This window comes from Hordeum vulgare, chromosome 6H, assembly GCF_904849725.1.
Source record: "Hordeum vulgare subsp. vulgare chromosome 6H, MorexV3_pseudomolecules_assembly, whole genome shotgun sequence".
Lineage (NCBI taxonomy): Eukaryota > Viridiplantae > Streptophyta > Magnoliopsida > Poales > Poaceae > Hordeum > Hordeum vulgare.
This window is the reverse complement of record NC_058523.1, coordinates 12,857,152-12,929,240: the sequence shown is the minus strand read 5'-3', so window position 1 is coordinate 12,929,240 and position 72,089 is coordinate 12,857,152. Positions and strand designations below refer to the sequence as shown.

Genomic DNA, 72,089 nt, shown 5'->3' with positions numbered 1-72,089 from the left:
TTGAGTCAAATAACTCGGATTTCCGGCCTTCTCCGGACGTCCGGTCGCTGTTCAATTCACAGTGTTTTCAGTCATATCTACAGCCCTCGGAAGACCGACCCCTGTCGGACGTCCGACCCCTTGCGGACGCTCGGACTTCCGGAAACTGTCGGACGTCCGGACCCTGTGTGACTTAAAGTGTCCCCAATGGCTGTTTTACACTCCCCACTATATATACCCCTCTCCCACTTCGTGAGAGGGTGCCTAACACAGCCATATCCTCATAAGAACACATTTCCACCTCACACACATTTGCTCACACCAAATCTTAGATCCCAAGAGCATTTGTGAGCCCCTTTGAGAGTTGTTCCAATCAAAAGATAGATCGTCTCCCTCTCCTTCTCTCAACCCAAGCTATTTGAGATTTGAGCAAGTTTTGAGCATTTCCCGTGATCTTGTTACTCTTGGAGGTTGGAGACTCCTAGGCGGTAGGAGTTCTTCGGAGAGGAATCAATCCGTGTGATTACCCCCCGGAAAAGTTTGTGAGGGTTTGGAAGCCACCTCAAAGGCTTACCACTAGTGGTTGAGAAACGCCTGCGTGGTGTTATCTCAAAGGGAGAATAGGGTGAGCCTTCGTGGCGTTGGCGTGCCTTCGTGGTAACATCCACCTCTCTAACGGTGACTAGCTTCCCTCCAAGGAAGTGAACACGGGATACATCTTCGTCTCAGTGACCTTGGTTATCCTTAACCCTAACTCCTTACTTGCGGTTTACTTGTGTTACTTGAGCATACATACATTGCATATTGTTTGTGCTCATTATATTGTGTTGGCTATTTCTTGTACAAGATCAATCATTCAAGTATACCTTCTATATCCACACGTTCATACTTGCAGCTTTTGATATATCATGTGATATAGTGTGATCTAGTATCTTGTGTTGTTCACCTACTTGTCGTGTGATATAGCTCAAGTAAGTTTGTGTAACTTACTTGTGCTTGTTAGTAACTGTATTGTGTCCATCTTGGTAGATCGTGTTGTTGATACACGCTGCAGTGTCTAGTGCATTTAGGATTTGTGCTTGACAAGTACCCTCTTAGTTTATTTCCGCATTAGTTTCAAGCCAAATCCGAAGAATTTTTTAAATAGCCTATTCACCCCCCCTCTAGGCGTCATCGAGGTCTTTTCACCCGGGACCATTACCGGTGGTCCCGGTGGTCCCGGTACATTACCGGTGACGCCCGAAACATTTCTGGTGTCCAAAACCATCCATCCTATATATCAATCTTTACCTCCGGACCATTCCGAAGCTCCTCGTGACGTTGGGGATCTCATCCTGGACTCCGAAGAACTTTCGGTAACCTCGTATAACAATGCCCTTTAACCCTAGCGTCATCGAACCTTAAGTGTGTAGACCCTACGGGTTCGGGAGACACGCAGACATGACCGAGACACCTCTCCGGCCAATAACCATCAGCGGGGTCTGGATACCCATGGTGGCTCCCACTTGCTCCACGATGGTCTCATCGGATGAACCACGATGTCAAGGATTCAATCAATCCCGTATACAATTCCCTTTGTCTGTCGGTATAGAACTTGCCCGAGATACGATCGTCGGTATACCTATACCTTGTTCAATCTCGTTACCGGTAAGTCTCTTTACTCGTTCCGTAGCACGTCATCGTGTGACTAACTTCTTAGTCACATTGAGCTCATGATGATGTTCTACCGAGTGGGCCCAGAGATACCTCTCCGTCATGCGGAGTGACAAATCCCGATCTCGATTTGTACCAACCCAACAGACACTTTCAGAGGTATCCGTAGTGCACCTTTATATTCACCCAGTTACGTTGTGACGTTTGATACACCCAAAGCACTCCTATGGTATCCGGGAGTTGCACAATCCCACGGCCGAAGGAAAAGACACTTGACATTAGAAAAAGCTTTAGTATACGAACAATACGATCTAGTGCTATGCTTAGGATTAGGTTTTGTCCATCACATCATTCTCCCAATGATGTGATCCCGTTATCAATGACATCTAATGCCCATGATCAGGAAACCATGATCATCTATTGATCAACGAGCTAGCCACCTAGAGGCTTGCTAGGGACACATTGTGATCTATTTATTCACACATGTATTATTGTTTCCTGTTAATACAATTATAGCATGAACAATAGACGATTATCATGAACAAGGAAATATGATAATAATCATTTTATTATTGCCTCTAGGGCATATTTCCAACAAGTGGCGGGGGACAAAAAAAATTAAGGTGGGGGCATGGGGCGGACTCTTAAGCACAATAACAAGCAATTCTCTCCTTCCGTGGAATTCACTTGATCTTGATGAGCAGCGTGTGTCATATCCTACAAACCACCAATATGGAGACACGGACACGGCCATATGGACATGTGGACATGGTATAGGAAAAGTCCTAGAAAATGCCATACGATAATATGAAAAATACATATAAATAATTAGTAAAATGCAATGTAATATAGACAAAGAATGATTGATTATGTGAGATGAGATTGAAATACTGCCCCGTTTGTTGCCTCCATGCCTCTTTTCAAGTCCTCCATGATCGAGCAATCATCAATTTCCTCAATCCTCATGGTATGTCACTCCCTAGCCTGAACAACAGCAAAACCAGCATGTCAGCGGCAGCAAGCAACATCAGTACACAACATTATAGCAACGCAAAGCAGCCAAGCACTAAGCAGGAGCAAGCAACATCATTACACAACATTATAGCAACACAAAGCAGCCAAGCACTAAGCAGGAGCAAGCCAGTGATCAGAGTGCTCACGTCATCTAGCAAGCGCGCAGTGTCTCTCAGCGTAACTATAGGTCCAATTAATTAACACGTCTGCGTGGACCTTTTCTTTTTATAACGACTTTTAGAGTCAGCGAGCCAGCAAATGGTGGTATGCATACAACATATCATATAAAATCAAGATAGGGCGGACACCCTTCCTCTTCATCCTCCACCTGTGGTCAGCATAGCCATGGTGTTAGAATCGGATGGCTAGATGATGTATTCAGCGACAAAAAATGTTGCAAGTAGTGATGCAAGCAACGACAACAGACACTACAACCATTGTGACTACATGTTGCAACAATCAATAGTGGATGTTGCATCCGGTGAGATGACGTGCTACAATCGACGAGGGCAGATGTTGTGTCCGGTGAGATGACATACTACAATCAGCAAGAAGGATGCTGCAACCGATAGGAAGATACATTGCAAACGGTGGGACAAAATGTTACGAGGTCCGCTGGGGGTTAGGATCCTCTGAAGTACTGCACCAAGCAGTACCATCACTGCCGTGTGGACCCGACCCCACATGTCATCCGCACTGCAACATCGTATAGTACAGCAGAGGATCTCAATCCATCCACCGGACGATGCTCAATCCGGCACAAATCTCCATGCAAAGACATAACATCCATGTAGTTGACTGAGTTTTAGCAAGCCTGATGAGGAAGTATGTATGGCATACAACCTACAAAACATAATGTGTGAAATGCCATCCACTCCCCCTCATTGGTTGTATGATGATCAACCGAACATGACAGGCAGAATTGGTTTTATTGCATAGCGATTGCAGCTTCCTGCCCAACACTATGGCACTTAAGTAAGCACCAAGTACTACCACTCATCCTTTTTTTCTTCTCGTTCATCTTCAGTTGTGAATTTGATGGCATCCATCCACCTTAATTAACTAGGCTTCAGTTCAGAATGCCACTGAATGAGACCCTTGAGCAGCGCCATGGCAGCCGCCTTGTCCAGATTCTTGTAGAGTCATGGCAGCGCGAACGACTGCACGCAGTTCGGGCACCCGTCGGAGTTACCGCATCCGCACACCGACACGAGCTCCATCTCTGCCGCAAGGAGGTCCCAGAAGAGCATCCTCACTTGCGCCACTAACCCAATGCCGCCAAGGTGTTTGTCATACATCAAGATCCTGTCGGGGACGACAACGACGACGCCCTTGCGCGTCTCGTGGGGATCCACACACTCCGTGCCGAGATCGCCGGAGCCGCACATCATGTGCAGCGGAAGAATGCTGAGGATCGCGTGCGCGGTGCCATGTGTAGCCCACCCCCGCCTCGGAACCACAACTTGCTCTGCTCCATCGATGCCCGGACCGTCTGGGGGATCGTCGCCCAGCGGCCTGGTGTCCAAGGAGTAGGAGGGGAGGTGCAAAGGGATCACGTCTTGAATATCCGGCGGTAGCCTACCCACCTCGTGGTCACCGTGCACTCGTCGGCACGGATGCCGCTCGAATCAGCAGGGTCGGCTACGTCAACATGGTGTAGTCTTCGGTCTTGGTGTGGTAATAGAGCTCCGACATGCTGATGTTGCAGTAGGTCTTGTATAGAGCTCTTAGTCTCCTAGAAATATCATGTACACAATACTCGGAAAGAAAATTCAAACGATTTACAAAACAAAAATAAGAAATTCAATCTACTGGTAATCGATCAAATTTACAGCCAAAGGCCCCGCTTGGAAGCCCCGAAAAATTCTTACACCCGTAACAAATTACGACTGCATAATACTGATGTCTAGTAATATACAACCGACTATTATTTACGGAGTGGTGGGAAAAACGATGGGATGAGGTATGTATCAAATACCGGTTAATTACGGATGTAATCAAGCAACCAAGCACACATGAGAAGCTGGTCTGGTTTTTCCTTACGAAGGTATATTTCACCGGTGTATTTGCTTTGAAAACGACAATCCAAGCAGGCCCTAATGTATCCCTTCTTCATCTTCCATGCATGGCTTTTGTACTGTGACCATCACCTATGCTGCGACCTTACTGTGGCAGCAACTAAAACAGTACTTTATTTTTCGACGGTTATGAGCCTAGCTGTACACCCCATTTAACCTGTATGAAAAACAAAATTCAAAAAAATGAGGGGTCAAGTTAAGCAAGACCAAGGGAATAATTTCACCAAATCACAAACAGTGGCAGTCTATCAACCAAAGCAAAAGATCGCAGTACAAACAAAGAATCTGTAAACAAGATGGTGAACAGAAAACAGAACCACATAAAACAGAGGCGACATATAACCATGACAATATCAATTCTCCACATGACATGGTATTCAGTAGTTTGCAAACTATTAGATGAAAAACTCTGCAATTCGGCAGCTATAAATAGCTAACTACAAGGCATAAAATTAACTAATAAAATGAAGCAATGAGTGAAATAGAAAGCAAGTGCAGAACTTCACTAACAATATCAACTAATGGCTGGAAGAAGCATATTTGAGTAACATTATAACACAAGGATTTCTTACTAACAAAAGAACAAATCAAGCAGATAAAATGAGGAGTAAGCCAAGTTTGAAGCTACATCGGCTTCTTTGTGGAAGGACCGCATGGTATACCGGGGCATCATCTTGGCAGCTGTTTTTGCCAATGTCCATGTATCTGAAGATGGAAAGAATGCTGGCACATCCAAATTACCTTGCCACACATCATCCGTTAAAATTTGGCATAAAAAAAGTAGTACTATAGTTGCACGATATTGGAAGCTAGAGCAGTGGATCATACATCTTATGAAATGATTGAGGGCTAACCCCATCCAGTGCCTTCGCTTAGGCAGAGGAAAGGGTGAGGTACAGCTTAGGCAGAGGAAAGGGTGAGGTACAGGGCCATCAACATAAGACAAAGGAGCAAGATCAAGGATCACCGCCTTGTATTCCCATGCAGACGGCGTCTGATTCGCCACGACGCCATCGGAAATCCAGCTTAATCGTTTCATGTTTAATAATTTAATATTTGGAGACATCATGTCATCACAAATCCAGCTTGCATGCCCCAACCTAGCATTGTAAGGGGAAACAAGCATGCTCCTTGTACACAAGTACTGCATCTGGTGTTTATCTGTGTCATGTACTACTCCCTCCGTCCCAAAATAAGTGACTCAAAAATGACTGAGTCACTTATTTTGGGACGGAGGGAGTATTACTTAAGAACAAATTATCTGTCGTTACCTCACTGCTTGTTTGGCACTAAATCTATCTGCTCCAGTGAATCATTGCTTTCATTGTATCGTATCCTGAGATTAGTGTCAAGCAACCTTCAGGGATTATAGCCACTAATAACATTAATCTAATTGTTTAGTTTTCAATGAACGTATGCTACATTGTTCATCTTGCCTATCAACCGCTGCAGTTACCATTTGCAATTTTTACACAAAAGAAGTGACTGCTGCAGTTAACATTTGCAGTTTTTACACAAAAGAAATGATTGCTGCAGTTTTCACACAAAAGAAGTGATTGCTGCAGTTTTCTCTTCATTTTTGGATTGAAATGGCAGTGATCATACTGATACATTTAGGTGGAAAACAACACAACAATATTCTTTTGTTTTCTGGTTTTCATGATCTTCCAATGAATTCAGAAACACAAATTATCCATGGACTTCTCATTTTCAGCGATATTCTCTAAGGAATGACAACATCAAGGAACACAAAAATATTCTTCTGTTTTCTGGTTTTCATGATCTTCCATTGTATTCAGAAACACGAATTATGCATGGACTTCTCATTTTCAGCGATCTTCTCTAAGAGCATCTCCAACAGTCGCGCTACGCGCCGCGTCCAAAAAATGCATTTGCCGCGCGCGCTTCGGCTGGTTTAGCGCGGGGACAGGCACCGGCTCCAACAGCCGCGCTATAATGCAGCGCGCGCGCCGCTCCAGCAGTGCCCAAAAATGCAGCGCGCACAATATTTTTTTAATACATAGATTGCATTCAAATTAAAAGGATACAAAGTTTATATTGCAACTAGATAGGTAGTTGGAAAACATAGATAGATATTCGGCGCTATATAGTTCGAAAACATATAAAAAAAAACTAATCCCAGTCGCTCCAGTCATCTGCACCATCGTCGTCGTCGTTGGTGTCATCAGAGGTCGACAGCCAGCAGTCCAACCAACGCTCATCTTCTTCAGTGAAGAAAGACCTCCCGCCTGCATTGACGAGGTCGGCCTGCGCACACGCCAACGCCTTCCGACGACGCCTATCCAAACGCTCCTCGCGGCGCCGGCGCGTGTCCTCCTCGCGGCGACTTGCCCAATATTGCTGCTCGTAGGCGACGTCCTCCGGGTGGCGCCGGCGCCACTCCGCCATGACCCGTTCGTCCTCCTGGGCGACGAGGAGGTGGCGCTGCAGCGCATTGTGCTCCGCACGATCTTGTGCGGAGTTCAGACGAGGCGGCGGGGCAAGGTCTAACGCCTGCTGGAGCGTCTGGACGTCCTGGAAATTCATTTGGCGGCTCGGCCTACCTAGGCGCCACGCCGCCGCGTCGAACGCGCGGGCGGCCTCGTGCGCCGTGTCGTATGTTCCGAGGCTAAGCCGTAGATCGCCGGAGCGTATCTCGGCGTAGAAGCCGCCGTGGGGGCGCTGGCGGACGCCGCGGTAGCCCGACGCAGAACGGCGGCGCGGCGGCATGGTGGCGCGTCGGGCGGCGGCGCGCTGGAGCGGCGGCGGAGCGCTGGGGCGGCGGCGGCGGGAGAGAGAGAGAGAGAGAGCGCGGGGAGCGGTGGCGCGAGGGAGCGCGCTGCCTTTTATAGGCGCGTGGGAGGCGGCGCCGCAAAAATGGCGCGCGAGAGGCCGCCATTTCGCGCGTGTGGTTTTCCCGCCGCCGCTGGAGCGCGCCTTTCTGCACAGCGCGCGGTAAAACTGATATTTAGCGCGCGCGCCTTTTTGCGCGGCTGTTGGAGATGCTCTAAGGAATGACAACATCAACATATCAGGGTTGAGGAATAAAATTATCAGTTACATAGGAGTTAGCATTTAGCAATGACCAAACCAGCATGTAACAGGCATACTACAGAAAATAACCAACATTCTAGTTTGGCAAAGAATACCGAAACAGGGACTACCAGCTTACTACACAGAGTGAAAACTCTGTTGCGCCATACACAGTAACCATTTTCCTTAGCCCACTTTTGGTTCAAGTAAATCTGAAATTAGTTGGCACCTCCCCTTTGCAAGCGGTTGCATAGTCTTGAGCGAGGTGTGGCGCAGCTTCCTTGTGAGGGCATATGTACATTTCCATGAAATCCTTCTCGGTCCTCGTGAGTGCACCAGAGAAGCTCGGGTCGTGATTTACCAATCCATTTTGCTTGATGAACTTTAGAACATAGCACCGGGGCTTGAGCCGCTCCTCCAGGCTATAATAGAGCATTACAGGCCGATGAGCAATGTACGCCGGTTCCAAACCCACCTCGGAGACAAGGAACTCAAACCTGCACTGGAGGATGTCCTTTGACCTCCTCAGCAGCATTGGAGCTTTAGACAAAGCTAAGGCAACCTCAGCATCCGACCAGCTGAAGGTATTCTTCAGGTAGTCAACTTTGGCAGTGATCTTCTCCTCGCTGAGGAATGCGACGGCTTGTAGCGCAATCATGAACATCCCAGAACCGCGGGGCACGCCTAATCTTTCAGCATGTGCCGCCATTGCTCGGACGCGGTCCGGGTTGGCGGTCAGCATCCTCGGCACACGGATACACAGCTTGGCAATATCACAATCACCTAGCCCGCACTCCCGCAGGAACACAACATTGGGATTGATGACCTTGTCCAAGTCTGACGAGAGAAGGTAGGATGAGCGCTGGAGCGCGCGGAGGAAGTTGTCGACGAGGTACTCCCCGACGGCGAATCCTTGGCTCGGGAAAATGGGGACGACGGCTGCGGAGATGAGCCGGTGGAGAGGGGAGATGGCGGAGGTGGAGGTGGAGGAGGAGGAGAGGATATGGGAGAAGATGCGCTGCCGGAGATGAAGCATGGCGCAGGTGGCGGCGGCGGCGGCGGCGGCGAGGAAGATATTTCCGACGGCAACTGCAAGCGCGTGTCTATGGGTCGCTACTGAGACTGTGTGGGCTGGGCCGATGTTTCGTGTGTACAATGAATTGTCTTCTTTGTTGGACAGCTTTTTTTTTCCTTCTCAAACCACATATTCATCATTATAATCGGTAACGGGTGACATACAAGTTTTTTCCCCCCTCTAGCTAGGGTTTTGTCCTCTCGAGGGGATCGCGATCGCCGCCGTTGAGACCTGGTTTTTCCTGTCTCCGCCGCGATCCCGGCCTTCTCTCCTCGATCGGGGGCATCGTGGCGCTCGTTGGTCTTGGCGGGGCTATGAGAGGAGGAGGACGTAGGGTTCTGCTGCAAAGACCGTTCTATTTTCGATCATGTGAGGTTTCGAAGAATATGGCGTCGGACCGAGCTTCGGGGTCGGGCACTGGGCCTACGGAGATGGGCGATGTGGTAGCACTAATGAAGGAGCTCGGACTTCGGGAGGAGGACCTTGACGACCTGGTGTTCGACAAGGACGCGGCACCGCCGGAAGAGGCGCAATGGATTGCGCTTGCGAGGATTCAGTTGATCAAGACCTATAGCCAATACTGATTTTTCAAGAACATGAGATCAACGTGGGACTAGCCCAGAAAGTCCAGTTCAAACCACTTGAATAAAATCTATATACCATGCATTTCTCTTGGTTGGGAGATTGTGAGAGAGTCACACGTGATGGTCCATGGCATTTTCGAGGGGATGATGTAATCCTTAAGCCTTATGATGGATTGTTGAAGCCTTTAACAGTTCGGCTGGATACTATCGAGATCTGGGTGCAGATACATGATGTCCCACCATTGTACGCCCATCTTGTGTCATCCTTAGCTGCAAAGGTTAGCGAAGTTATATATGTTGAACCCCAGTCGCAAGATTTTGTAGGGAATTTCCATCTTGTCTGGGTTCGGATCAATGTCAACAAGCTACAGAGGAATGTTGTTTCTATGATAAGGGGTGGGCAGCGTCAGATATATACATGATAAAATATGAGAAGCTTCCCGACTAGTGCGCGGTCTGGGGCATGCTTGGTCATCTGTTCAAAGAACATGGCAATGGTATACACCCACCTTCTTCTTTGGTGTTCAAAGATCTCAGGGCTTTCTGGAACATGCAATCTGGTTAGGGCCCTGGAGGGGGACGTCGGGGAGGCCATTCTGGTCGTGGGACTGGCCCTAGATCTGACCATGAGGAGCATAGTATTGGGAAGAAGGACTTTTGGTCCAAAAGTCGATGCAGATATGGTTGAGGTGGACATCAAGAGGAAGAGATCACTGCCCGAGGTGCAGTTTGCTAGACAGCCCACTAACGATGCAGCAATGATCGAGGGTCCTGGGGAGGTGCTAGCGCTACCCCCTACCCCTTCCGTTCCCCATATCCCAAGCAGGAAACAAGAACAAAAGAGAGCAGGAATTATTGTAGCTACAGAGGAGGACGTTTTGGAGCAGAATGACGGTCTTGGCAAGACTGTGGCATCTTTGGCAGGCTCCTTCGAGGAGCGCCCCCGGGCCCAATGAATATTTTTTGTTCGAACTGTTGTGGCGCGGGCAAAGCTATGACAATTCGTGAGCTTCACGACTTCGTGAGGCAGGTTGCCCCTGCCCTCTTATGCATTGTTTAAACACGGATTGATAGTGCTAGGGTAGAAGCTTTAGTTGGAAGTTTTGGGTTTGATAATTCATATGATGTTAGTAGTCAAGGTAAAAGTGGTGGCATTGGTTTGTTTTGGAACAATTCAATTAAAGTAGAAATTCTTGGTTATTCTGTCTATCATTTGGATGTTTCCATTGAGGAACAAGGTACATAGAAGTGGAGGATGACATGCGTGTATGGAGAGGCACAAACTCACTTGAGACATCAAACATGGACGACCTTGAAGAATTGCAGTACTCTGAGTGATCTTCCTTGGCTCTGTGTGGGTGATTTCAACGAGGTGCTACGGCCATATGAGCATCAAGGTGTTGGGAAGCATGGCAATGCTGAGATCCAAGCTTTTCGGGAGGTCCTAGATGTGTGCGAGCTGCTTGACTTGGGATACAAAGGCAATTTCTGGGCCTTTGAGAAGAAAGTAGTGGGTGGGACCTATACTATATGTAGACTCGATAGAGCTTTAATAAATGCGGACTGGGTGGCTAAGTACCCTTTGGCTTCGGTCACACACTTGACGAGGGTTACTTCAGATCACTCCCCGCTGCTGCTAGAGCTGGGGGCGGGACAGCTGAGCGGGTCCAGTGACCCTTCAGGTATGTGGTGATGTGGGAGACACATGACAACTTCTGTGATGTTATCTTTACGGGATGGGGGGTCGGCCCTCCTTGTACAATGGTGGAAGAGTTGCGTCACAAGATGCAAGACCTCGTAAAGGATGTGGGAAGATGCAGTCACGACCCTTCGGAAGTGTGCGAAAAGAGATAAAGAAACTAAAGCAAAATTTAGATGAACTCAAGAATGATCCCTTGAGAAGAGGCCCTTCCTATGCAGAGCTAAAGATCAATGAACTTTTAATAAAGATGTACCACAGGGAGGAGATCATGTGGTGACAGAGGGCTAGGGTCGAGTGGCTTTCCAGTGGGGACAAAAACACAATGATTCAAAACTTTTTGCAGGTTATTTTGGGCTATATGGAATACGAAGAACGACATGATTTTTAATGGCAAGAACTTCAACAACTTTTTGCAGGTTATCTTCCGAGCAACGTCTTGGATCGGTACGTGGTCGTTACTCAGTCGTGCCTCCAGGGAGCTTATGGATATTGGGTGCAGCCGATGGGAGATGGCCGCACGGGTTATCTTCAACCGATTTGGATGACATGCATGCTACTAATAGGCTAGGTGTATAGGCATAGTAGTCTGCTCTTAGCTATGCCGGATGTGGTTTTTTTTGCATATCATATTTGTTTTCATTTTTACTTCAAGCTGCAGAGCTTGGTGGACATGAGACACTATTTTAAACTATTTTAAATAAGATGACTGCATGCATCGATTGATGCAGAGGCCGGGGGCTCATTTCCTCCTTCTAAAAAAAATGTTTGTGAAGTGATTATTCCCTTAATCTCAACTCCTGTCTGCTTTGATCTCGGATTGCATGAATTCACTTCATTCACCCTCAGGTGATCTACGAACACTACCATTACCCAATCATTGCACGACAAAATATATGATGATTTTCTTTGAACATGGTACACCAACATTTGGAAGCCATATCATGTTTGTTCAGACAATTCGACCCAACACTGAAGTCGTGTACCAAAAGAATCCCGAGAAATTTAAAGGTGAGTTCTATCAAAGGTACCTTGAGCCTTTCTAATTTGATCTCATCTTTAAAGTGGCGCGGTCCTAGTATGCTTGCATTACTACAAATCTGTTTACAGTAATAATTAAGTTATGTAAAGATGATTCCTTCTTCCAAAAATACAGTATCTGTCCTAGCTCTTTGAGCCGTCAAACACCAAATGCACAATAATTCAAAAGAAGAAGAAGAAGCAAATTAAACCAGCCTTTACGATTTTGCAAGGCTTGGGCCGGGCCTACAACGAATCCACTCCACTTGGTAGGTACGTTCATTTGCTCGTCGGAGAGATCACCGCCGGCCGCGTCGTCGTCGTCTCCACCGTCTAGAGCTCCAGCACGACGACTGCAAGTTCATCATAAAAATATATTTAAAAATCAACACCGCTCGCATAGAGTTATGAAGATCAAACGAGCGTGCAACTGAGCTGAGCGAGCTTACAGTCGGAATCCGTGGTGATCCAGTGGGCATCCTGCTCCATCGCCATGATGTCTTCGAAGCATATCTTGTGGGCGGCGGCGAATGGCGGCGGAGGGGAGCGCGGGAATGCGGCGTCCCGGCTGCTCAGGCTGTTCCTGCTGGCGCTGGACACCGACGACGCCGAGCTCATGCCGTCGCGGTTGCCGTGAACGGCCGCCTGCCGCCGGTGGTCTCTGCTCTTGAAGGTCACCACCCTCTGGAATCGAACAATCATATGACTTTAGTTCACAGATATTTTCATCAACACGGATCCATGCGAGCTTCAAATGCGAAGCTTGGACTACTAACAATTACCTTCCACTTCTTGGCGGTGGCCACGGTGGATGAGCGGAGCTTGGACTGAGTCGCCGGCCCCGAGGACGACTGCACGACGGCGCGCCGGAGCAGCTCCCTCATCCTCGCCACGATCGCCCTCCTGCGCTCGGCGATGGCCCTGGCCGCGGCGGCCTTCCCCGTCGTCGTCTCCGGCGCCACACCCTCCGTCGACCCGGTCTCCGACTCCGACCCCTCGTCGATGATCGGGAGCACCCTGGACGCACACTGATCCATGTCGACCGACTGAGGCCGACCACGAGGATCTAGGCTCGCCTCCCGCGCTAATCAAGCAGAGGGTGATGGCCTCCGGCCGGGAATCAAACAAAACAGTCGGCCGCCGGCCGGGAATAGTTTACGCCTGCTCGCCACATGCATCGATGCATGCATATATAAGCCTGCTGGAGAATCGGCACATGCATCGATGTTCTTCTGGCTGGCCTAGCTAAGCTAAGCTAAGCTGGAGTGCCCAGTGATCAGTAGGAATCTAAAGTTGGTGCACGTATCTAGTAGTAGTAGTATACTTTATCTTCACTTGCATGAACGCTGGAGAGCTGGTGATCGATGGCCAGAGGGATCGACTGATCAGCAACCGAACACGTCAGTTCAGTTGAGCACGGTGCGCTGTCTAATTCATATACCTTTTGTAGATCTCCACTTGTCTGCTTGCTTGCTCTGGTTAGTGAATGGAACCAAACAATCGCCACGCGTGGATTCGGTCGACCGGTTGTTTCCTTGGAGTTTATTGATTGATGGATCGGTCACAGGGGGTGGGCACGTCATTGGATGAGAAGGTTAAGGGCTAGCTATAAGCTTCTCATTGGTGTGCAAGTTAGAACCTAAGCTAATTGTTAGGCTGCTAGCTGCTAGCTTAGTTGGCCATGTGATGCATGGATGGATGCTGACTGGTGCCGGTGTTTGCAAGTAAGGTGTGTATCTTATTTCGGATTCAAGCCCAAAGTTTGCTGGGAGAATCTAGATGATAATTAATTAAGTTTGCTTGGATATAGCATCTTTTCTTCTTCTTCTTTGGAATGGGCTCGCCGATGACCGTGCGTCCAATAGACTTAGGAGGCGATCGAGCACATTGTCCTTGTGTACATGAGCATACATGAGTAAATATTTTAAAGGAAAAGAAAAGAATCACGGTAGCGTAGCGTAGCGGGTGTGCTCTTATTCGAGTGGCTGAAAACGGGAGGAGGAGGATGCTTATAGTTATAGAACACACCTCGACGATGACCGGATCGACGCCCCACTACCCCCGTGCGTGGCGATTGCCAGCGCCCCACCTACTCTCATTAATGGCGATTCCTCGGCCATCAAGGGGCTCGCGCCCATCTCGCAGCCACCTACCGCACCCTCTCGCATACTCGACATACCGTGCGCTCTCTCTTCTCCCCCAGTTCGTCTAGTTCGAGATGGTTGGAGGGCGCAAGGCGAGATTGAGGTGAGCACGCCCCCCGCATATGGTGGCGCCGCCGCCAGCTCTCCCTCCGACGGCGGAGGAACCGCTACCAGAGCCGTTGACGGCGCCGCAGTGGCCATTTCCATCGATAGAGCTGCCATGGGTGGAATCATCGACTCTGGAGGCCAGGGCGGAGATGGTGCGTGTGGTGCGGGAGAGGTTCCCCGACCGCTCAAGGTGGCCCGAGATCTGCGTCGAGATCATCCGGTGCTCGGAGTTTGCCGAGAGGATGAGGTTCGTCGGGGACGACGGGGCAATGGATTACGAAAATGGCGCAGGAGATCAACGCCGAGAAGGTTCAGGTTGAGCTGGACTCTCAAGGTGTTGTGCATATGCTGAATAATCCTGGGAATGACATGTCGGTTGTTGGTCCATGGATTCTGGAAATCAAAGTGTTGCTTGAATCGTTCTCTGAATTCAGAGTTTCATGGGTTCGTGGTTCCGCTAATGTTGTTGCGAATATATAGGCTAGCTAGAGTAGGTGTTGGAAATGAAATAAGTAAGGTTTGGTTGGGGGTCACCCCGGATTGCGTGCTTGATGTAATTTGAGATGAGATTCCGAACGTTTATTGATTAAATAAAGCCGCGACATTGATCCTCAGAATAAACATGGGCGCCACTCCATTTTTGTTTTTTTCATAATGTATTTTTCATTTCAAAAAATGATTTCTCGAATAAAAGTTAAACACGACGAGATCCCCGTGCGGTCCCTGGACGGCCGCAGCACCACCGTGCGCCTGGCCGCCGCCTGCTCCTCTCCGGGCGTCGATGGAGCAGAGCAAGTTGTGGTTCCGGGGCGAGTTAAACGGCGTCGCGCACGCGATCCTCAGCATTCTGCCGCTGCACATGATGTGCGACTCCGGCGATCTCGACATGGAGTGCGTGGATCCGCAGGAGACGCGCAAGTGCGACGAGGCGGGCATCGTCGTCGTAGTCCCCAATAGGATCTTGATGTATGACAAGCACCCTGGGGGCATTGGGTTGGCGGCGCAAGCGAGGATGCTCTTCAGAGACCTCCTGGCGGTGGCGTTGGAGCTCGTGTCGGCGTGCGGATGCGGTAACTCGGACGGGTGCCCGAATTGCGTGCAGTCGTTCGCGTGCCGTGACACCAACAAGAATCTAGACAAGCTGGCTGCCATGGCGCTGCTCAAGGGTCTCATTCAGTGGCATTCTGAACTGAAACCTAATTAGGGTGGAAGGATGCCATCAAATTCAGACCTGAAGAAGAATAGAAAAGAAAAAAAAACATAAGTAGTAGTACTTGGTGATCTGAAGCTGCAATCCTAATTCAATAAAACCAATTATGCGTGTCATATACATATTTCTTGATCGGGCTTGCAAAAACTCATCAGTGGATTACATAGCTGTTGCTCCCTTCATACCATAATATATGACACTTTAGTAGTTCAAATTAGAACTCTGCAGGGAGATTTGCGCCGAATTGAGCATTGTCCAAAGAACCTTGCTACATTTTGTCCCACCATTTGCAATGTATCTTCCCTACCGGTTGCAACATCTGTCTTGCTTCTTGTAGAATGTCATCTCACCGGACACGACATCTGCTCTCATTGATTGTATCACGTCGTCCCACTGGTTGCAGCATCCACTATTGATGGTCGCTGCATGTAGTCAAAACCATTGTAGCGTCTATTGTCGTTGCTTGCAGAACTGCTTGCAACATTTTTTTTGTCGCTGATTGCAGCATCTAGCCATGGCGCTCGTAACACCACAGCTATGCTGACCACAGGCGAGGGATTCGGTAGGGCGAGGTCTCGGACGCCCTACCTTGATTTCATACGATATCTTTTATTGATGAAGATGCAGCGATTTCTCGGAAGCCCCGGTCAGTAATTACTGATGGAGGTGCAGCGATGATAAGGGCTATCAGGAAGGTGCTTTCTGACGTGTGGCATCGTCTATGTTCATGGCATATTGAAAAGAACATGCAGAAACACCTCCACCACAAGTCATTGAAGGAATTCAGGTCACTCCTGTACTACGCCACCATACATACAGTTTTCGAGGAGAGATGGGCTGCGTTTGTTCAGAAATGACAGACGGAGAAAACAAAAACATGGCTATGTACAGGAGTAATTAGAGGAGCGAGAGCATGAACTCATGCCTACACCTATATCTTGACTACGGTATGACAATTGTTGACATGATTGTACACTATGAGAATTGCATCATGCGCCTCCGCGGGAATGAATCGCACGACGATTGTGTTGCCTCACAGACTCTACCAGTAGCATTGACTGAGTGTAAGACCATTGAGGTGTTCGCTGCCAAAGCATTCACGAAGGCAAACTTTTACATCTTCCAGAAAGATTTAAAGAAGGTACGTCAGCTTGAGGTAATTGATAGATTAAGAGGAGCCGACAGTCACAGATTTGTGGTTGCGTGGAAAAATAACAGGGATCATAGGTTTACTGTGGACTACGCACCAGGTAACTCCGCAGAAACTATAAAGTGCAGTTGTCGAAGTATGACTCGCAAAGGCCTTCCTTGCAAACATATCCTTCATGTTTTGAATGCACTCAACTTACCTGCAATACCTAAGAGTTGTATCCTGCGATGGTTCACAAAGAAAGCAAGATCTGGATTGCCCGTGAAGCGCACCGGCGATCTGTTTCATGGGGTTGGACGAGTACTGAGGCCAGAGCTAGATATAGTAAGTTGAGCATTGTATCTGCAGAAGCTTCTCATATCCATTCTTATTCGACAAGATGCTGGCAGCAATGGAAGAAATTATAACGAGTAAGGACATCTTGGATAATGAAGAACCTAGTCAGCAAAGATTTGTGAGTAATTATGAATTTCAGCCTAAGCAGAATCATATTCTTATTCGTGATCCAGTGAATGTGTCCACCAAAGGGGCACCTAAGCAGAATAGTAGAGGTCATGGTAAGAATGGTCCCGAGGTGACTAAAAATGGAAGACCAAAATCATTTGATGAGAAAAGCGGACGTCTACGTAGACTATGCAAACTTTCAGGTCATAACAAAGCCACTTGTAACCAGAATCTAGAGTATGTATTAGTATGTGGTTTCGTTTGTTTATTTTACTTATATTGTTTTGTTTCGGTAATTATTCTTACAATCTATAACTTATTTCATACAGTAACCGGGCTTGAAGACAAAAACGGTGTTATTGCAAGTGTTTTACTTCATTCATTTATACAAAGCACAAGAGTTACTTTATTCAATAATATGGAAGACAATGCTTTTCTTTGTATTCGCGTTATGAAAACGTATGAGACTTTTTTATATGTATAATACTATTTTGTTACATAAGACAATATGTATAAGACAATACTAATGTGCACTTCAGCCGCCATCGCTTGTGCTGTTTTTTTCATGCAAAAAGTATGCACGTTGGTTACTGCGTCGCGGCGACGGGGCTTGTGTTTTGTACCGACGTCGGTTAGTGCGTCGCGACCGACCGATGGCCATGTACACAACGTTCAGCAACGTCGAGGCCGCGGGGTATATAAACAGGCCGTCGCGCCCTTCGGCCGGCGGGGTGGGACTAAAAACGTCGCGTCGCCGGTTTCGCACGCCCGTCGTCTCACTTGAGCCGGCCCACGACGCTATATCCATCGTGCAAAAAACTGTGCGCCCGCTCGACCGACAACATGCACCGACGGAGCAGTTGATCCCCGACTGCGGGGCCGACTGCATTCACCTACGCCACGCGGGCGCAGTTGACCCCCGCCCGCGCGGCCGACTGCATGCACCGACGTCATGACGTGTTTATCGACCGTCGGCTTAAACACATTATAATGAGATAACCAGATAGCAAAATTTATAGTATTTTCAACAACAACAAGACAATTACCATTACGTATAAAATATTTAAACACAAATATCATAAAGTATATGTGGAAAATATATATGTCTCTTACAAAATTTTCAAAAAGAATACGAAAATCACTAAAATAATCTAATCCCGTAGTAAACTCAAACACGCGTGAATCTTCTCCGGTGTCATCTATTTCTTCCTCCTTGCAATCCTAATAATTTTGTCTTCCATTTCTCCAAGGGTGTTCTTTTCAGAAAAAATAAGTTGCGCTATCATTAGTTTCCTCGCATCATCAACTGATCTCTGCAAAATAAATCATTTTAGTCCACTATAAAACATGCTTCCTACGGTATGTACTACTGTTCTTCAAAATAAAGGAGTTAGCATTTAGGTTCATGATATTAAAAAAATCATGAATTTGAGAATAATCATCATTTATTAAAAAAACACCCACGGACTTGAAACAAAAGTCATAAATTTCGAAAACCAATTCATGGATTTTGAAAAAGTTCCATGATTTGGCAAAAATGTAAAATTGAAAAGGTTTCATGGATTTTAAAAAAGTTGATAAATTTGTGAAAAAGTACCCGAGTTTTGTATAAAGGTTCATGAAATGGAAAAATAAGTTTTGAATTTAAAAAACTTTCACGAATTTGAGACAAAGCGAAAAAAAAAGAAAAAAGCCGTATAAGTACCATCGAAAAAAAACAGTGAAGGAGCCTCCACGAACAAAAGAAAAAGGAAGTAAGTAGTCACAAGAAGCGAGGTGTGCTGGTTGGTTTGAGCAGTATATACTCAAAGAGGAGGTCAGGAGTTTGAACACCTTGTGCACACCTTTTTGGTAGGTTAAACCAAAATAAAGGAAAAATAGGGGCAGCCCCAAGATCGAGGTATGTTGTGCGCCGGTTTGCGGATTACACAATAACAGACGCATAAGACTGCAAATCGGAGTTGGGGAAAAAACGACGATAAGCTCCTCGCAAAAGCAGATCCTATTTAGCGCATTGGTCGACGGATGCCACTGCGAGCGTACCCATGCTACATGGGCCATCCCATTATATACTTTTTTCATGTGTATTTTACAAACAGAATTTATAAGATTCTATACGTTTCCTTGAACCAGGTTTCCACTTTTCCTATTTCTATGTTTCTAGCAATTCTTTCATTTTTCTATTGCACATTTCTATTTATTTTTCATTGTTCACGAATTCGTCCAATTACTTAATTAACTTGTAAATTAATCACTACTCGTTGGGTAGTCGAATCGAATCACACATATTCATTGTGTTAACTTGTCAGGCCTATTAATTGGGAGAACTTTGTTTTTGCCACTCCAGTTTTTGCCCCCTTTGCTTATGCCACTCCAGAATTTGACATTTCATTTTTGCAAACCTTAGCTTTTAAAAATACATCACCATTGCCATTCCATGGCAAAAACAATAATTGCAGAGTGACAGTTGTAATACATTGTCAAAAGCTAAGACTGGTAAAAATGAAATGAAAAGTATTGCTTTTGTCACAGAATAGCATTTGTGATGTATTGTCAAAAGCTAAGAGTGACAAAAATGAAATGTCAAATTCTAGTGTGACATAAGCAAAGTGGGCAAAAGCTAGAGTGCGAAAAACAAAAAGTTCCCCTATTAATTGGTTTATCAGTCAAGACGATTAATTGATTGTCAGGTCGATTAATCGCTACTAGCCCACTAACTGGTGGGCAAACAAAGCCTAATTTTTTGGTCCATACACCGTCTCATCCCCCTCCACGCTCCTCAATAGCTAGGTTTAATACCTCCTCCCACCTCTTCATGCTCCTTTCATCCCCTCCCATCCTAGGTGGTGTCTTTCCAGATCCTCGCCGATGCTAACCACTATACTAAATCTCCAACATCTCCATCGCTCTAGTTGCATGCATGGACCCCCGTCCCCTCATGTCGGCTACTCCCCATCCTCTCTCGAGGGCTGCTTCCCATTGCCTGACCCGTTGACTGCTCCCCAACCCCTTGCTCCATGGCGTCGCCAACAAGCAAGGTACTATCATCTTGTTCCCCTATCTAATCGGGGAATCCAGCATTCAAGGATTAGTAGATTAAGAATTACAAATTTGTAGATTAGTGCATGGAATGATTGCTTTGGGTTATTATTTGTTGCATAGTTTGTGGTTCTATTTTGGCAAGTATGTTGACAAGTTTAAAAGTATACTCGCATTTTTGAATTTTGAGATATTGTACGTTTAGATGCATAAGGATTATCAATTTTACCTTATGCTTTTATATGCATACCATAGGATATTTTTGTATATTACATAGCTAGAACCATGGAAGTATGGTATAATACATCAAAGAATCTAGGTATACGTTAAAAGTTCCCTCAGTGATCTCCTGATTATTCCAGTTAATCGGCCAATTAACCGAGTAATCGCTGCTGCCAAGCCAACTAGACAGTTACGCGTTACTAATTTACTTATTTGTTATTTTATCTTCCTTATTGGAACAAAATTTGAATTCTGAAACAATTTTTAAATTCTGCAATGTTTTCTGAATTCATGTCTTTTTATAGTTTGGGAACTTAATTTGAATTCCTAGCATATTTTTAGAATTTTTAAAACTTTGAATTAGCAAGCATACTTAAATCGAATACTTTTTTCAAATCATGTAATTCTTTTATATATTTAACCAAGATTGTTAAAACTCCAGATTATTTTATAAAATGACTTTTTTTAAAAAATCTTTAAATTTGGTATTAATCATTTAATAAAATCTAAAATATTATAAAATCATGTTTTTCAAATTCATAAACAGTTTTTGAAATTCTTATGTTTTCAAAATTGGAACATTTTTTCAATTGTGAATACAAATTTTCAGTTTGAAACTTGTTCAAGTATGTGAACGTTTTATAAAGTCCATATTTTTTAAGTCCTCAATATTTTTAAAAATAAGTAGAAAAAAAGGAAGAAGAAAAGAAAAAACGAAAAAGGAGCGCCACTCACATGGGACAGCCCAGGTTCGCATGTTCGCTCGCTTTAAACCACATAGGTCGGGAAAGAAAAGCTCCCGATTTATGGTCCCTTATTTTGTTGCTTGTTCTGTTGCTCTGACGCATCACATAGCCTCCAGAAGTTTGCTCACAATTTAGATGTCAGCAGAAATATCTACCTTAGCGAGACATCCAATATTCAATGCATTGTAACGAACTCTCGTATTGATCAATAAAGTGAGCTTTGTCGGCCTAGAAAAACTTATATTTCTGAAAATTGCAAGTACGATATTAAAATAAGATAAAAACATTACTACATTCTTAAAATGTTGATGCAGTGTTTTTAAATATGTTTACACAACTTCACAAAAATGTTTATACAATTCAAAAAATGATAGTAACATTTTAACATTTTTTTCAAGCTTCAAATATATTTTATTAATCATTATTCAATGCAAAAATATTTTCATAACTCATGAAAAGTATCATACGTTATGAATAATGTATGTAAAATTTGAAAAAAAAACTTTGCGCATTTCAAAAATAGGCCAGTGGCATTTGAAAAAAATGCTAAATGTCTATTTAAATTTGTAACATGCATTAATGTCTTTTTCTTCAAACGATGAATATTTTTTGCATTCTAGGAATGTTTAACAAAATCGTAAACTTATTTTGAAATACTGAAGTTTTTCAAAATTGAAACTTTTTTAGTTCATAATAAATTTTCTAAAAATTGGTACTTGTTACAAATATGTGTACATATCTGAAAGTTGAAACTTTTCTTTAAAAACAAAAAAGGAGCTCCATTCCATGAAACAGCCCAAGTTCGCTCTTAATCTAGATGTCAGTGGAAATATCTGGCTTAGCCAGCCACCCGATATTCACTGCATTGTAATGTACTATCTTATTGATCAATAAGCATCAGCTTTGTTGGCGTAAAAAAACTTATATGTCTGAAATTTTTAAGTACGATACTTAAAAAGTTTGTTAGCGCTTTCTTAAGATGTTCATGCGATATTTAAAAATGCACAACTTAAAAAAATGGTGGTAGTATTCAAGAAATGAATGTTACATTTTAAAAATGTTGCAAAGTTTCAAAACCATATTCATAAGCTATTTCTAAGACATTATGCATTGTAAAAAATGTGTTCATTATTACAAAAAAGTATCATACGATTTAAAGAATGCACATGACATTGGAGAAATGTCCACGTTTTTCAAAAATATATTTGTAGTATTTTAAAAATTATTTATACAATACAAAACAAGGCCATGTAGCTTGGAAGAAATGTTTACTATAAATCAGGAATATAGTCAATGTCTATTTTAATTTGTAACATACATTAAAATATTTCTTCAAAGAAATTATTTAAAAAAATAGTCATCATATATTTCAAAAAAAATTAACGTGTGTAAAAAATGATCTCATATGTATAGACAAATGTACAACATGTATGTAAATAAAGTAGACATGCATTAAAAATAAAGGAATAAAAATAAAAATACGAAGAAAACTGATTGAAAACAGAAAAAGAACTAAATATTGAAAAAACCAGATGAAAGCTGACACAAAAAAGAAACAGAAAAACAGCACTGAAGCTTCTAAACCGGTAGAACCAAAGGTTCCTAAAACCGCTCCTCCAAAAGAACCGTCTCGCAATAGGCAAGGTATCAATACGTTGTTTGTAGCTAGAGAGGAGCATGTGTCTCGCCTCTGCCTAGGAAGCATGCATTACCTTACGGGTTTTCTCTGGTCCCATAGGTAAATAGCTACTATGGTTGTACATTTTTTTCTCACCTCGCTGGAGGTACTATGTAAAGTTTGCTTATCCTAACTATTTATTATGTATAAAAAAAGAATTTGTAATTTCAAAAGGGAAAATCTATGGCTCTATGGTTCCCTTTTTTCCCTTTTTAGTTTCCCCATTCCCATTTATACTTTGAAATGATAAAAAAAGTTGACAACGTATAAACAATGTGCAAACATTGTTTGAAAATTGTTTGTGGAGTATTGCAAAATATTGATCATGCGTTCTAAAAGGTGTCCATAGTTTATTAAGAAACTATTCTTTCACACTTAAACAATTATCGTGTAATTTAATATGCTTAGAGTGTAATACTAAAATCTTTATCAAATATTAAAATTGGTTTAATGTGTATTTCATAAATATGTATTATTTAAAAAGGGTTCCTGCAATAAAAATATATTCAGCTGGCCATTGATTATTTTCCTATTTTAGAAATACTTCTTATATTTAAAATGAATAATCATCTAATTTTCGAAAATGTTTACATTTTTATTTAAATATTAATGTTTTATTAAATAAAATTTAAATATTATACAGAAGAAGATGGATTTTACAGAAGAAGATGATTTTTTATTAAATAAAATATAAATTAATTTTGGAAAGTGTTTACATTTTTGAAATATATGATCACCATGAATATTTTTATATTGATGGTATATATTTTCCAGTAATACATGATGGTAATTTGTTAAATACAAAATCGACATTTTCAAAATTAACCATCATTTTGAAAATTTGAAATTATGAGCAATTATAATTTGTAATATTAATTTTTTTGAAGGCATGATAAATATTGTTGAAAAAAATGATGTCATTTCTTTAATACAATCTGAACTTTTTTAAAATGCAAGAAAAAAATATCCTAAGCATAAGAAAACAAAAGAGAAAAATAGTTTTTAAAAATAAAGTAGTATATTGAAATAAAGAAGAAATCTAAGAAAAATAATAAAATAAGAACTAAAAATAGATAAGAAAAGATACAATGAACACTGTTGCAATGCATGAAAACTTAGTATAATATGCTTCATTTTTTTTGTGGGAACACACGCATATTTATTTCACACAACATGGTGTGGCCATGAACCCGCGTGAGTGTTGTATCTAGCGCTCCTCAAATAATGCGATATCTCGCCTGAATGGGCCAGTCCATTAGAGCTGAGTTAAAAGAAAATAGTTAAGAAAAAAGGTGCACTTAAGGATCGAAGCCGAAAAAAGGTGCACTTAAGGATCGAAGCCTCGAGTCTTCTGGATGTTTTTTTTGCGATGCAGGCCACTAAGTCAGTGTCGAGTTCGTGCTGACACAACATGGGACGACCTACTTGGCTGAAATCATTGTTTTGACCTTTTCAGTAATTTTTGTTACAAACTGAACTCGATAAGAAAATCTGACCTTTTAGGCGACGTCATAGCCCGTGGCGTTACTGCCCAACATAGAAATGCCAAGCTAGATAGTGTTTCTTCCCTTGTCCACTCCCAGACCGAGCACGTGTACGTGACATGCCAGAAACACCGAGCTAGATCCCGTTTCTAGAGACACCACTAACCCTAGTGTTTCTATCTAGCACAACAACGCAAAAGGTCATGGTGTTTCCAAACAACATAGAAATGCCAAGTCTTTTGGCGTTGCTGCCCTACATAAAACACCAGGGTCAATGGCGTTTTAAAAACGGCATCTAGCAAAGCGTGTCTGGCCAGTCGTCTACGCGTGCTCGGTCTCACAGTGGACAAGGACAAAAACACTATCTAACTCGGCGTTTCTATGTTGAGCAATAACGCCACGGGCTATAGCGTTGCCAAAAGGGTCACGTCGTGAAATACTTTTATGTCGAGTTCAGTTTGTAATAAAGATCGTTGTGAAGGTCAGAATAATGATTTCGTCCGACCTACTTGATGTAGAAGAGCCGATTTTTCAACTAGTTTTTTCTTTTCTGTTTTTTTCACCATTTTCTTCGTTTTTTCTTTGTTTTCACTCATTTTTGTTCTTTTCTTTGCTTTTATTTGATTTTTATTTCTTTCTTTCTTGTTTTTCATTGGTTTCTTTTTGTTTCCTCCTGGTTTTCAATGTTATATATATTTTTTTCAAATACAAGGTCAACACTTTTGGAATACCTGGTCAACTTTTTTCTATACATATTTAACATTTTTTAACTGCTTGATTAACAATTTTCAAATACAAGATTAACAATTTTTGAATCCACGGTCACATTTTTTATATATACATTTAACATATTCAAATGCTTGATTAATATTTTTCAAATATAAATTTATTTGTTTGTGAATACAATGGAAGATGTTTTTTTTCAAATACTTCGTTAACATTTTTCAAATACTTGGTTAATGTTTTTTCCTTTTTGAATACATGGTCAGCATTTTTTATATACACATTTACCATTTTTTTAAATACTTGATTAACATTTTTTAAATACTTGTTTCACATGTTTTCAAATGTTTGATTAATTATTCTAAATACATGATCAATGTTTTTCACACACATTACACATTATATACTTTTCATACATTTATGTATACATTGTCAACATCTTTTCTATAGACATTTAACATTTTCAAATGCACGAGTGACATTTTTCATACACTATGTAAAGTAAAGCTTTGTAATATATATGTTTAGAACATTTGGAAGTGTTAAGAAAAGTAAAAAACAATCAAAAAATGAAAATAAATGAGGCAGTGCCCTCCCGTGCACTGTACCAGGCTGTACGTTTGCACGACTGCTAGGCAGCGTTTCAGCGAGCAAGAAACATTTTTCAATCAAGAGGATACCGGGTGTTCCTACATGAGCACCATAATATTTACGATTTTCTTGTTTATAACTCCCAAAATGCATCGATTTCACTATTTTTTTTACATAATCCATTTAATAATAAATCCATTATGATGATACAAATAAATATTCAATGTATCATAATAATTGTCTATGCGTTTAAGAAAGAACTGCTGTATACTAAAAGATAAACATGTATAAAAAATGTCCAGGTACTTTGATAGAAATGTTTACAAATTGTTAGATAATGTTTGTATATGAAGAGAAATCTTCTTCATATACCTTGAAAGGTTATTTCGTTTGAATTTTTTTTTTGAGAATTCCAGAAGAGATGTTCGTGCATTTCATAAAATATCATGTATTCGCCGAGCCAACACATAGAAAAGAATCAAAAATTATAAAAACGAAAGAAACCAACAAAAGATTTGTTTAAAACCGATTTTTGTGTGTGGAGAAAAACTCACTATTATCGGGTGAGCCCATGTGAGCAACTCCTCATATCCTCCATATGACTCACAGTAATTGAGATATATACTTGTAGGAAATATCGAAGATCAATCAACCACACTAAAATGAAAATAAATATATCGATCAAACCAACATGGCACTTCCCCCTCACCGACCTTTACCCGACGCATCTTCCTCAACTTCGACACTTAGACTCAGATTTCTCCACTCAGGAAATTAAGGACGCCTTCTTTCAGATGAATGTCAATGCAAGCCCGGGGCCTGATGGGCTAGGACTGGGTTTCTACAGACAATTCTGGCACAACATCAAGCTTACGATCCTACCCTTCTTTGATGACTTCGCCAACCTTCGGGTGGATGTTGAGCGCTTTAATAGGGCCCACATGATCCTCCTCCCCAAGAATGACTCGGCCAGAACTCCGGAAAACTTCAGACCCATATCCTTGCAAAACTGCCCTCCCAAGGCGATCGCAAAAGTTACTACCAACAGGATAAAACCCCTCATTCCTCTCCTTGTCCATGGAGACCATAGTGGTTTCATATCGGCAGGTGCATTGCCGAAAACATTATCTATGTTGCTGACCTTCTAAGTGATTGCCACATTAGGAAGGCACCCACTATGGTGATCAAACTCGACTTTCACAAAGCTTTCGACTCAATAAGTTGGGACTCGCTCCTTGTCATCTTGCTTGCTAGAGGTTTCCCGCCAAAATCTATAGACTGGATCAGAACGCTGCTTATCTCCATTAGGACGGCGGTTGTCCTTAATGGAAAGCCGGGCCCATGGATTAATTGTCAAAACGGTCTTCGACAAGGTGACCCCATGTCCCCCTACCTTTTCTTAATCATCGCCGATCTTCTTCAACGCTTGATCTTACAGGCTTTCTCTCTGGGCCAGCTCTGTCACCCCATATACACGGATCGTCCTCCTACTGTGCTTCAGTACACCGACGACACTCTAATCATAGCCCACACCTCTTCCCAAGCTACGACCATCCTCAAGGATATTCTAGACAAGTTCGCCCTAGCTATCGGTCTTACCATGAACTTTCACAAAACCACCCTCGTCCCCCTCCACATGGATACCATCACTAGCCAAAACATTGCCTTCACCTTCGGCTGCGACATTTCAGCCTTCCCCCAAATTTACCTTGGCCTACCTCTCTCACACATGCGCCTACCATCCTCTGCCTTTGAACCCATCATCTAGCGCTTCCTAAAGTACTTATCGGGTTGGGGGCAAAATTGCTCTCTCGTGGCACGAGACTAATACTTATCTCATCTACTCTTGACGCCCTTGCTACCCACTTCATGTCCATTTTTAGGCTACCCAAAAAATCATCAAGAGGCTTGACCCTATCCGTCGGTCCTTCTTTTGGGCTGCTGACGAAAATTGCTCCGTAGCCAGGTGCCTGATAGCTTGGAAAAATGTCTGCACTCCGAAAACCGCCGGCGGTCTAGGCATAAAAAATCTCCTCCAGAACAATTGCCTTCTCATGAAATTTGCCTTCAAGCTACTCCAAAAACAAGACTTACCTTCTCTCGACTTCAAAAGCAAACCTCACACCCCCTCCAACCTTTGGAAAATCGTAAACAAAACTTCCAGCCCTACGCAAAATCTCCTTTGTCCTTACCAACAACGGCACCTCCACCTTTTTCTGGCTTGACACTTGGCTTACTCAAACTCCGCTCGCAGACACCTACCCGCACCTCTTCTCCCACTCCACATCACCCTATGTCCTGGTATCACAAGTCATGCATAACGGTTTACTCGCTACTCTGCGGAACCGCCTAACAATGTTGCTTCTGTCGAGCCTGTTTTGTCTTTGTTACAGGATGTTGCCACGAACGATGCGCCCGACGACAGGTTCCTCACCCACGGCTCCTCCTTCTCCTCCAGGTGCACCTACTTGTTGCTCTCCTCCGACCATGAGATCGATCTCAACGCTGGGTACATCTGGAGCTCTAAGGCACCTATAAAGGTCAGATTCTTCAGCTGGCTTCTCTGCTGTGACAGGTTGAGCACGATGGCGAACCTACATCATAAGACCATTACCTCTCATCCAGATTGTCCACGGTGCGCTATCACTCATGAGGACGCATTACACATCTCCATCCTTTGCCCATACGCGGTTCGGGTATGGGCAATCCTAGGGTTGCAACCCCCTCACTCCATCTATCGCCTTTGGGAGACTACGACACCGGTCGGCCTCGACATCAACATTTGCCCTACCGTTGCCCTCGCCATTCATTGAAAGTTGTGGGACTCCAGGAACGCTCAGGTCTTTCAAAACGAGCTACACACACCACAAATTACTCTTCGGAACATCATTTCGGACTTTACGTTTTGGGTCTTAAGATTTAAGGACTCTGTTAGTACGGAGGCTGCCATGTCTTGGCAGCTATACCTCTTCTCTCGTTGTAATCTATGATGTAACCTGCCCTCGGGCCTTTGAGTAATATATTCAGGTGGGACCCCCCCCCCCCCCCGGGTGATTGTTCAAAAAAAAAAGATTCAGCTAGTGACATGGTAATAAAATTTATCCTAAGGAATCATGTAAGGCGACGTGTCTCGCTTACTCATGGACAATGACACGATACTAAATCTATTGGTGGCTGCTGATTTTTCCCGGATTTTCACTATGTTGACCCAGTGCACTTACATTGGATATTATTTTGTGCTCCCAATTAACATGTACAGTTTCTATTTTTTATAAATCTAGAAAATGTATTTATTTTACTAAGTTTATACATCCATGCACAAAAGAAATTTTTCATACTGCAAATAAATATTTAATATATAACAATAATTATCTATGTGTTTCCAAAAAGAATGTTCATCTTTTAAAATAAAATATATAGTGAAAAAGTGTTAATGTGTTGCAAAATAAAATGTAAAAAAACTATTTTTTTTTATATACTGAAAATAATTTTTAGTAAATTATTAGAAAATGTTTCTATACAAAAGTCTTCATATATGTCGAAAGATAGTTATGTTTTAAAATAATTGTTCAAGTATTCCAAGAAAAATGTTCATGTCTTTCATAACATTCCATGTAGTCACCCAGATAAAATAGAGATAAAAGATAAATAAAATTAAAAATAAAAATAAGAAATTAAATAAACTAACAAAATATTGTTTTTAAATCGACTCCGTTTTTTTAGAAAGACTCACCTTATTGGGTCAGCCCATGTGAGTGGGCCCAGGTGAACAACTCCTCCATATGACTCCAAATAAGCGAGATATGTAGTATTTAGTAGGAACTAGAGAAGATCAATCAACCACCCTAAATAAAAACCAAAATAACGATAAAAAATTCTATAAATAAGATCCAGCTAGTGACATGCTATAAAGTTTAGTCTTAAGGAACCATATAAGGCGACGTGTCTCATTTACGTGTGGACAATGACACGATATTGAATCTTTGTGCACTCCTATTGTGCCCCGATTCTAACTATATAGTCCAAAACATCATAAAGTCAAGTCCTTTACATCAACTTGTGTACCTTGAGAGGTTTTAATCTTGTAGATATCCATGAATTATTTCACCCTTTAAAGCCTTAAAATGTAAATAGATTGCCCAAAGTGGGCCAGGGATTTCATGTTAAAAATTCAAGGCCCCGTTTGGTTGGCCTTATGCATTAGCTTTTGCAGTTTTTTCACTTATGCTTAAAAGCAAAAAAGCTCCTAAATAGGGGCTTTTGGATTGGGAAGTACTGGGCGCCGGCGCACCGGCCCGAACGCTCGCGTCGGTCGTAGCACGGTCGTCAGATTTGCGGATCGCATTGTTAGATTTATCCATGCAGCAAAAAAATTCGATATAGCAAATTTCGGGCACGATGCAATAATTTTCGTCTGCGCTTGCAATAAAAATATGGTTGTAGCAAAAAATATCAACATGGTCGTAGCAAAAAAACGACGCTGATGATGCGTGGTAGCAAAACAAAATGTGGATTGTAGCAAAAATAATTCGGTGAACTCGGGTTGCAACTCTGACGACGTGTATGCAATTTTTTTAGTGAACGGTTGCATCAAAAAAAAAATACTGGTTGTAGCAAAAATTAACACGGTTGTAGCAAAAATCAAAACGCCGGTTGTGGCAAAGAAATTTAACGAACTTGAGTTGCAACCAAACGTGGATGAAACTTTTTTAATGAACAAATTGTAACAAATGAAAAAGACTTGTAGCAAATTTAACCGTGGTTGTAGCAAATCTGGACTAAAAAATATTGCAACAACCACCGCGCGGGCCGCGCGTGACCGGGTGAACGGTTGGGCGCGTCGGCTGAAAGCGTTTCCCTTTTGGATTTGGCTTCTGGCCTATACCATCATATGACAATATCGATTCATAATCAACATGCTGAAGCCAAAGGGCCCTATTTCAAGGGAGCATCTTTGCATATAGAAGGAGCCTTGGGTGCACCCCACCCTGCTCCCGTGACAGGGGCGACTAGGGTTCCGCCCTTCCCCTCCCGCCGCTGCCGCCCTCCCCCCCGCCATCCCCCGCGCTGCGGCCCCTCTCCCACTGCCGACAGCCGCCGGTCCGGCTCCCCCGCCCCCGTCCCCCTCCTCCCCCTCCCGGATCCGCCCTCGTGTCCTCCTCGAGAGGTGGCCGGGGCGACGCTCGAGTTCCTCTTAGCGGGTGTTCTCCTCCTTCGTCTCCCCCCTCCCGCTACCGCAGGCCCGGGTGGTGTCGGTGGTGGTGGGCCCTCCTTCCCCCCGCGCGCGTTCCCCCTTCTCGGGGCAGGGTACAACGGTGGCACAGCTCGCCTTAGCTGCGGCCCGGCGACCCGGTGTTGGTGGCCGGCGGCGGGTGAGGTGGCGGCGCTGCTCTGTGGCGGCAGGGAGGCGTGGTGGCCGGCAGCACGCCCCGGACCCAGATCTGGGCCATGCGGGGCCCATCTGGGTCCTAGCGGGCCGGCACCCGGCATGGCTGTGTTTTCTTCTGTGTGGTGATGAGGAGGAGCAAATTGGACGGGGGGCGGCGTCGCCGACGTTGTGCCTCTTGCAGTGCGATGACGGGAGCTTTACGGGGGGGGGGGGGGGAGGGAGGAGGGGGTTCAAGGCCGGGCCTGTGTGCCCACGGGCTTGGTATGCTCCTGATATTGCGTCCGGTCGGCTACCGTCGTTGACGGTGGAGGTTGAGCCCTCCCGCGTGCCAACGGTGCTGCTGCTCCTAGTCCTGGCTCCTCTTTATCGCTGTGCAGGTCTCTCCTTACGGTGCCGTGGTGAGACGGTGTAGGGGCCTCACGACCGTGTTGGTGCAGGGTGTGGGTCGGTTTGGTGGCAGGCTCTGGAGCGTCCGAGGTGCAGGTTGGGATCGGGGGAAACCCCCGTCGGCCCGGACGACACTGACGCGGTGACGCCTGTGGGTGTCGTCGATCCTTCCTGGAGGGCGTCGGGGCTACCCTTCCTCGCGCCTCGTCGCGTATCGGGGGAAACCCTTGGCAGCAGCGTCGTCATCGTCGCATTCCTTCTTGGAGGTGTTGATGGGTACCGACGCTTTGGAGTCCTGGAGCTTGGTGGGAGACTCTTGGTGGGTGAAGCGGTCGCGAGTCTTTTGCGTTTTTTGTCGATCTGCCGGTGTGGCATTTGTTTCTTTTGTATTTTCTTTTTCATTTCTTTTGGGCGTGGCTATGCTGTTACCTTCCACCACCTATCGTCGGATGTAATGACTGATTGCTTTGTAATACAAAGCAGGGGGGAATTCTTTTTCGTCGAAGGGCCCTATTTATGAGCTTTTTTGGCTTTTAAGTCAAAGTGGAACAGCTGCAAAAGCTAAAGCATAAGCCCAAACAAACAAGGCCTAAAGAGGTGAATTTAGCTTCATAGGTAAGGGAAGTCGAACCAAGCACTATAATTCAGGGTTTAGGATTGACTTTCTTCCAAAGACACAATTAGACACCTGTGTGCTGATAAACTCCAAAAGTCTACTAGGTGAGAAAAGGTAAAAAACATAAACGAGGATACTTGCTAAACAGGCTTGCCTTTATCAGGACTGTTCTCCCACCATAGGGCAATAGTTTCCCCTCCATCCAGTTATATATTTCAGTAAGCATTTTATCTACTATAGACTGTAGGTCTTCTCTTCTAAGCCTATCATGGTGCAAAGGCTCCTAGATATTTGTATACTCGTTCAGCTACCTGAATCATTCATATGCTTATGTCTTATCATAGAAGCAGGGCCGGCAGCCCTGATAAGTCCAAAGAGCCGGATTGCATCTTCTGTGATGAGCATGATTGTCTGTCTCCTTGTGAAATTTCAACTTAGCAAACCAGTGAAACAAGAAACTGCATATATATGTTAATAATATAAACCAGCTCAATTATAGGCATGTGTTTACTGGAGTGCTGGAGTAGCTAGCTAGCTACGTAGATTAATTATGCTAGAAAGTAGTAGTGAGCAAGTATGACGCTAACAGCTTGGAAGACCGACTTATATACGAGGGTTAACTGGCACCGTTGATCGTGAAGAATAACCTGTAAATTAAGACGATGGGGACATGACATGGACATTCTTGTGTGAATGCCATATTTGACATGAATGTGTTGTGTAGCTAGCTACCTCTTGGGTATACGGTGTCCTCAAGAGGCCATTAAATTAATAAAGTTAACCCCATGAGATGATCCATGGATGTTGGATCTTTAATTAGATTAGATGCCTGTCTAATTAACTGCCGTCACACGCACGCACACGTAGGGTTTGGAAGAAACAGGAAGCCATATATAGCTACCCCCAAATTAATGAAGATGATGTGAATGTCATGCCGACTAGTTTACATAAGTTATCACTACTTGACACAGAAAGATGCAATGGTTGTGTGCAACAATCAATGAAGTGTTCAGGATGTTTATTTTTCCAAAACAATTTGTCAGAAAGATTTGATTGATCTATGCAAGAGTATCTCAGAAAAAGTCATACCAATGCATCCCCAAGGCTGTCGTGCCCGTTGGATCGCTGCAAAAGATAGCAGCTCATGGCCAAGCTCGATCGGAGAGGTTGGTGGAAGCAAGGAGTCTAAGGCATGGCGGTTGCCCTTTCTCTTTCCCAACCCATCTCCAAGGAGCCCCAAGAGATGTAATGCGTCATCATTGCCACCTTGGCGTGTTTGGACGATTTACTTCATCATCCTAGTAACACTCTTCATCTAGCTTCGTCTCCCTTGCCAGCGCGACCACACCTTCCTCACAGATTACACCACGACGCATGCTAGCGCTAAGACATGATTGTTTGTGTGCTCGATCTCCCCCAAGATCAAGGGCACCCTTTTGCACATGATTGAAAAAATACTCCCTCTATGCAAAAATAATTATAGTTGAAGAGAGCCGGACTGGTTTTTTCCAACTACAATTATTTTGATGAGGAGCAAGTATATGTTTGCACACAACGCCGGGACACGAGTTCTTGGGCAAAAGATTAAGAAATGTTCGTTCCAAATTAAATTCTCACACAAAAATATGCAGCAAAAAATGGACAAAAAGTCATTTTTTACTACATAAGCAAAAACAAGGTGCATAAAACATAGGAAAAGATTTCAATCTTTTTATCTAGGCCATTCCAACCCTCCATCTAGGCCGACAGAGGTAAAGATTTTGCCATACATCTTTTTTTTTTGAGAAGGAGGAAGCGAGCCCCTGCCATATATCTTCTTGAAGGGGTGAAGTAATTTCTCCATATAGTTGAATCGCAAAACTGTTCATGATTCAAATAGATTCGCCGCAAATTGAACAACCATCCACGATTCAAATATATCAGCTCGAAATTCAGTTCTACACACACATACGACATTTTTTACGGCCAGGCAGAATTCACCATTTTACCCAAGCAAAATTTCCATGCAGACCCAAACCTGACCCAAATTTTGCCAATCGAATTCCGCCAAAATCTGGTTGCCTTCTACTTTACCCAAATCACTTCATATAACCATGTGAACAGTATCACACATTAATTACGCCAAATCAAGAAGGTGATCGAGCCTGGTTTCTTCCCAGCTGACAGCAGCCAAGTGCCCAAGTGGGCACACAAAAGATCAAGCTCAGCATCATATGCATCATCCCTGAACCGGCATCCAAGTCAATGAACGCTGGATCCACGCGTCGAGCCACGCGCTGATCCTTGGCTGATCCCATGGGATAACCACCCGTGTGAGGCCCCCCAAAAGGCACAAGCAGGAGATGCGGCGGCGAGGATCTAGCCTAGCTTCCCTTAACAATCGGTTAATTAACCTTTTGCTCCTCCAGATTCAACGCTCTCCAAAGGTGGGGGCCAGATTAAGCCGAAACAGGCGCGATTAACCAACTCGGTTCCCTCCCTTAATTGCTTAATTAAACGTGAATGATTCCGTGGGGTGCAATGCATGAGTAGTTTATTGAATCTGCTCTGCCTGTAATTGCTTTTTCTACAATGCCCAAAGGCCAGGTTGCTGGTTAACCTATAGCTGTGAAACTGGCTAGAATCTTCAGGAATCGAGTAAGATGAGATCCCAATGTCAACTCTGCTTACCCCCCCCCCCCCCCCCCTCCTTCTGCTAGCTGCATGCGAGCCCGGCTTGGTTATAAATACCTTGCGGATCCCAGATCCAAAGCATAAACACCATCGCCATTGCAAGCTCCATCTGAGAGCAGCAGCAACCACCATTAGAGACACACTTAGTTGCCAGTGCGACTAAGCTAGCTAGCTCGAGGAAGATGGAGGTGGAGTCGAGCTCGCATGGCGCCGGCGACGAGGCTGCGAGCAAGTTCTCGCTGCCCGTGGACTCGGAGCACAAGGCCAAGTCCATCAGGCTCTTCTCCTTCGCCAACCCCCACATGCGCACCTTCCACCTCTCCTGGATCTCCTTCTTCACCTGCTTCGTCTCCACCTTCGCTGCCGCGCCCCTCGTCCCTATCATCCGCGACAACCTAAACCTCGCCAAGGCCGACATCGGCAACGCCGGTGTGGCGTCCGTGTCCGGGTCTATCTTCTCGAGGCTCGCCATGGGGGCCATCTGCGATCTCCTTGGCCCTCGATATGGCTGCGCCTTCCTCGTCATGCTCGCAGCACCCACCGTCTTCTGCATGTCCCTCATCGATGATGCGGCGGGCTACATCACGGTCCGCTTCCTCATCGGCTTCTCCCTCGCGACGTTTGTGTCGTGCCAGTATTGGATGAGCACCATGTTCAACAGCAAGATTATCGGAACCGTCAACGGCCTGGCGGCCGGATGGGGCAACATGGGTGGTGGTGCCACCCAGCTCATTATGCCACTCGTCTTCCACGCCATCCAGAAGTGTGGTGCCACGCCCTTCGTCGCATGGCGCATCGCCTACTTCGTGCCAGGAATGATGCACGTGGTGATGGGCTTGCTCGTGCTCACCATGGGACAGGATCTCCCCGATGGTAACCTTGCAAGCCTCCAGAAGAAGGGGGAGATGGCCAAGGACAAGTTCTCCAAGGTTGTGTGGGGTGCTGTTACAAACTACCGTACATGGATCTTCGTTCTTCTTTACGGATACTGCATGGGTGTTGAGCTCACCACCGACAACGTCATCGCCGAGTACTACTTCGACCACTTTCACCTTGACCTTCGAACATCCGGCACCATTGCCGCCTGTTTTGGCATGGCCAACATCGTTGCTCGGCCTGCGGGTGGCTACCTCTCCGACCTCGGTGCCCGCTACTTCGGCATGCGTGCCCGCCTCTGGAACATCTGGATCCTCCAGACCGCTGGTGGCGCTTTCTGCCTCTGGCTCGGCCGTGCGAAAGCCCTCCCCGAATCCATCACTGCCATGGTCCTCTTCTCCATCTGCGCTCAGGCAGCGTGTGGTGCAGTCTTTGGTGTCATCCCCTTCGTCTCCCGCCGCTCCCTCGGCATCATTTCGGGCTTGAGTGGGGCCGGTGGGAACTTTGGCGCCGGGCTGACACAATTGCTCTTCTTCACTTCATCGAAGTATGGCACCGGCAGGGGGCTCGAGTACATGGGTATCATGATCATGGCCTGCACGCTCCCTGTGGCGCTCGTGCACTTCCCACAGTGGGGTTCCATGCTCTTGCCGCCAAACGCCAACGCCACCGAGGAGGAGTTCTATGCCGCCGAATGGAGCGAGGAGGAGAAGAAGAAGGGTCTCCATATCCCTGGCCAAAAGTTTGCCGAGAATTCCCGCTCGGAGCGTGGCAGGCACAACGTCATCCTTGCCACAGCCGCCACACCCCCCAACAACACTCCCCAACACGCATAAGACTTGAGCTTTTCTTTACCTGTGTACACGTACAGTGCGCGTATTATATACACATCGATCGTGTATATACGCCTGGAATCCGCAAGCAGTATGTTTTTTGAATGTTTTCCATTTCCGTAAGTATATATGGTACTGAATTTTCTATGTACGCGCGGGAAATGCGTGGATGCATGTGCATGTGCACTGCATGCGAGCGAGGGTGTTTATGTACGTGTCCACTTGGGACGTCGGTTCCAAAGTTGAATGAACATGTTTTGGATCTGTTTTGACATTGCACTTGTGTACCTCCGGTTCTTCATCTACCGACAAATGTGGAAACAATTGGGGAGTATAAAGACCTTTGAGTGAAATGGAAGTAAAGATCTGCTGTATTTTTTTTGTTCCAAGTGTTCAAGTATGCTTGCTATTTTAGCATACAATGAATGGATCTTAAAACGAAACTAGTCAACAACAAGTGCATTGCAGTAGTAAAAACTTCAACCAAATGATTTAGTACATGGTAAATTATAAAGATGTTTGGTTGTGTGTACTGCAGGATATAAGTTCATGATGCAAGTAACTCAGTGTATACTTAAGGTGGATGTCTCAGTGTAAGATTATTCTTGTACTATTTCTGCACCTTCAAAATTTCTTGAAAAGTTTGAAGATGTGCAAAACTTTGGTCAAATATACCCTGCAGAAAATCACCTTATATAGTAAATAGTGTTATAGCAACTTGCCATGTTTGTACAAGACAAATTTAACCACCGTTTTGCAAGATAACTGTATTTTTCGTCCCTCGACTTATCGTATAGCGTATCTTTTGTCCCTCAAGCATTTTTCTGGTGAGAATTTCACCATCAATTATCAATGTCGGTTATTTTTCTTGACAACGATGAGCCTACTTGGAACGTTTTAGGTGGTATTGACCACATATGACAACCACCGGACACCTCAATAATTTCTCGATTTTTTTTGACTCCCCAATATAATTGATTCTTGGAGATCATTTACTCTGAAAACATGGAGAAACAAAAATCCTAGGTGATCCTACTGTCGTTGCCAATTGCCAAGTTACCCTCCACACACAGCTTCTGGAAAAATTCAGAGAACGGGTGCACTGATACGGGCCCTCTGGTCATGCCCTTATATATGCCTTTTGGTTCATTCTAAAATTCTGCTTCAATGTTTTATTTTTTTACTTGTTTGAGAAAATAGCTGAAAATTGACATATCACTGAAAGTACATTGCATTTTAGCATTTATTATTAGTTGGCTAGTACTTAAAATCATCAATAATTGTGAGTATATTAGGAAAGTAGGAAATTAAACTTCAAAATGAATAGATGCATATTCAACATATCATGCCTCAGCCTAGATTTGTTAGCTTATTCAACATATCATCCCTCACCTCCATGGACTTTGATTTATATTGAGAGATGTTGGTGGTATTCGGCACCTTTGTATCTTGCCTTGCGCGCACGCACGTGTGTGTGTGTGTGTGGTGTGCGACATGGCGTGTTGTTTGCGCATGTTTTTATATTGATCGTTGCTTTATCTATAAAGCGCGGTGAATGTATTTTTCTGTTGTTATCTCTGTTCATTGCCACAATGGCAGTGCTTCAACATAGTTTAGGGCATTATGTCAATTCTGGCCCAAAACAGTGTTGAATATTAAGTGTTAATTTGAAAAGAGTACAATACACTGGATGTCCTAAAAGTATTCCAAGTGTGTCAAGTAGGTCCTAAAAGTTTGAAACCGTTCACCGCGGGTCCTAAATGTGTGTAAATCATTCACTACAAGTCCTAAAAGTATTCCAAGTATGCCAAGTACTCCCTCCGTTCCTAAATATAAGTCTTTTAAGAGATTTCACTAGGAGACTACATACGTAGCAAAATGAATGAATCTATATTCTAAATTATGTTCATATACATCCGTATGAAGTCTTTTATTGGAACCTCTAAAAAGACTTATATTTAGGAACGGAGGGAGTAGATCCTAAAAGTCACGGGTAAAATACACATATAGGACCCGCGGTGAACGACTTCAAACTTTTAGGACCTACTTGACACACTTGAAATACTTTTAGGACCTCCGGTGTATTTTACTCATTTGAAAAAAAAAATGTTTTAGAGGGGCTATGGCACATGTTGGCCATAACTAAGCTAATTCCATTTCATTTCACCTCTTCCCAAGACTACATATTTTTTCTTGTTATGATTCCTCGTCGGTGAGCAATCACCACAAGGCGATGGCCCATGGTGATGTTAGGAATGAAGTACAAATATGTTGGATTGTGCTCCGATGGAAAATTGACAGACATGTGACAACACCAAAAACATTCGACGGATCGATGTGTGTACATTCTCCCAGGGTTTCCTTTAATTTACATGATAGTAATAGGAAAGTCATAGGAAATGATATGTCAATTCCTCTAAAAAATACAGCTTGGTCTATAGGATAGGATTTTCCACTAGTTCTGAGCTAATGTGTATTTCTTTCAAATGTGAAGAGAATTCACTCATACTTACCAAAGGGCTTTTAAAAAAAAAAAATCTATAGGGACCCTACAATATAGAGTTCACATTAAATTAATGTAAACCAAAGAAGGCCTAACAATCACTTTTTTGCCAACACAATCGATTTACTTGAACCTCCATGAAATAAATACGTGGTAGCGGAGCCTGAAACAACTCTCTGGTTGCCCGCGCATATGCAACACCCTTTGTAGATGCGACAAAAGGGGCGGAGTCCGGTGTCCACCTATATGTTCTTCGCCCGGTGGCCCGCGCGTGTGCCACTCCCTCCTCTTTCTTTCTCCTGTGAACTTTCATGGACCAACCCACTATGCTCTCTTTCTTTCTCTCCCTTGTAAAATTTAGAATTTAGAAGTTTGAATTATGTAAAAGTTTGAAATATATGAAAGTGAAATTATACAAATATTTGAATTTCATTTATTTTTTATTTTTTAAAAAACTTCAAAATTTCTGAAACATTGCCATTTATGAAAGTTGGTGCTAGAAGAAAGTTACCAAGATGCGAAGTTTATGACTTACCAAAATGGAAAATGCACCTGGCCCAAAAATGCCACCCAGGTCCTTTCTCCCTAACGGGTGACCACCACCAATTAGCACATCCCCTACTAAATGAGTTATGTTCGGGTGGGACTAGACAAATACAATTTATATGGATCACATGTACGTGCTGGAAATATCAGCCTTATCTGGATCAGCATACGGCTGAACCGTACAGGAAACGTATACGTACATGAAAATAAAGTTGGCTAGCTAATCAAGCTATGCTTGACGTACCAGGATTAAATAGCTTGTTCCATGCATATATTTGGCAAGCTAGTTGGCGTTTGACATTGCCGACAGACATACATTTCTCTGCAGATCAGATCACATTGGCATGCAGGCCGGCTCTGTCGGAGCTTATCATGTTATCCTGCCAGTTCATGTGCATATCCGACCAGCGTTTACAAATATATTGTTGTATGGCCAAAGTCCACGGACCTTATCCTCCAGTGACTAGGCTCCATACGCCCAAAGTCCATGGAGCTAACACATAATCTTTGTGTGCATATATTATCATGACACCATATACAACACACCATAGGTAAATTGTATGAACTTTTGGAGCTATATGAAACGATGGAAACTTTCTCACAGAACATGATGCGAATCATATGATCATATCCTATATACATGAAGAAAATCCTATTGACCGCAATCATACATACATGTAAATCAAACAATCCACATAAATAAAATCCACAAATGTCGGAATATCCGGAATTCCTGTGAAAATAATATGCTCAGACATGCCCTTAAACTTTCCAATTGATACTTGACTAAACATTTTGCTCTTTTCTGAGAAAGTTGACTCTGGGTTGGATTATATATATATATATATATATATATATATATATATATATGTGTGTGTGTGTGTGTGTGTGTGTGTGCACACGAAAGTTTCTGTTCTGGGCTAGAGTGGAAAAATTATGGTCAACTGCATAAATGCCAACAATCAATAAATCAATTCTCTTGGAAAATAATAAACTCTAGTTTCTTGTAGTGACTCAGCATCGTCCATTGCAGTTAGTCAACAACTACACAATATAGTTAATACTGCCACTACTACAAGTGTCAACTACAAGAACCAATCAAACAAATATTTTGGCTTTCTAGACAGCAAGGATACACGTGTGGTAGATACCCCAATGTTCATGGAAGTGTCATTCATTAAACAAGTAAAGGTACAACTCAGGTACTTATTGAGCTGATCAATCCATGGAGAATGGCTTATCACCACCTACAAACGACATTTCAATATAAAACTTTGGACTCTTGGGCATTGCCTGATCCAATGTCAACTTAGAGAGTGTAATCGATAGATAAGATATGCAAGCTCATGTGTGAAATTATTTGCCATTGTGACCTTCTTTTAGATAACTGAGTCCCCATCTCTTTAGTTAATTAGAGTAGGAACGAGACACGTAACAAAAGCTAGAGTTGAAATGAAGATTAAATAATTTGTCAAACTCAAAAGGAGTGTGAGGTACCCATAAACTTATAATTGCGATCGGAGCCGAGTAAGCGAGAGGGACCTAGGTAGATATATATACTTAGCAGCGCCGAGTCAAAATTGCCCCATTGCTCAGTCCGATATGATTTTGAGTCCTGAATGTTTTTAATGTTTTTTTTAGTCCTGAATGGTTAGTATGCCCCAGAAACCAAATCTGAGAAAAAAGTTACAGTTTCTTATATATACCTGTTAAAAAAAGGAATTTACTCTGTATCTAAATATCAGTATGCTCTCTTTACATGCTTCATTACCATTTTTTCTTATAACTCTACACTTTCTTACGCCATAAATATTGCACTAAAAATCAAGGTCAATGACTACATTCTGTGAATATTAGATGTCTTCCAGGACTCCCAGTTATTGAAGGGGAACATGGATGAACAAAGTGAGGTTTGGACATAGATGCAGAAATTCCAGGTACCATAAAAGCTTGTCCAAACCTTCGAACACTATATAAGGTGAAACTGAAACTTCCATTGTAAAAATGGTAGTTGAAATTCAATTAAAAACCAACTGAAGGCTTGAACTTCGTTGAAGTTTTGAATCTCATTTATAAAGGTTAATTCAAATCTCACCCACATGTTCCGTACTTCCGCCATGACCTCTCAATCAGAATACCTCAACTCTTTCAAAAATTAATTAGCTAGTTGTAAATATGAAATTTCTAGTCATGGGTATGCTACTATTTATTTGGAAGGTGGGTGAGAGGGGAAGTGTTGTTCCCAAAAGAAACCTTTTTTTAATGCGAAACCTCAAATTTGAATGAAACATTTTTTTTCCAAGGCAGGTGCTAACTTAGGTTCACGATTTGGGTATACTATTAGCACCTTAATTAGGAAATTGATAACTCATGTATAGAGACAATTAACTGAGAACTTGCCAGTAGAGGTATACAAGAGACAGAATCTCAAAGCTGTTGTAAATTCAGAGCACAGGTACCCTCGCATGCGTGCATGCACAGACCAAACATTTCGTGCGTAAGAAACGCATTACACAGGCCTACACTACAAATGTAAATTCATACGCCTTATTACAGCCGATGTTGCAGGCGTATATATATACGAACGTGCACTGTAGTTCAGTACTTGTACATAGGTATGAAAAACAATCCAGTCTCATACGTGCTGGGGCGTATTGTTGGGTGGTGTGGCGGACGTGGCAAGGATGACGTTGCGCCTACCGCGCTCCGAGCGGGAATTCTCAGCAAATTTTTGGCCGGCGATATGGAGACCCTTGGCTTTCTCCTCTTCGGACCACTCCGAGGCGTAGTACTCCTCCTCCGTGGCGTCGGCGCTGGCAGGGAAGAACATGGATCCCCATTGTGGGAAGTGCACAAGAGCGACGGGCAGCGTGCATGCCATGATCATGATGCCCATGTACTCGAGACCCCTACCAGTGGAGTATTGCGATGACGTGAAGAAGAGAAGCTGTGTGAGCCCTGCGCCCACGTTTCCACCAGCACCGGTCAACCCGGAAATGATGCCAAGGGAACGCCTGGAGACGAAGGGTGCGACACCAAAGATAGCACCACACGCAGCCTGGGCGCAGATGGAGAAGAGGACCATGGCGGTCACTGAGGCGGGGAGGGCTGATGCACGACCGAGCCAGATGCAGAAAGCGCCACCAGCGGTTTGGAGGATCCAGATATTCCAGAGGCGAGCACGCATGCCGAAATAACGGGCACCAAGGTCAGAGAGATAGCCGCCCGCAGGACGTGCGACGATGTTGGCCATGCCGAAGCAGGCAGCGATGGTACCGGCGGCACGGAGGTCTAGGTGGAAGTGGTCGAAGTAGTACTCGGCAATGACATTGTCGGTGGTGAGCTCGACACCCATGCAGTAGCCATAGAGGAGGACAAAGATCCATGTCCGGTAGTTGGTAACGGCGCCCCAAAGGACCTTGGAGAACTTGTCCTTGGCCATGTCTCCCTTCTTCTGGAGGCTTGCGAGGTTCCCATCAGGGAGATCTTGCCCCATGGTGAGTACCAACAAGCCCATCACGATGTGCATCATTCCGGGCACGAAGTAAGCAATACGCCACGCTACGAAGGGCGTGGCACCACACTTCTGGATTGCATGGAAGACGAGCGGCATGATGAGCTGCGTGGCGCCACCACCCATGTTGCCCCATCCAGCAGCGAGGCCGTTGACTGTGCCGATGATCTTGCTATTAAACATGGTGCTCATCCAATATTGGCATGACACGAAGGTAGCAAGCGAGAAGCCAATGAGAAAGCGGACGGCGATGTACCCTGAGGCATCATCGATAACGGCCATGCAGAAAACGGTCGGTGCCGAGAGCATGACGAGGAATGCACATCCATACCGCGGCCCGAGGAGATCGCAGATGGCACCCATGGCAAGCCTGGAGAAGATGGACCCAGAAACGGATGCCACACCGGCATTGCCGATGTCGGCCTTGGCAAGGTTGAGGTTATCACGAATGATGGGGACAAGGGGCGCTGCGGCGAAGGTGGAGACGAAGCAAGTGAAGAAGGAGATCCACGAGAGATGGAAGGTGCGCATGTGGGGGTTGGCGAAGGAGAAGAGCCTGAAGGACTTGGCCTTGTGCTCGGAGTCTACCGGCAGCGTGAACTTGCTCGCGGCAGTGTCGCCATGGGCGCCCGCCTCGACCTCCATCTTTGCCAACAACTAGAAGCAGCTAATGGTGGCTGTTGCTGCTGCTCTTGAGCTTGGCTTGCAATGTAGTAACGGTGATGTAGTATGGCTTATGCTTTGAATCTTGCACCGGTTTGGTATTTATAGCGAGACGCGCCCGCATGCATTTGCTATAGCAGAGTTGACACTGGGATGGAATAAACACGCCACATCTCTTAGCTGTTGGTTAAGTGCAATTAGCATTGCCTACCAAGGAAAGAATGCATTATTGCATCCGACGGAATCACGGCAGCAGCAGCAGGAGCTGGGATTAAACAACGCACTAATCTCGTCGCCGCGCGCATCTCCGCGGCCTCACCCCGTGGGATCGGCCAAGGATCAGAATATGCAACGTCACACGATGCATGTCCAGAATCGAATTCCTTCCTGCACACAAAGAACCGAACTGCTTACACAAAGGAAAAGTTTTACCTTCTCCCAATGTGCTAGAAAAAGACATGGTACGATGTTTATTCGCTTTCGCTTTCGCTTTCTTGTTGGCTATGCAGTGAACGAAATACCGTCTAACAGTGTCATCAAGTATCCTAATCAAGGACAGTATAATATACTCCTAATCTTCAAGGCAAGACAGCCTGGTCGGCAGATGTTGCCTTACTGAATGCAATGAGCATGCAACGGTTTCAGCTTGCTGCGTACTTGCAACTCTTGCAGCGATCCAACGGACAGCTAGCCACGACGGCGACGGCGACGGCGACGGCGTACGCGCATCACACACACACAGTCCATTCGCTGACTTTGCAAACTGGCCGCTCTGGGTTGGAAAGTGTATGTCAAACCTGACACTGACAGCATGCAAGGGGACGGATAATGACCTCATGTATCTTTAGTTATTTTTTACCTTGACAGAATAGCTAATTTGCACTGACGATATTAAGTAATCTCTGCAGTTCACGAAAAAAAACAATTCTTGCATCACTAATTTTGCCTATGTTCACAATGGACTCTCAGAAAGGGTGGAAGACCATTGCACGCATGGGAAACTGCGGCGCTCTGTAGAGTGTAGGGGCGTCTATTCATGGTTTTGGGGTGAAACTCCAATTCATCCTTGGTTACTTTGTATGTTTTTCTGGCTTCCAATTTCCACATAATTACATATTAACAAAAAAAATCCACATAAGTACCTACAATTTTGCTCTTGGCAAAGATGGCTACATGCATTTTGATAGTCATTATATTTTTGTATTGTACCCTGGTTTTGTTCAGCTTAATGCGTTTGACTTTCTTTTTTGAAATTATGCTTGAATCGATGCATGGGGGTGGGGGGTGGGTGGGGGGCATCAATCCTACTCTAACTGGGAAAAATGGCCTCGAGATATCCTACTACTGGGAAGGTAGTGAGGCTAATTCACTCCGATGAGAGAGTAGATGTACAGTCCTACCAACTGAGTTTATTTCCATATGGATTCGAATATTATTTTCTATCTATTATATGATATCAGGCCTCCCCGAGAAAATCCATTTAACTTGTCATGCTGCAAATGTAATTACGATTTCAAACTAGGCATCTTCAAAAGTCATTTTGGGCATCCGGAATTCACAGTTTAATTTTCCCTTCCAATATTTCAATCATTTTCCGTTAAATGTATCACTTTTGCTTCGGTACACCCCCTCCCTCACAAAACGTAGAAGGGGAAACATATACCCACCTCGTATTGTACACTATTGTACACTACAGGCAGCCATACGTATACCCACCTCGTATTGCACATGTACGACAGCCTGTAGTGTACAATAAAAGGTGGGTATACATTCTCCTTCGTACGTTTTGTTTCGGGGGGGGGGGGGGGGAGGGTGTACCAAAGCACACCTTGTTATGTATAACATTAGAGCTCTAATAGGGAGGGAATGTTTCCTTCCTGGTGTCCCTACGCGAAAGATTGTTCGCTCTGGGAGGCCCATTCGAGGGGGCGATGCCTCTAAAGAGTGTTCCCTTAAAAAAAGACTCTCAAGAACGTTTCAAGAATTGTCATGCTATAAGAGAGAGATTTTCGATTCTATAACAGATAGATTAGCCATGCTAAGAAGAAATAGTTGTCATGCTATAGCAGAAAGAATTGTCATACATTTCAAGGATTCGCCATGTTGCAGCAGAGAGACAATTGCCAAGCTAGGAAAAGGGAAGTTGCCCACATGTTCAGGAATTGCCATACTACGACAGGGTGGATTTCCATACTACAGAGAGAAGTTACCATACATGAAGAAGTTGCCATATGTGCTTCCAGTCATTGTCATACTAACATCATAGGGGAGTGTCATTCTACACTTGAGGTCGTACATTCGGGAGGTGTATGGGAGTGAAAGTTCGCGTCGTTCGTTCAAGAGGCTGCATGAGAGCGAACGTTTATATCATTCGCAAGGGAGGATGAAAGGGGGCAAACAGGGATCCCCACACTGTCACCGCTTTGAGATTCGAGGGCGGGATTGGATGCACCAGTGAGCGTTCCCCAAAAAAACACTGGCAAGAAACAATCATTCAATAAGATTTCGGTAATATTATTGGTTAGATGCTTTCTTTTGTTTATGTGTTTCGATAATAATACTAATAGCATGGTATCTAAAACTATAAACATGCATATAAATGAGAGATAGTGTATGTATGTCCCTTTGAATTTATCAGGGTCATCAAAGTAAATTTATGTGTACGTTATATCTATAACTGAGAGTCTGGCAATGCATATTCCATTGTTTTCCCGCAAATAACAATTTGGCATGTGGAACTGATTGCTACTAGTCAAGTACAAAACTGTGCAAGGAGTTCACTCTGAAGAGTTACCTAGGTAGGTGCATTTATTCTCCAAATGAATATACTATTATTACACATGAAATATTATATCTAGTGATTGATGTTCTCGCTGCACCATCGGTGATCTCATCAGCTAGTAGTACTACTTTGGTGACCAGGTTGGTGCAAATAAACAACATATGTCCATTAGGTGTGTATAATTGAATGCTGTATGAATGATGATTATGTAATAGCAAGAGAGTAGACTAGCATTAGGCTTGTTGAAAGGGTGTTTTGGCTTTTCCAGGGAGACAGGGATGTATTCTAGAAGAAAATAAAGAGTGTTACATGCCAGGAAGCAGGACACTACAATAGCCCTGCCTATGTTTTAAAAGGGGCAAAAGATGTCCACGCTACCAACCATACAACCACCTGATCTTTGCTCACAAGATTTTTCTAAAGCCGAGCGAAAAATATTTAGGTCCTACACATCTAGTATTGAGCTCCAACATGGCCAGGCAGGGCATTTGCACCACCCCCGGCCCTCTACCCACCGTAGTCCTTAATTAATTTTTTGTCATACAATTTAGATATTAGTACCTAAAATTTAAGGTGTACAATTTGCTAAACTATAAACTCAAACACCGAACCTAGTACTATGTATCTGCTTTCCATAGAATTTAAGCACATCGTGTATTCAGAGGATAGTTAGTTCTGGAAATAAATTAGCAATATCTCCCACAGTCAAGAAATATATCCATGTGACTCGATGTGCTTGCTGCTTAATTCATTCCGAATTTTCGTTCCACACTAGTGATATCCACATCCATTTTTTTAATGGTGGATTCCGGCTTCTGGATCCATTTATGCACACATCAATATTTATTGTGAAGTTTTAAACATTTCTACAGATATACAAGAAGACTTTCTCAAGGGCTAGACAGAACACAAAAAAGATCACATGTCGAACTAATGCAGAACTAATGCTACATTCATATGTACCAAATCGGACGTGACGGAAGGGACACTACATTCATATCTAGGGATTCCTAAATATGCTTGTAATGGGTTATTTATGTAAGTTTTCCTGATCAAGAAATCATATACGGAAAATAGCTGTTTTGTTTGCCGACCTTGCATCTAGCTGTTTTGTTTTGCCCCTTTAGCTTGACATGATTAATTGTAGCTGAATTATGTATTGCAATGTCGTCGTCGCTGGTGATAAGCATTCAACGTGGGTTGATCAGCTCCAAGAGGCATCTGAGCTGTACTTTTATTTGTTTAATCAAGGACGCTTCCATGGTTCTGTTTGGATACTCTAACTCAGTTATAGGTTAGAGTTAGATTCTAACTCTATACTAACCTTGAACTAACTCTAACCAAAGAGGAGTTCGGATGGAAGGGTTAGATTATCAATAAATGCACTTTTTCAATCATTTGACTCCTTTATCCAGGATTTTGTGTGGTGAAGGTAGAGGGACAAGTAATTTTTTCTGGATCCCGCCTAACTCTAACCCAAATAAGCACCTCTTGGGTGGGTTAGTTCTTTTGGGTGGGTTAGATGCATCTAACGAACTCTAACCCTCCTGTTTGAATGTTTTGGTGTTAGTTCGGTCCAATCTAATCAACTCTAACTCTAACCCATGGATCCAAACAGGACCCATGAACATCGGGCTGCCACGAATGGTTAGTAGCAGAAGTACATATGTTTGTGTGAACGGTTCTTGTGGTCGGCACTTGTGGTAGTATTCAACTCTAGGTTGTGGTTGTCCACTAATTTCCATGGATCATGCATGCTGTGTCACTGTGACAAGAAAATACTTTTTGGTTGATTCTTGCTACTTCATGGTGACACTTGTTCAATTGACCTTTTGATATTTTTAGAAGAGGAAGAAACTGAGCCTAATTTATAAATATCTGTTGAAGCGCTCTTCCACTATAACCGTGAGTATGAATTTAATCCCGTATATATACATATACCGGTGTGTGAATCAATCGACCTTTACATGAAGAAAAGCCAAAATGTTCTCGGATAAGAACTCATTTACACGCTAGCTACTCATCAACGGATGTGCACATGCATTATCAGCTGACACGACAACTGATAAGGCCTCCAACTGACGTGCGTACGGAACATGGGTACGTACGTCAACCAGTAGCTAATCATCCATGCAGTACGTATGTAAGAAGGGCTGGTACGGAACTACGGATGAGGCACATACAGCCTTCAGTACGGCGCCATAGGAAGAAAAAGGGCTAGATTTCTAGACTACCAAAAAACGCAGGAATAGAAAAAAAAAACCATAGAAATGCACCATCATTTCCATTTGAATGTGACGGGAATTTGATCCATTTGATTGCATCCTAGGAAAACCAAATGGTTCTTTCCAAGAAAAAGAAATGATTGGACGATGTTAAAACGAAAACGCCTATGAAATTAGTACAGAAAAATCTTAAGAAAAATCTCATATAGGATTCAATCCTACGATTCAAAAGACCAACGGAGGAAAATATGTATCCCAAACAAGATCTTAGTTATTTCGCATTGAGATTTGAATTATCATAAGAAGAAAAGTAACACAGATTAATCCTTCCAGCCACTACCATTTGGGTCCCACTTATACTAACGGTTATTAGTACTATAGCTAGGATCAGCTGGCGTGGCAGGCAGTGGCTACAACATTTGGGACCAATTCAAACCGTTTAAATTGATTAGTTACATGGTTTGCTTATTGGATTTTGCACCTCGTGAGTCTTGGCCAGTTTTTCCGCAAAAATATAAAGAGTCTTGGTCAGTTTGGGGTCAGAACAAATAATATATGGGACGGCAAAATGGACTTTGTATCCATCTATATATTTTGAATTGGACATTGGCTGTAATTTCGGACTCAACTTTGTAATACATTGAAAGTGCAAGCATTCGATATTTTCTTGAAGGAAGATGTACGAAAGCATACACAAACATCAACACTGTTCATGTAGTAATTTCGGACTCAATTTGACAATACATGTCCTTGGGTTTACCATAGTAGAAAGATAAACCCCCATACAACTTATTACGCTGGGGCTGCAGACGTAAATATACTGTTTGTATATATACGCCATGAACTGTAAAATTCATAGGTAACAAAAAGAAGTGCCTTATACGTGCTGGGGTGTGTTGTTGGGCGGCGTGGCGGATGTGGCGAGGATGACGTTGCGCCTGCCGCGCTCCGAGCGGGAGTTCTCGGCGAACTTTTGGCCTGCGATATGGAGACCCTTGCCCTTCTCCTCCTCCGACCACTCGGAAGCATAGTACTCCTCCTCAGTGGCATCAGCGCTGGCCGGGAAGAACATGGATCCCCATTGTGGAAAGTGCACAAGAGCGACGGGCAGCGTGCATGCCATGATCATGATGCCCATGTACTCGAGACCCCTACCAGTGGAGTATTGCGATGAGGTGAAGAATAGAAGTTGTGTGAGTCCTGCGCCCACGTTTCCACCGGCACCGGTCAACCCGGAAATGATGCCAAGGGAACGCCTGGAGACGAAGGGTGCGACACCAAAGATAGCACCACAGGCAGCTTGGGCACAGATGGAGAAGAGGACCATGGCGGTCACCGAGGCAGGGAGGGCCGATGCACGACCGAGCCAGATGCAGAAAGCGCCACCAGCGGTTTGGAGGATCCAGATGTTCCAAAGGCGAGCACGCATGCCGAAATAGCGGGCGCCAAGGTCAGAGAGGTAGCCGCCCATAGGACGTGCGACTATGTTGGCCATGCCGAAGCAGGCGGCGATGGTACCAGCGGCGCGAAGGTCTAGGTGGAAGTGGTCGAAGTAGTACTCGGCAATGACATTGTCAGTGGTGAGTTCGACACCCATGCAGTAGCCATATAGGAGGACAAAGATCCATGTCCGGTAGTTGGTGACGGCGCCCCAAAGGACCTTGGAGAACTTGTCCTTGGCCATGTCTCCCTTCTTCTGGAGGCTCGCGAGGTTCCCATCAGGGAGATCTTGCCCCATGGTGAGTACCAGCAAGCCCATCACGATGTGCATCATTCCGGGCACGAAGTAGGCAATACGCCATGCCACAAATGGTGTGGCACCACATTTTTGGATGGCGTGGAAAACAAGCGGCATGATGAGTTGTGTGGCACCACCGCCCATATTGCCCCAGCCGGCCGCGAGGCCATTGACCGTGCCGATGATTTTACTGTTGAACATGGTGCTCATCCAGTATTGACACGACACAAAGGTGGCAAGGGAGAAGCCGATGAGGAAGCGTACGGCGATGTACCCTGAGGCGTCATCGATGACGGCCATGCAGAAGACGGTTGGCGCTGAGAGCATGACGAGGAAGGCACACCCATACCGCGGCCCCAAAAGGTCGCAGATGGCGCCCATGGCAAGCCTCGAGAAGATGGACCCAGACACAGATGCCACACCGGCATTCCCTATGTCGGCCTTGGCGAGGTTCAGGTTGTCGCGGATGATGGGCACCAGGGGCGCCGCGGCAAAGGTGGAGACGAAGCATGTGAAGAAGGATATCCACGATAGGTGGAAGGTGCGCATGTGTGGGTTGGCGAAGGAGAAGAGCCTGAAGGACTTGGCCTTGTGCTCGGAGTCCACGGGCAACGTGAACTTGCTCGCCGCCGTGTCGCCATGGGCACCAGCCTCCACCTCCATTTCGACCTTGCTTGATCGAGCTAGTCTCCTTCTCTGCTTCCTCCTTGGAGGTTTGGAGCTAGCTTGCTTGATCAGCTGCAGTGGCAACTGAGAGGTGCTAATGGCTGTGGTTTGGTGCTTTCAATCCCCATCTATCGGGTATTTATACAACGCAGGAGTTGACATTGGGACCAACATGCGCCTCTCTTAGCCAGCTAGAGGGTAAGACAGGGGAATGTATTATTGCATCTGACGGAATCATGGCTGCAACTTGTGGGATTAGTAAAGGTTTAGACAGAGGTTGTACAACGGAGTCGAGAGAGAGAGAAGGAGGATGAATAACCTCGTCGCCGCGCGCATCTCCGCGCCCTCGGCCCGTGGGATGGACCAAGGATCAGATCAGAATATGCACAGCTCGGCACGCGGGGCACACAAGATGCGTGTCCAGGATCGGGTGCCTGGGCTGGACAGACGGTGACAGGGTTCCTGAGCTTTGCAAGTTACCTACGGTGTCAGTTTCCACTTCCACCAACAGTTTGAGCATCACGCTGAACATCGGAAGCTTCAGCTTCCCTACCTGAGAACAGAGCCCATGTCGGCCAGTGCAAATCAAAATGAGAAGACGGAGCAGCGCCTACGTACGTACTGGATGAAGCAAGTGTATAGATGGATTACATGCAGCAGGTGCAACTTTTGCCGCCATCCAACGGCCGGCCAGCAGCAGCCGCGATGGCATACTGCATACATACACACGCGCACACAAAATATTCCGGTCTTCCTCAAAACCAAAGGACGTGTACATTGCACACAGTCGATGCTCTGACTTTGCAACACACGCACACACACACACTTGACACTGACAGCATATATACATTCAAATTCAAGGGGACAAGTAAATGACCTCACTCACGTACGACTGTTGGTTGTTGCCTGCCTCTTGGCACAGTAATTAACTTAATTTACAGTAGATGTATATGTTGTCTGTCTCTTGGCGTAGCATCAATTGCCTGGTCATCGATTTTTGTTTGAGCAGCTTCTGTTTATTACTCCATCCGTTCCTAAATATAAGATCTTTTAGAGATTTCATTATATACTACATACAGAACAAAATGAATGAATCTACATTGTAAAATATGACTATATACATGTGTGTGTAGTTTATATTGAAATCTCTAAAAGGTCTTATATTTAGGAACGGAGGGAGTATTTGATAGCATGGCTCCAACTAACTACTAAGATATTTGGATTAATGAGATGTATATATGCTGAGGGAGGGAGGATGTCTGTCCCTTTGAACCTATCAGGGCTGTCGGACTGTTCACATACTCTATGTGTGATAACCTATATGTTTTTTTTTTGATAACCTATATGTATGTATGATTGAGATTGTTTGTTGTTAAGTGCACTACATGATTGATTATATGGACCAAATTGACTCGGCTACTATATGTGGCCCATCACAATTTAAAGTAGTGGTTGGTGTTGCTAAGAACAAAACTGCCCAGACAGTTGACTCTGAAAATGTTGCTGCAAAAAAGGCACAAGTTATCTAGCCACGTACACATGCAAGTGTACGGTGGCTGTCCTTTGCAGGTTGCATCATCATAAACTAAGTGGGCCCTTTAAAAAAACAAAGTGTGATACTAACCTTAGCATGGATCAATATGTACGAACTTGCTTTATTTTGGCCCCGCAAGGACTAAAACCCTAACCTATCTACTAGCCGAGCTGAGCACCAGGATTCCCCTCCTCGTCACCGGCCACCGGAGTTGCAGACAGAGGGCCGGGAGGCCAATCCACGAGCTCTGCTCTCCTCAAGTTCCCCCATCAGGACGGATTAAACGAAGCTCCAACAAAGATTCATGCAAGCTTTCATTCAAAAAAAAAAGATTCATGCAAGCTCCTCGAGGCAGCGAGGTGAGGCTTTCTTGTCTGTACATGACGGTGAAATTTGGTATTAGGTTCTTCAGATCGATTCAAGGGTTTAACGGCGAAAACTGAGCCTTTGTGGCGTTAATCCTTAAGGACATGTGCACAAAGAGTTCCCCACTATCTGACAAGGTTAGGCCAGCTCTGGCATGGGAACGGCGGTAGAGACTCGTTCCGAAGACGGCAATGGTCATTCGGTGGTCCCAAGAGCTCGATGTTATTTTTGTTATGTTTGGAGGGCTTAATAATAGATCCCAGTCTTGTCAGAAAAAAAGACTTGCTTGTTCTTAGGGGGATATAAAAAATTTGAAGTCCGATTATTAATCATGGCAAATCTGATGCCTAGGATGAAAATTACGCTGTTGCGAGCATGGCAACTTCCTTCTGCAGACATGGCAAATCTTGCCAAAAAACATTAATCATGGCATGCTTGCTGAAGAAAATTGTCATCCTCATGGTAATATAATTTGCCATCCCGGGTGTCAAATTTGTCATGCTTAAAAAAATCCTTCATCGGATTTGTAGCGAAGTCCTAATTTTGACCAAGACAAAAATAGTGTATTTCAATTTTTATAAATAAGATAATAATAATCTTACATCCATGTAGAGAGTATGATCATTTGGGAAATATGGAAAATGAGAAGGTGAAATACTATGCAATATGTTTTCCCACAATTTTACACACACTTTTTATTGCTCTGAAGATTGTGACCTAGAGTCTGAGTTCCATTAATTGGCATCAAGGGGTGAGCTGGTGCTTTTCTTTTAAGAAAAAGTTAATACATGAAAACTGACCTTCAGCGCAACTTTTCACCACAACTTTTGAGTTTGTTTCCACAAAACCACCACTTCTGGCTTAATTATCAATGTTGAGCCCTAATTTTCCTCTCGAGCCCTTATGAGAACTGTTATGATAGAACTAGAACACATGTGAGGCCCTACATGGCAAAAACTTTCCACAGTGCAGCTCCTAGCTGGCTAGGACATAGAAGAACCTTTTCTCTTGTTAATCTGATGCCCGCAAACATTGGGGGTACCCACTTCCATCCTCCCATTCATTTCTCTCTCACACCACATGGTAGGAGATGGCAATGACGAAGGGCCGCTGTGGCGACAAGAGTGCAGTGATGTCATGTCGGTTCCGAAGTAAGTTTCCCTCCATTTATAACTTCCATATGAGTGGTTCGGAGTGGATTGGGGTCATAGAGTCGTCGACATGGTCGGGTCTCAAGTTAGGTGGATGATCAACATTTTTTTTTGGCAGTCTAAGTCAAAATCAAACTTAGGCTTATTATCTTCATAGCAAGTGTTAGAATTTGCCTACATATAAGAGGACCGTATCAGGTTAGTGTTTTTGTTTATGGATTTCTTTGTTTTGCTTTGTTTTTCTTTGTGTTGGAGAACTGCCCTTTTTATATTGGGTGCAACCCTAATAACCCAATGGGGGTAATCGGTATGTTATCTGAGCATGAATAACGTGAGATCGGAACATTGGGAAGATCATTTATGTGTTTTCACAAGCTTGTTTTTGGTTGAAGGAATTGTTAGGGTTTAGTCATCAGATGACATGTACTACATGAACGATGAAAACACATTTTATGTGTTTAGCTGATTTGGAGATCACTGAAAGTGAAGAGTAAGTTCAACAATGGTTAAGTGATATGAATATCTTAGGGTTGTTGACCTAAAAATCTTTAAGATACAGTTGATGAGGAAGAAAAGGAACAAATCATATATCAATGATGTGCAACCATCTCAACAAAGTGTCTATTTACATGCTAGAAAAGGTAAAGGTAGAAGACACAAGGCATCAATTGTGGAGGCCGAACATCTGATGGATGAAGATTATGATGAAGTACTAAAGAACATGAAACAACTAAAGAGTCGAAAGAAGGGTACTTGAAGGAGGACACAAATGCTAGGGAAGTATTCCCAATGGGATATGAATTTACCATAATTGGTTCCACAAATCTAATTTATTAAGAAGGCGAATAGACCTAAAGAAATTTAATACTAGCAATATTAAGCAAAGCAAATAAAGGAGCATCAAAAGTAACCAGAGAAAATAAAGGAGCATCAACAATAAGCACAACGAGTAAAGGAGCATCAATAGTAAGTAGAGTGAGTAAAGGAGCATCAAAAGTAAACAGAGAAATTAAAGGAGCATCAACAATAAGCACAGCGAGTAAAGGAGCATCAATAGTAAGCAGAGGGAGTAAAGGAGCATCAACACTAAGCAAAGCAAGTAAAGAATCAACATCAACTAGAAAAGGTAAAGCAATTGCTGGATCTCAAGCAAGGTACCTAAAACCATATCAACAATAAGTAAAGGAAGTATTGTTAAAGAACCTTTTGAGCTTCCAGATTCAAATAGTGATGACATTGGTGGATATTTGATTTCAAATGACGACGACGAATTCTAGGAATCGATTCACTCACACCAAATATGCAGAAGAGTAGAGAAAAACCTTTAGCTCCTAGAGTACAATTTGGTGAAAATAAGCTTCTTGTTGGCTAGTCGATGTGATTACATAGATATTTATGAATTCAAAAGGGCACTCAGCGACTAACGTATAGAAAATGATGGATTATATGTATATTAGAAATGACAAGGGGTTGATTGAATACTTTTTGTGTTGAATAGCATTGTTAATTCTATAGATCTGCGTCAATGATCAAAATGGAACAAACAATCTACATATGAATATGATATTGCCACACGCTTGTATCATTATTTTCAACACTACTTCAATTGTAAACAACTCATGGATTAGCAAGAGTGATGAGAACACTTTCATAAGTGATCTTGATTGGATCAATGCTTTGATTAACAACACTGAGTGGAATTATGTACTCCCTCCATTTACCTATACAAGGCCACTACGAAATATACATTTTACATCTTTACATGGCCACTATTAAATATTAATGTTGTTTTCTCCTACTAGCAACCTATTTAATTCTTCGGGCATGTAGTCATAATGACAATGAGTTACTTCTTCCACTCAGTTTTGTTGCATGCATTCGGTGTACTCCCTCCGTCACGGTTTAGAAGACATCCTTGGAAATTCTCTGGAACCTAGGTGGTTATTGATTGGCTGTGAGATGGGTTGAAAAATAGCATTCACACTATGAATGCATATGGAAGTAGTACAACGGAGTACTAATTAGCTGCTAGGAGTAAATGCAATGCGCCTTAAACCTTGTCTATTGTGGAAATGCACGTATATTTAACCGTGCCTTCTAAACTGTGATGGAGGGAGTATTAAACATCCGTAAACAAAAAGAAAAGCTAGCTTTGAAAGCAAACGTTAACTTTTACCTTGGTACCTGTAATATGAGTTTGTGGCCTTTTGAAAATAGTGGGAGTATTTGAGATCAACCCCATGATGGCAAACATGGCAAGGGAAAAGAATGCATATATATATGTGGTACTAGGAAACTACAATGCTTTACACTAAAGGATTAGGGACTATCTACATTCTACTATTGACACAAACCCGGGATCAAGATGCATAGTCACAACAAATCATAGTTTATTTTTATTCAAACCTTTCATTTTGCTTTGTCAAGTTGACCACTGGAGCAAAAATTCTAGCTACAATAGGGAGATATAATGAGCACAACTTATGTCCATTTGCATTTGCTGTGGTGAGGAAGGAAAAGGCAGAACTTGGACTTGGTATCTACAGAAGCTTAGTCATTCACTTGGTGGCGAAGCTAGATCTCATGCAAGTTTACAGTCACGTCAGACATACATAAGTTAATTTTTTGTATTTTTCTTTGTACTTCAGTATGTACCTTAACCTGCACAAGCATGTTTCTGTACTTTAGGGTCTTCTTTCCAAAAAATAATGGATAATGTTAATTATTCATGGAACATTCTCTTGGGCCAGCACCGTTGGAGGCAAGGGCATTGCAAAGATGCTAGTTACAAGAGAAACATCCATAACTACAACTGTAGAATGATGGGCTACTTCACAACCAGTGGCAATAATAATAAAAAGATGCAAATGGAATTCAATTTGGGAAAAAAATTAATGACAACTTCCATACTTGTGAATGTTTGAAAGATTTTGGTGTCTTCCTAGAATTTTTGAGTGAAATATAGTTAGTGAAGCGTGAAGACTACTAGCAAAATGATGATAGCATGTCAAATTTTTAGTATTGTCTTTTCGATGCTTGTAACTTTCAATTGGAGTGGCGCAAGATATGTTGAATGCTTCTATATCATTGTTATCTGTTGCAATGTTATGGGGCTGCTATGTTGACATGTTCAGATGTTATGTTCAAAAGTTTTATATTTGTCATCTCATATATGTCTTGGTAATGTGCGACAATATCATGTTCATATGGTGTGTACCTTGGAGTTCATAGACACTTCAGAAATTCAAATCCAAAAAAGGACATGGCTGCATATCGTAACAGATATTCTCTACTACCACGTGGTTACATGAAAATACACTTAAATCCTAAACACCAAACACAAACTAACACTCCGGCCAATGCACAACTCTTGCACAAACTGCCAGCGTGAGATTCTTGTTCATCTCTTCTACCTCTCGTCTAGGACTCTAGCAAGACACTCACGTCATCAATTTTCATCTTATAAACTTGAACAACAGTTACACAGTTTGTCATTTTTAACATATGTGGGCTGAATTAGACTCCGTGCCTTCTATTTCGCGTCATGTGTACCGGTTCTCCTCCGTCCCTGCGACATAGGGGTGTGTGTGTGCGCGCGCGCGCGCGCCTTTCACGTGTAGGGCTTGACATGTGGGATTCATCCATCAGAATTCCTATTAGAGGGGCTAGAGACAAGATTGCCATAACGCAAAAGTTATGGAAGGTGTTATAAGTTGCATTCTATGTGTAAGTTCAAGCCTCCTGGCCGGCCACATGTAACTGCGCGTATTTAAAATTGCTTGGAGGAAAAACCGAGAGTACACAAAAATTCATAAGTTGTTCATGTAATTTCAGGACCACTTTCATATATACTACATACCCTCGCATATATGCATACACGATTCCTGCAGACAGATGAAGTTGAAGGTTTCCTAACATCTACAAGTACAGAACAACTGGGGTTGGCAGGAGTAGACATATATGATGTGTATATTTATGCGAGCTTTACATTTGGTTGGTAGAAGAAAATTTGGATCTTATACGTGCTGGGGCGTGTTGTTGGGTGGTGTGGCAGATGTGGCAAGAATGACGTTGCGCCTACCGCGTTCCGAGCGGGAGTTCTCGGCGAACTTTTGACCTGCGATATGGAGGCCCTTGCTTTTCTCCTCCTCCGACCATTCGGAGGCGTAGTACTCTTCCTCCGTGGCATCGACACTGGCTGGGAAGAACATGGAGCCCCACTGTGGGAAGTGCACAAGAGCGACGGGAAGTGTACAAGCCATGATCATGATGCCCATGTACTCGAGACCCCTCCCAGTGGAGTACTGAGATGAAGTGAAGAATAGAAGTTGCGTGAGACCCGCACCCACATTGCCACCGGCGCCAGTTAGCCCGGAGATGATCCCAAGGGAACGTCTGGAAACGAATGGTGCGACACCGAATACAGCGCCACATGCAGCCTGGGCGCAGATGGAGAAGAGGACCATGGCAGTCACTGAGGCAGGAAGGGCCGATGCACGACCGAGCCATATGCAGAAAGCCCCTCCAGCAGTCTGGAGGATCCAGATGTTCCAAAGGCGAGCACGCATGCCAAAGTACCGGGCACCAAGGTCGGAGAGGTAGCCGCCCATAGGACGTGCGACGATGTTGGCCATGCCGAAGCAAGCGGCGATGGTGCCAGCGGCACGGAGGTCTAGGTGGAAGTGGTCGTAGTAGTACTCAGCGATGACGTTATCGGTGGTCAGCTCGACGCCCATGCAGTAGCCGTAGAGGAGGACGAAGATCCATGTCCGGTAGTTGGTGACGGCGCCCCAAAGGACCTTGGAGAACTTGTCCTTGGCCATGTCTCCCTTCTTCTGCAGGCTTGCAAGGTTGCCGTCCGGGAGGTCTTGTCCCATGGTGAGCACGAGTAGGCCCATCACGATGTGCATCATCCCCGGCACGAAGTAGGCGATACGCCATGCCACAAAGGGTGTGGCACCACACTTTTGGATGGCATGGAAGACGAGGGGCATGATGAGCTGTGTGGCCCCGCCACCCATGTTGCCCCACCCGGCTGCGAGGCCATTCACCGTGCCAATGATTTTACTGTTGAACATTGTGCTCATCCAGTACTGGCATGACACGAAGGTTGCGAGGGAGAAGCCGATGAGGAAGCGGACTGCGATGTATCCCGACGCGTCGTCGATGACGGCCATGCAGAAGACGGTTGGCGCCGATAGCATGACGAGAAAGGCACAACCGTACCGCGGGCCAAGCAGGTCACAAATGGCGCCCATGGCGAGCCTCGAGAAGATGGAGCCGGACACGGACGCCACACCGGCATTGCCGATGTCGGCCTTGGCGAGGTTGAGGTTGTCGCGGATGATGGGCACCAACGGAGCAGCGGCAAAGGTGGAGACGAAGCAGGTGAAGAAGGAGATCCACGAGAGGTGGAAGGTGCGCATGTGCGGGTTGGCGAAGGAGAAGAGCCTGAAGGACTTGGCCTTGTGCTCGGAGTCCACGGGCAGCGTGAACTTGCTCGCCGCCGCATCGCCATGAGCTCCGGCCTCCACCTCCATATCTACTGAGCTAGCTGGATCGAGCTAGCCTAGCTAGGCTTCTTTTTAGCTTTGCTCCTTGGAGCTAACTAAGCCTAATTATGCTTGCAGTGGTGAGGTGACCAGGAGCTGCTAATGGCTGTGGTTTGCTGCTTTGGATCCTGGATCGATTGGGTGTTTATATAGTAAGTACAAACACAACGCAGGAGTTGACATTGGGAATTTGGGATCAAGATGCATCTCTCTTGGTTAGCGCTCAAGGGTAAGGCAAGTAGCAGCAACTGGGATTAAACAACGCGCGTGCAACGCAGTCGAGAGGGTTGTTAATTTAGTCATGGTGAAGAACCTCGCCGCCGCTCGCCCCCTGGAATGGACCAAGGATCAGATCAGAATATGCACTGCCGCGGCCGTACTTGTCCAGGATCGATCTGGCTGGCGACTAGCCGACCTGCAGCTGCAACAGTTGCAAGTTTCTGTTTCTTGCAGTTTCAGCTCAGATCTCCTCTGAATTAGTACTAACAGCAACTCGTCAGGAACTCAAGATTCCGTGCATGTGCTCCGTTTGCTTCTGGCAATTTCATGTGAAGTGAACTTATACAGACGAAGCGACTGATGTTTCTGTTTGCTTCTGTGTTGCTAGTTTAGCTGCAGCTTAATTTTAACTGCGGTGAACTGATGCAAGAGCTAGCAGTTTTAACATGTTTACTCTTAACACCTCTTTTCATGTGAGAGGTGAGAGTATATAATAGATCTGGGACTTTGATCTCATTAATTAGTGGTCTGATTAATTCTTATCTTCTTACCTTACATGTCAAAAAAGGAGGTAAGAGGGAGCATGTTAAAACTTACCCTGATACAAATGATGTGACTGATGTTTCTGTTGTAGTAGTAGAATCTTCAGATCACTGGTCGGCCATAGCACGTAGGCAACTCGACGAAGAAGCGCCCATCACGATCACGTACGTACGTTGCGTGCACACGGTTTCATCCTGTTGCGTGCAGCTTTTGCTACGATCCAACGTACGGCCATGGTGGCATACGTACACGGCATATTGCACTACGGTCTTCCTCCAACCCAACGGACGTGTACATTGCACACGCAGTCAATCCTCTGACTTTGCAACACACACACACACATACTTGGCCTGAAAACTGTTCCAACCCTTTTTCCTCTGAAAACTATGCCAACCCTGACAATGACAGCATATATATGCATACTTAGAAGGGGACAGATAATGACCTCACCTTAGTCACTACTCCCTAATAATCTAAACGCTCTTATATTTCTTTACAGAGAAAGTACACCTTATCTTCTGTTGTTGTCCTCTTGGCACAGTAATTAATTTGAATTTACATTATTAAGATTATTGATTTGCTGGAAATCACTTATACCTGCATCTACATATATGTGGGTGTAGTGCTTTTTTTGTCCGTTAAATGGTGTTTTCGTTGATTCATAATTCCCCATCAAAGGGATACAAAACATGACGGGCAAACACCCGGTCTTTGCATGACTAAGAGTATAGGACAAACCCAACCAACACGGGCAAAATAAAAAATATGAGAATGGCCCATATGAGTCAAGGGGAGACGAATGACCCACTACAGCAAAACATCAACAACTGCAACCGTCATTGGCAAATGGTAACACTCGGACGAGGAGAGAAAGTTCCCCGATTGCGGTCCTTCAGCATCAAACTGTGCATGAACGCCGTCGTCGTGGGGTCAAATAAAAAAAAGAAAAATCATAGATTTCACCCGAAAGAGAAAATCCAATCAAACTTTAGATAATGCCTTCAACAACAGAGCATAAACCACCACTACCAGGTACAACGACTGAAGGCCAGACCTAAAGTTTTCACCCTCAAACTAGAGATCTATTTCTTGACAAGCAACGTCAGAGACAAAGTCCCATGTCTTGCCGTTACCAACTTGCCATACCCACACACCATCAAAATTACGAATAATGACGAAATCCATAGATCGGGAATTTGTTGAGATAGCAGGTCTGCCATCGCACACAAAACATCCGAGTGCGCAGACAAAGCGAGGGGGTAAGGAGCTAGTCGTCGTTTGGACTTGTCTCGTACGGTGTAACTTCTTATCGTTTCAAATCACTAGCTAACAGAGAGCTTCCATGGTCTACTTTAGACATTGCTTCTTCATTTCAAGTTTTAAACTTCGGTGTTCTCTTTTTCAATTAGGAAGTTCTCCTTTTCCACAATGGATCTACTCGTCAGGATTAATGTATAGCATTATTTGTTTGACGCTTGGTTTTGTTTATGCAATGCAGCTTTCGTTTAATGCTTAGTTAAAACCAGCGGCCAAATTAAGTCTAACCAAGATATTCAGATTAATGATATATATATGGTCCGAGAGACTCGTAGCATATTTGTCCCTTTGAACTTATCAGGGTTGTCATACTGTTCCTATACTCTATATGACAACCTATATATATGTATGTATGTAATGCATGATTGTGATCGTTCGTTGTTAAGTGCACTAGATGATTGATTATACGAAGCAAGTTGACTATCTAAACAGCTGGTTGCTACTATATTTGGCCCATCAAAAGGTAGTGGTAGATAGGTGTTGCTAAGTACAAAACCGCCCAAAGAGTTGACTCTGCAAATGTTGCTGCAAACATGGCACAAGTTAGCTTAGCCACCTACACATGCATGCAAAGGGTACGGTGGTTCGTCCTTGTGCAGGTTCCGTCACCGTGATCGATCCTAGTATGATATTGATCTCTAATCTTGACGTAGCTGATAAGTACAAGCCACACACACGAAAAAAGTGTTGAGTAAATAGGCAATTTTTCGAGTATATTAATCCACGAGATAATAACTAGCATGGCATTGATTAGACTAATGATATACTGATCTTGAGCTAACCTAGCACATACTACGCATATAGTGGATACATCTATGCAGACAAGTAGTACTGCTAGGATAAATACGAACATGAGGATAAACGAGTCATACCCTCCAATCGGCCAGTTGGCCGAAGCAGCAACGGCGGCGGCGGCAGTATCCTCTGCCGCCTTCTTCTCGGCTTCGGCCTTCTCGCGGAGACGGTCAGCTTCGCTTGGTGAAGACATGGCGATGACGAGGGCGACGCGGACGTAGACGAAGCAGACGGACGGAGGCGAGCAGTCACGTGATCGCTCCCCAAAAACCTAATCGCCCCTCTCCCGTACAGGAACCGGAGAGGCGAGGTTTCGGAGGCCTGCTCTCCCGTCGACCGTGTACGCGGTAAACGGGACGGAGTCGCCGGCGGCGGCAGTTTAAAGAACGAACGCGTGAGGCAGATGTGATCTGATTCTCGTGACGGCTAGGGTAGGCGATCGCGTGCTTATAAAGGCGGCTGGGTGGAGAGACGTGGGCCAAGCCCAGGTCCGAGTCGGTAACAGCCACGATCCGACGTCTCGGAAGCGCGTAGGTATGAGCTCGGCTCGGCTCATTCCCGCAACCCGCGGCGCGGCGGGCGGCGGAGGAGGAGTGCGCGAGGGCACCTTCTCTTCTCACTCTGCAATAGCATGTGGAAGAGAGACCCTTATAAAGGGGTCCAAACTCTCCTCCACTAGCGGGGTGAGACTAAACTCCCACCACCTTGTTATGCCACCACCTACATGGGCCCTTGGAGATTTTTTCTGAAATTCTCTAATGGGCCTAAAGCCCACCTCCAAATTTCAACAAAAAGAACCCATCATAAACCAGATGAGCTAGAGTAAAGGGCTAAATAATTGACCCTACTTTCATTAAACAAGTTTGGTAGTAGCCAGGTTGGTGACACTAGCTTAAAGATGTATTTGTAAGGTAGGTTTTCATAAGTGCATGCAGTGTGACCATAGATAAACAGGAGACTAGTCTAGCATTAGGGCTTGTTGAAAGGGTGCTTTGGCTTTTCCAGGAAGACAGGGATGTATTGATTCCCCAACACATTATCCAATATGTTGTATTATCCTAGATGTACAAATATACTACCTCTATTTCATTTACTCTGCATATTAGCTTTGACATAAGTCAAACTTTACTAAGTTTGACAAGTTTATATAAACCAATATGAACATTTATAATTAAGAAAGTTGACAAAATTCGACTTAAGACGGTGTTAATATGCAGAGTAAAGTTAACATTGTTGGAATTATGCCCTAGAGGCAATAATAAATATAGTTATTATTATAATTCCTGTATCAAGATAATCGTTTATTATCCATCTATAATTGTATTGAATGAAGACTCATTTACATGTGTGGATACATAGACAAAACACTGTTCCTAGCAAGCCTCTAGTTGGCTAGCCAATTGATCAAAGATAGTCAGTGTCTTCTGATTATGAACAAGGTGTTGTTGCTTGATAACTGGATCACGTCATTAGGAGAATCACGTGATGGACTAGACCCAAACTAATAGACGTAGCATGTTGATCGTGTCATTTTGTTGCTACTGTTTTCTGCGTGTCAAGTATTTGTTCCTATGACCATGAGATCATATAACTCACTAACACCGGAGGAATACTTTGTGTGTATCAAACGTCGCAACGTAACTGGGTGACTATAAAGATGCTCTACAGGTATCTCCGAAGGTGTTCGTTGAGTTAGTATGGATCAAGACTGGGATTTGTCACTCCGTATGACGGAGGGGTATCTCGGGGCCCACTCGGTAATACAACATCACACACAAGCCTTGCAAGCAATGTGACTTAGTGTAAGTTGCGGGATCTTGTATTACGGAACGAGTAAAGAGACTTGCCGGTAAACGAGATTGAAATAGGTATACGGATACTGACGATCGAATCTCGGGCAAGTAACATACCGAAGGACAAAGGGAATGACATACGGGATTATATGAATCCTTGACACTGAGGTTCAAACGATAAGATCTTCGTAGAATATGTAGGATCCAATATGGGCATCCAGGTCCCGCTATTGGATATTGACCGAGGAGTCTCTCGGGTCATGTCTACATAGTTCTCGAACCCGCACGGTCTGCACACTTAAGGTTCGACGTTGTTTTATGCGTATTTGAGTTATATGGTTGGTTACCGAATGTTGTTCGGAGTCCCGGATGAGATCATGGACGTCACGAGGGTTTTCGGAATGGTCCGGAAACAAAGATTGATATATAGGATGACCTCATTTGATTACCGGAAGGTTTTCGGAGTTACCGGGAATGTACTGGGAATGACGAATGGGTTCCGGGAGTTCACCGGGGGGGCAACCCACCCCGGGGAAGCCCATGGGCCTTGGGGGTGGCGCACCAGCCCTTAGTGGGCTGGTGGGACAGCCCAAGAAGGCCCTATGCACCATAGGAAGAAAATCAAAGAGAAAAGAAAAAAAAGAGGAGGTGGGAAAAGGGGGAAGGACTCCTCCTTCCAAACCTAGTTGGACTCGGTTTGGAAGGGGAGGGTTCCCCCCTTTGGCTCGGGCGACCCCCTTGGGAGTCCTTGGACCCCAAGGCAAGGCTCCCCCTCCTCCCCCTAAATATACGGAGGTTTTAGGGCTGATTTAAAAAAACTTTGCGACGGCAGCCCGACCACATATCTCCACGGTTTTGCCTCTAGATCGCGTTTCTGCGGAGCTCGAGCGGAGCCCTGCTGAGACGAGATCATCACCAACCTCCGGAGCGCCGTCACGCTGCCGGAGAACTCTTCTACCTCTCCGTCTCTCTTGCTGGATCAAGAAGGTCGAGATCATCGTCGAGCTGTACATGTGCTGAACGCGGAGGTGCCGTCCGTTCGGCACTAAATCGTGGGACTGATCGCGGGACGGTTCACGGGGCGGATCGAGGGACGTGAGGACGTTCCACTACATCAACCGCGTTCACTAACGCTTCTGCTGTATGGTCTACAAGGGTACATAGATCACACATCCCCTCTCGTAGATGGACATCACCATGATAGGTCTTCGTGCGCGTAGGAAAACTTTTGTTTCCCATGCGACGTTTCCCAACAGTGGCATCATGAGCTAGGTTCATGCGTAGATGTCTTCTCGAGTAGAACACAAAAGTTTTTGTGGGCGGTGATGTGAGTTTTGCTTCCCTCCTTAGTCTTTTCTTGATTCCGCGGTATTGTTGGATCGAAGCGGCTCGGACCGACATTACTCGTACGCTTACGAGAGACTGGTTTCATCGCTACGAGTAACTCTGTTGCTCAAAGATGACTGGAGGGTGTCAGTATCTCCAACTTTAGTTGAATCGGATTTGACCGAGGAGGTCCTTGGATGAGGTTAAATAGCAACTCATATATCTCCGTTGTGGTGTTTGCGTAAGTAAGATGCGATCCTACTAGATACCCATGGTCACCACGTAAAACATGCAACAACAAAATTAGAGGACGTCTAACTTGTTTTTGCAGGGTATGCTTGTGATGTGATATGGCCAACGATGTGATGTGATATATTGGATGTATGAGATGATCATGTTGTAATAGATAATATCGACTTGCACGTCGATGGTACGGCAACCGGCAGGAGCCATAGGGTTGTCTTTATACTAACGTTTGTGCTTGCAGATGCGTTTACTATTTTGCTAGGATGTAGCTTTATTAGTAATAGCATGAGTAGCACGACAACCCCGATGGCGACACGTTGATGGAGATCATGGTGTGGCGCCGGTGACAAGAAGATCGTGCCGGTGCTTTGGTGATGGAGATCAAGGAGCACATGATGATGGCCATATCATGTCACTTATGAATTGCATGTGATGTTAATCCTTTTATGCACCTTATTTTGCTTAGAACGACGGTAGCATTATGAGGTGATCTCTCACTAAAATTTCAAGACGAAATTCTGTTCTCCCCGACTGTGCACCGTTGCTACAGTTCGTCGTTTCGAGACACCACGTGATGATCGGGTGTGATAGACTCAACGTTCACATACAACGGGTGCAAAACAGTTGCACACGCGGAACACTCGGGTTAAGCTTGACGATCCTAGCATGTGCAGACATGGCCTCGGAACACATGAGACCGAAAGGTCGATCATGAATCATATAGATGATATGATTAGCATAGGGATGCTTACCACTGAAACTATACTCAACTCACGTGATGATCGGACTTGAGCTAGTGTAAGTGGATCATGAACCACTCAAATGACTAGAGAGATGTACTTTTTGAGTGGGAGTTTAGCGAATAATTTGATTAAGTTAAACTCTAATTATCTTGAACATAGTCTAAGTCCACTTTGAATATATTTGTGTTGTAGATCATGGCTCACACGAGAGTCACCCTGAATTTTAATACGTTCCTAGAGAAAGCTAAGTTGAAAGATGATGGAAGCAACTTTGTAGACTGGGCTCGTAATCTTAAGCTAATCTTACAAGCTGGAAAGAAGGATTATGTCCTTAATGCTGCGCTAGGAGATGAACCACCCGCTACGGCTGATCAGGATGTTAAGAACGCTTGGTTAGCACGTAAGGAGGACTACTCAGTAGTTCAATGTGCAGTCTTGTATGGCTTAGAACCGGGACTTCAACGTCGCTTTGAGCGTCATGGAGCATTTGAGATGTTCCAGGAGTTGAAGTTTATCTTTCAGAAGAACGCCCGGATCGAGAGGTATGAGACCTCCAATAAATTCTATGCTTGCAAGATGGAGGAGAACTCGTCTGTCAGTGAACATGTGCTCAAAATGTCTGGGTACTCAAACCGTCTAGCTGAGCTGGGGATTGAACTCCCGCAAGAAGCTATCACTGACAGAATCCTTCAATCACTGCCGCCAAGCTATAAAGGCTTTGTGTTGAACTACAACATGCAAGGGATGAACAAGTCTCCCGGCGAGTTGTTTGCGATGCTGAAAGTCGCAGAGTCTGAACTCCGTAAAGAGCATCAAGTGTTGATGGTGAATAAGACCACTAGTTTCAAGAGAAACGGCAAAGGCAAGTAGGGTAATTCAAAGAAGAGCGGCAAGCCTATTGCCAATCCGACGAAGAAACCCAAAGCTGGACCTAAGGCTGAAACAGAGTGTTCCTATTGCAAGGGTATGGGTCACTGGAAGCGCAATTGCTCCAAGTATCTGGCTGATAAGAAGGCGGCCAAAGAAAAATCAGGTATATTTGATATACATGTTATTGATGTGTACTTAACCGGTTCTCGTAGTAGTGCCTGGGTATTCGATACCGGTTCTGTTGCTCATATTTGCAATTCGAAACAGGAACTGCGGAATAGACGAAGGCTGGCAAAAGATGAAGTGACGATGCACGTAGGAAATGGTTCCAAGGTTGATGCAGTCGCCGTCGCCACAGTTTCACTTCAGTTACCATCAGGGTTAGTTATGAACTTGAATCATTGTTATTTAGTTCCTGCGTTGAGCATGAACATTATATCTGGATCTTGTTTATTGCGAGACGGTTACTCTTTTAAGTCAGAGAATAATGGTTGTTCTATTTCTATGAGTAACATCTTTTATGCTCATGCACCCAATGTGAGAGGATTGTTCATATTGAATCTTGATAGTGATACACACATACATAACATTGAGACCAAAAGAGTTAGAGTTAACAATGATAGAGCCATATTTTTGTGGCACTGCCGCTTAGGTCATATTGGTGTAAAGCGCATGAAGAAACTCCATGCCGATGGACTTTTGGAGTCACTTGACTTTGATTCACTTGACAAGTGTGAACCATGCCTCATGGGCAAGATGACTAAAACTCCGTTCTCCGGAACAATGGAGCGTGCAAGTGACTTGTTGGAAATCATACATACCGATGTGTGTGGTCCGATGAGCATAGAGGCACGCGGCGGATATCGTTATTTTCTCACCTTCACTGACGATTTGAGTAGATATGGTTATGTCTACTTAATGAAGCATAAGTCTGAAACATTTGAAAAGTTCAAGCAATTTCAGAGTGAAGTTGAAAATCATCGTAACAAGAAGATCAAGTTCCTACGGTCTGATCATGGGGGTGAATATCTGAGTTTCGAGTTTGGTGCTCACTTAAGACAATGTGGAATTGTTTCACAGTTAACACCGCCTGGAACACCACAGCGTAATGGTGTGTCCGAACGTCGTAATCGTACTTTATTAGAGATGGTGCGATCTATGATGTCTCTTACCGATTTGCCGTTATCGTTTTGGGGCTATGCATTAGAAACAGCTGCATTCACTTTAAATAGGGCGCCATCAAAATCCGTTGAAACGACACCATACGAACTTTGGTACGGCAAAAGGCCAAAGTTGTCGTTTCTTAAAGTTTGGGGATGTGATGCTTATGTCAAAAAGCTTCAGCCTGAAAAGCTGGAACCCAAAGCGGAAAAGTGCATCTTCATAGGTTACCCAAAAAAGACAGTTGGGTACACCTTCTATCTCAAATCCGAGGGCAAAGTGTTTGTTGCTAAAAACGGAGCTTTTCTCGAGAAGGAGTTTCTCTCGAGAGAATTGAGTGGGAGGAAGATAGAACTTGACGAGGTTGTCGAACCTCACATCCCTCTGGATGGTGGCGCGGGGCAAGGGGAAACCTCTGTCGTTGTGACGCCGGTTGAGGAGGAAGTTAATGATGATGATCATGAAACTCCGGTTCAAGTTTCTGTCGAACCACGCAGGTCGACGAGACCACGTGCTGCTCCAGAGTGGTACAGCAATCATGTTGTTAGACAACAATGAACCTGCAAATTATAAAGAAGAAATGGTGGGCCCAGATTCCAACAAATGGCTAGAAGCCATGAAGTCCGAGATAGGATCCATGTATGAGAACAAAGTGTGGACTTTGGAAGTACTACCTGAGGGCCGCAAGGCTATTCAGAACAAATTGATCTTTAAGAGGAAGACGGACGCTGACGGCAATGTGACCGTTTATAAAGCTCGACTTGTGGCAAAGGGTTTTTCACAAGTTCAAGGAGTTGACTACGATGAGACATTCTCACCCGTAGTGATGCTTAAGTCCGTCAGAATCATGTTAGCAATAGCTGCATTTTTCGATTATGAAATCTGGCAGATGGATGTCAAAATGGCGTTCCTTAACGGTTTCCTTAAGGAAGAGTTGTATATGATGCAACCCGAAGGTTTTGTCGATCCTAAGAATGCTAACAAGGTGTGCAAGCTCCAGCGATCCATTTATGGACTGGTGCAAGCATCTCGGAGTTGGAACAAACGCTTTGATGAGGTGATCAAAGCATTTGGGTTTATACAAGCGGTTGGAGAATCTTGTATTTACAAGAAAGTGAGTGGGAGCTCTGTGGCGTTTCTAATATTATATGTGGATGACATATTGCTGATTGGAAACAACGTGGAGTTTTTGGAGAGCATAAAGGATTACTTGAATAAATAGATATATTAGTTAAAATAATTAATTAGAATAATTAGACTATGACATGTGGGTCCCTCGTTGAATTAATCTGATTAATAAATAATTAATCTTAATAAAAACTTGTGCCTATGACGTTCGGGACCCGCAGGTCAGTTGACCGGTCAAATGTTGATGTCAGCGTGACATCGCGGTGATGTCATAATATGATTGTATTTAAAATAGCTAAATCTGTTTTTTAATTCCTAAATAATTAATAAAACTTTAAAAATTAATATTAAATAATCCGTAAGTCAGATCGAAATATTTTCAACATGAAAGTTGATCAGCAAAACGAGACGAACCCGGATACACGGCCCGTTCGTCTGTCACGCGTCCCTAGCATAGAAAACATGGAACTTTTCCATCATTTCCAGTGTAACCGGTAGTAGCCCGAGACCCGGAAAATATCGTCAGATATTCTTCCGACCCGTCTATGACGGATGTTGCTGCGTTAGCTCATGTCTAGCCTGCATCTTTCCATGTCATGCTCTGTGTTGCATCGGTGCTATTATTTATTGTTTCTTCCCCCTCTTCTTACCGGTAGACCCCGAGACTGACGCTGCTGCCGGGTACATCTACGACCCGGCCGATCAGTCCTTTGCCGCAGAGCAGCAAGGCAAGCAAACTCCCCTTGATCATTCCTATATCGCCTATGTCTTTCTTCCTATTGCTTGCATTAGTATTTTGCTACTGTTGTAGTTAGCTCCTATATCTGATGCATAGCCTATTTTTGATGAACTGCTACTTTCAGTCCTGTACTTTTAATATGCTTAGTATAGGTGGAGCAGTCATCCCCTCTGACCCCGTAGCTCAGTTGCCCCGCTTGTTTTCAATCTCGATCCCTGATCGATGAGCCAGACCCGACACAGCACATACACCCCCTTCGTTGTACGACGCTACAGCGATACTATCGGGTACCGAGGGTGACACCTCGCTAAGTACTCCTGATGATATCTCTGTAGTATAGCTAGTCGGTCGTGGTTATCGAGGGTGATTCCTCTTTCACCATTCCCGATGACGTCTCTGTCGTGCCACCCCACGAGTGTGGGACCCCCGAGGGTGATTCCTCTAAGCCCACCTTGACGGGTACATCGTTCGGAATCCAACGAGGGTGATACCTCGGATTCCCCCCGATGTTACAACCACACAGTTACTCGACCATGTTGCTGGGATCATTGGTGATTAGTTGTAAGACGGGTGGATTCCCGTGAGACTGTGTTGTTGGCCTAATTAAAATGCTAATGGATTTGGGTATTTGATCTGGGTTGGTCGGAGACCTTTTCGCACTAACCGGCTACGCGGGAAGAATTATGGGTACTCGACGTCGCGGTATCAGCCGAAGCTTTTCAGATGCCAGCAATGTAGCGGCGCGCGCCCGAGTGGTCCCGAGATGCATCGCGCTTGTGATTAAGGGATGCTAGGACTGACGTCGGCCGCCCACGCCACGTGCAGGAGCGTGAAGGGGAACTGGGCCCATGAACCCTTTGTGCTTAGGATTTAGACCGGCGGGCTGGCCTCTCTGATTAGTCTTAGGTGGGGCTGCGACGTGTCGATATTCCGAGGCCGGACAGGACCCAGAAAAGTATGTCCGGCCAGAGTGTTATCGAGCGTGACGGGACATGTGGTGCACCCCTGCAGGGATGAAAATTAACTATTCGGATAGCCGTGTCCACGGTTACAGGACGACTTGGAGTTGTGCCCCGATCTTTTACAACTACAATTGTTACTTAACTGGAATTACTTTGCCTCGGGATTGCTTCCTCGCAGGGAGTCGAGGGAGGATCTTTAGGCATGACCTCACTTTAATATTGCTGCAACAATATGACTATTAATGTGGTACCCCTGTTCTACTCTCGTCTATTGCTGCAAGACCCTGAAGATGCTAGTCTTCGATAGGACTAGGCCTTCTCTCTCTATTCTCGCATTGCTGCAGTCAGTCCACATATAACCCCCTTCTTTGATACTGATGCATAATTAGAATAGTTCTGATGTAAGACTTGCGAGTACTTTGGATGAGTACTCACCGCTGCTTTGCTCCCCCCTTGTCCCCTTGATCCGTTTGCTGCGACCAGATGATGAAGCCCAGGAGATGGAGGTCCCCGCCACCGACGACTGCTACCCCGACGGTGCCTACTACTACGTGGAGGC

The 72,089-nt window shown here is 44.3% G+C and overlaps 5 protein-coding genes across 5 annotated transcripts; 1 reads left to right on the top strand and 4 right to left on the bottom strand.

The window, feature by feature from the left end:
• Positions 1-12,440: 12,440 nt before the first annotated feature.
• Positions 12,441-13,399, bottom strand: LOC123403893. Its single transcript, XM_045097805.1, has 3 exons — positions 12,918-13,399; positions 12,585-12,819; positions 12,441-12,488 (listed from the first exon to the last, which is right to left on the bottom strand). Exons 1-3 carry the CDS (start codon positions 13,170-13,172, stop codon positions 12,469-12,471), a joined length of 510 nt encoding a protein of 169 aa, XP_044953740.1. The 5' UTR covers positions 13,173-13,399; the 3' UTR covers positions 12,441-12,468.
• A 21,413-nt stretch (positions 13,400-34,812) lies between these two features.
• LOC123402644 (high-affinity nitrate transporter 2.1-like) lies at positions 34,813-36,722 on the top strand. The gene has a single exon (XM_045096575.1). The coding sequence runs from the start codon at positions 34,922-34,924 to the stop codon at positions 36,449-36,451; it is 1,530 nt and encodes a 509-aa protein (XP_044952510.1). The 5' UTR covers positions 34,813-34,921; the 3' UTR covers positions 36,452-36,722.
• Positions 36,723-41,906: 5,184 nt separating this feature from the next.
• Positions 41,907-43,735, bottom strand: LOC123405196 (high-affinity nitrate transporter 2.1-like). The gene has a single exon (XM_045098981.1). It carries the CDS (start codon positions 43,654-43,656, stop codon positions 42,133-42,135), a length of 1,524 nt encoding a protein of 507 aa, XP_044954916.1. The 5' UTR covers positions 43,657-43,735; the 3' UTR covers positions 41,907-42,132.
• Positions 43,736-49,321: 5,586 nt separating this feature from the next.
• Positions 49,322-51,183, bottom strand: LOC123405195 (high-affinity nitrate transporter 2.1-like). The gene has a single exon (XM_045098980.1). The coding sequence runs from the start codon at positions 51,080-51,082 to the stop codon at positions 49,559-49,561; it is 1,524 nt and encodes a 507-aa protein (XP_044954915.1). The 5' UTR covers positions 51,083-51,183; the 3' UTR covers positions 49,322-49,558.
• Positions 51,184-57,944: 6,761 nt separating this feature from the next.
• LOC123402733 (high-affinity nitrate transporter 2.1-like) lies at positions 57,945-59,793 on the bottom strand. Its single transcript, XM_045096686.1, has one exon. It carries the CDS (start codon positions 59,674-59,676, stop codon positions 58,153-58,155), a length of 1,524 nt encoding a protein of 507 aa, XP_044952621.1. The 5' UTR covers positions 59,677-59,793; the 3' UTR covers positions 57,945-58,152.
• Positions 59,794-72,089: the final 12,296 nt, after the last annotated feature.

Bases quoted from the DNA above. Each gene is read 5' to 3' on its own strand.
- LOC123405195 (XM_045098980.1), bottom strand. From the start codon at position 51,082: ATGGAGGTGGAGGCTGGTGCCCATGGCGACACGGCGGCGAGCAAGTTC.
- LOC123403893 (XM_045097805.1), bottom strand. From the start codon at position 13,172: ATGGATCAGTGTGCGTCCAGGGTGCTCCCGATCATCGACGAGGGGTCG. The intron at 12,820-12,917 runs GTAATTGTTAGT...GTTCGATTCCAG, and splicing joins CCACCGCCAAGAAGTGGAAG to AGGGTGGTGACCTTCAAGAG. The intron at 12,489-12,584 runs GTAAGCTCGCTC...ATGAACTTGCAG, and splicing joins GATCACCACGGATTCCGACT to TCGTCGTGCTGGAGCTCTAG.
- LOC123402733 (XM_045096686.1), bottom strand. From the start codon at position 59,676: ATGGAGGTGGAGGCCGGAGCTCATGGCGATGCGGCGGCGAGCAAGTTC.
- LOC123405196 (XM_045098981.1), bottom strand. From the start codon at position 43,656: ATGGAGGTCGAGGCGGGCGCCCATGGCGACACTGCCGCGAGCAAGTTC.
- LOC123402644 (XM_045096575.1), top strand. From the start codon at position 34,922: ATGGAGGTGGAGTCGAGCTCGCATGGCGCCGGCGACGAGGCTGCGAGC.